This window comes from Coturnix japonica, chromosome 1 (assembly GCF_054131305.1).
Source record: "Coturnix japonica strain WE chromosome 1, WE-NBRP24, whole genome shotgun sequence".
NCBI classification, from domain to species: domain Eukaryota; kingdom Metazoa; phylum Chordata; class Aves; order Galliformes; family Phasianidae; genus Coturnix; species Coturnix japonica.
Window position 1 is genome coordinate 19192657 of NC_140663.1, and position 72089 is coordinate 19264745.

Here is a 72089-nt window from a genome sequence, read left to right on the forward strand (position 1 = left end):
GTGTCAGGAGCAGGATGGCATTTGGGTCCTGAGAGCTTTCTGTGTGACCGCCATGGAAAGGCACTGCTCTTCAGTTAGTGTGGGACAGGATTCACTCCTTTTAGCCACTCAAAGGTCAATTTTTTTCATCCTTCTGGTGTAGGTAGTGTACTGGGGCACCTCCAGACACTCAATGTAGATGATGTTGGATGTTCCTGATCCCAGGCACTTCACCCTCTGTTGAAGGCAAAGTCAGTCCAGCGAGTGCCTTGATGCAATGCTTCCCTTCTGCCACTTGGGTGGGTTCTTGTTTGTCCAGTCCAGAAAGCCAACCAAATTCTGGGCTACATCAAAAGTGGCCAGCAGACTGAGGGAGGTGATCCTGCCCTCGGCTCTGTGCTGGGGAGACCTCACCTGGAACACTACCCTACCAGGACAAGCTGAGAGAGCTGGGGCTGTTCAGCCTAGAGAAGAGAAGGCTCTGGGAGATTGAAAACAGCCTTTCAGTACCTAAAGGGGGGCTCTTAGAAAGTAGAAGACAGACTTTAGCAGGGTGTGATATGATGGGACAGGGAGAAACGATCACAAACTAAAAGGGGTAAGATTTAGACTGTATATGAGGAAAGAGATTTTTAATAAGGGTGGTGAGGCTCTGGAACAGGTTGCCCAGTGGCGGTGGATGCCTTGTCCTTGCAGACACTCAAGGTCAGGCTGGAGAGGGCTCTGAGCAAACTGACATAGCTGTAGGTGTCCCTGTTCGTTGCAAGGGAGTTGGACTAGATGATCTTTAAGGTTCCCTTCTAACGCAAATAATTCTGTGAAATAAACTGTAAGAAAACAATCCATACAAAGAATCTTATGGGCATTACATCTTGCCTCTGCCCTGCGGAGACAAAGCAACAGCAGCGTATTCCTGATTGCATCTGGCAGGTTGGCTCTGTGTGTGTGCAGCATGTATTTTCTGTCACTGCAGACTGACATTTTCCTTTGTTGGTCATTAAGACAAAAAGCCTGCAAACACACTCCTTGTGCTCGGGGTCGCAACACTTGTCCACAAGAGGAGCCCACAGCTCTGTTAGACGCACAGCCATGAAGCACAGCTCCAGCTGCTTACCGATCTAACAGAACGGCTTAAGCTCAAGGGTGGGGGGGGGGGGGGGGGGGGCAACAAGAACACTTCTCAATGTGCTTCTTAGAAAGAGTGTAAAACTTTTAAAAGGTGGTGGGGAGGAGCTGCACAGATCTTCTTGTGGATGGAAACAAGAGACAGAGACCTTCAGGCTACTTACAGGGTAGCATATCCAACTTTGTTTAGCTAAAAAAACGCTTGAATTATATAAAAATCAAGGAAGCAAGAAGGAAGAGCTACAAAGTTTATCAGACAGAACAAGAACAACAAACATAAGCGTTAAAAAACGCTCAAAACAGGAAAATAAACTAACAAAACAAACAAACAAAAAAGCAGAGCAGCCTTCGTGGGTCTCAGCACCATCCGGGGATGCCTCCGGCGCAGTCCAGTCGTAAGGGTGGTGCTTTGGGCCACATCTTCCATCACCGACTAAAATCGGACTCGCCGGAGCCGGATCGGTCCCTCCGTGCCGCCGGGCGGCGCTTGCGCACTGCGGGGCAGCCGCGCTGCTCGCCCGTCTCTCCGGCGCGCCCCCAGCCGCCGCTGCGCCGAGCCGGGCTGGGCAGAGCTGGACCGAGCGGCACCGGGCTGACAGCGGCACCGGGCTGAGCCGGGAGCAACCCGCAGAGCAGCACCTCTCAGCTCCCGCACGGAGCTGCGGTCGCCGCCCTCTCGCTGCAGCCGGAGGCGGGAGCATCCTGCAGGGGTCGGTCCCGGGACTGCATCTACCCCGAGCGCGTTGCTTGCCGACGGACGGAGTTTGGCAAAGATCTCAAACACGCTGCGCTCCGCGCGACAACCTGTTCTTTCCGGGAGGAGCCGGTGGCCGCGGTCACCCGGGTATGGGCGGCGTTCCCGGGGGACCTCTCCCAGCCGAGAGCCCCGCTGCCCGCTGTTGGATGTAAATAGGCGGCAGGCGGCGGGGCGGCAGCGCTCCCGCGGAAGGGCGGAGCGCCGGGGGGGGTCCTCCCGGCCCCGCACACGCTACATTAACTCCGCGCGGCGGAGGCGGCGGCACAACTTTCGGGCACTGCCCCGGGAGGCGGCGAGAAGCTCAGCTCCGAGTGCGGGTATGTCCCCCGCCGCCAGCCCCGCCGAGCCGAAGGGCAGCGGCTGAGCCCCGCCGCCTCCCGGCCATGCGGCAGCTCCGCGCTCCCCTCGCCCTGCTTTGCCCGGTGCTGGGCGCCTGGGCCGCCTGCGCCCTGCTCCCCGTCGCCGGCTCTGCTCTGCCGGCGCCCCCGCAGCGCTCCAGCTCAGCGCCGACGCCTCTCGCCCCCCCGGGCCGCCGCGCCGTTGCCGCTGTGCCCCGGCGCGGGGCCGAGGCGGAGCCCGGGCGGCGGCGGGCGCGGAGCAGCGAGAGCGGGGTCGGGGCGGCGGCGGGGAGCGGCCCCCGGTGGCTGCCGCTGAACGGCTCTGCCCGTGGTGAGAGCGCCGCCGGGGGCCGCGGCAATGGTACGGGGCGCCGAGCCCGGCTCCGGAACCCCTTCTACCCGCTGACCGAGGAGTCGTACGGCGCCTACGCCGTTATGTGCCTCTCCGTGGTGATCTTCGGCATCGGCATCATGGGCAACATGGCAGTGATGTGCATCGTCTGCCACAACTACTACATGCGGAGCATCTCCAACTCCCTGCTGGCCAACCTGGCCTTCTGGGACTTCCTCATCGTCTTCTTCTGCCTGCCTCTGGTCATCTTCCAGGAGCTTACCAAGAAGTGGCTCCTAGAGGACTTCTCCTGCAAAATCGTCCCTTACATCGAGGTAACGGCGGGGCGAGCGGATCCCGGGCAGCCCTCGTGTCGTAGCGTGGGGTCCCGTGCTCCGGGGGGCGTCCCGTGGTCAGTCAGGGTGGCAGCGCCGGGATCCCCGTATCTCCGGCTGAGCGCTTCCTCTCGTGCGAGTTCTGCTAAACTTTTATCGCTCCTCGTGGTGCTGAAAAGGCGAGGAGTACTCGCAACGTTTGATTACAAGTTTTAGTCTTTCTTTCTATTTTTTTTTCCCCCCCTTAAAGTGAAATGACTCGGGGATTGAGTTGGGATAGGTTGGAGGAGAGTTGGATTAATGTGCTGGAGATGAGGGGTGAGATGGAGTGGGAGCCCAGTATGCTGTCTCTCTCTGCTCTTCACCCAAATCCTTCTGCTCAGTGTTATTCTCTAAACTGGAAGCTGAGAAGAAACTGTTGATTTGCTTGTAGTACAAATGCGATACTAGAGGTGTGAAAAAGGGAAGAAAAAAATTAACCCTGTTATTAATACATAGAATATCAGTCTCCACTATCAGCTGCCAAACGATACTTTTATGGAGGTCTTAAGATTGAGTATGCAGCCACTACACTGTCATCACTTCTGTTCTGTGTGATGTACTCTGTTACTTGCAGTACTGGACAAAGAGTGGAGCTGTGATGTTCTCAGAGGAACTGAGGCCAGTTAGTATACTGCTGCCGTGATCTGTAAAGCTTAGGGTACACTCCATTGACCTGGGTTTGGGAAGAAGTGAAGGGTGAAATATGTATTTGTTGAGAATGCTAATAGGAGCTTTGGGCAGGAGCTTTTGAGTGCTCTGAATTCACTTCTAGGGATGCTGTGTTATCCAGTAGATGAGTAGTTCCTGCTTTAGTTAAAGTGTAACCACTTTATTTAAAGTAGTGATCTAAGTTTAGTATTTCAGTACTTTCCCCTCCCTTCTCCCCCCCTTCTGAATTACCTGAGCTGAAATGGAGCTGTCAAATGTAGCTGTAATCCTGAAGGCATCAGGCAGCTGCTGACCCCTCCTTTATTCTCTGATGTCACCTTGGTTTTCACTTTAAAGTTCCTCGGATGCCCACAGCTGAACTTTTATTCAAGAACTGTCAGCCATCCACTGATGATGGACCAGCCCAATGGTGCCTGTCTGAGGCTTGGTCATTACTGGGGTCATTCTCCTCTTCCCAGAGGAAATTTAATTAAGTTGTATCTGAGGCATACAACTGAGTAGAGAGAGCCTTGAGGTACCATGTCACTGACAGAACTGTACATATTTTGTTCATTAGACATTAAGTATAATACGCATGTAAAGAATATTCGTCACCCTGGGAACAGTAAGTAGAAGAAAACACTGCTCATTGCAGGGGAGTTGGACTAGATGACCTTTAAAGATCCCTTCCAACTAAAGTATTTCTATGATTCTATGATTTGACCCTGAGGAGACAGAGGTGGGAATTAGAGCCAATGTCTGCCACTTTCTAAGTGCAGTTCTGACCTCATGGGTGTTACCGTCAATGTTGACACCACTAGGAGCACTGCAGACGTGGAGCAGACCTGTCCCCTGGGCAGCCTCGGCTCCATCAGCAGTGCCATCATAACAGCCAAATGTCAGACACTAACTACCCCAGTGTAACATACATGGACACGCTCATCCTGTTCTCAGGCAAATAGAGGGGAATGAATTCTCAGCTTCTCGAGAAAGAAGTTGTAGATGGTTGCGTTCAGGGGAACTTTCCAGACCTTTGTGAAGTACTACTAGCATTGTCCTTGAGATGGACACATTTTGAGCTGTTGTCAGTGTTTTTTCTTGTTAGTTAACCCAATGTTTTGTTCTTTTTAGTGTCTGTTTCAGTGTCTGCACTTCTAGTTTCATATGTCAGCTCTCCTTGTATGCTCACATCTCACGCAGAGCTGTAGATCCAGACACGTCATCTCCCTTTCAAACACCAAGGAGCCTTGTTGAGCCAAACCCTCTTGTACTACCCTGTACTCTAACAACTGCACAGGACTGGGTAGTAGGGGATAGCTGATTGTTTTTTTTAGAGGAAGCAGTGTGGTGATGAATGCATTTTAGCATAACTCAAGCTTGCTTTGCATTATGCTCAAAAGTTTCAATTAAATGAAGAAGTGTTCTTCTTGAGTGCTTAGCCTCCTGTGGCCAATTGTTCCTTTATTTGTGCTGTTCAATGGGTATCGTACAGAATTTCAACAAAACATCTGTTGCCAGTGATAACACATGTGCACAAACTCTGGGGAAAATGTTTTACAATACCTTCAAGTACATATGAATAAATAAATGTTGAGCTTCCAATGGTGGAAATCTTCAAAACATTTAATTTTAAAGGCAGTTTCCCCATGCGTAATAAAGAATTGCTGTGACCAAATACCTTTAAGCCACATGATTTAAGCTGAGAGAGGTTGTGGATGTCCCGTGCCTGGAGGTGTTCAAGGCCAGGTTGGATGGGGCCCTGGGCAGCCTGGTCTAGTACTAGATATGGAGGCTGACATCCCTGCATGCAGCAGAGGGATTGGAGCTTGTGCATCCTTGAGATCCCTTCCACCACAAACCATTCTCTGATATTTTATCGCAGTTTAGTCACCTGTAACTATTCTTTAAAACTGTGTCCTGGATCTAGTTGCATAAGGAATAACGTATACATGACCAAGGAGGAACTTGAATGAGTCAGTTCTTCTGTTCATGGTCTTTAAGTGATGAAGATGTTTGAAGTAGATGAAGTTATCTCCACCAAGAACTTTACTGGGCTTTGGTTGTTGATACTGTTTTGTTAGAGTAAATTTGAAAGCACTGACTGAGAAGAGAGGTGGAACAAATGGGTATCCAGAAAACAGCAAAGCTGGTGAAAGGTCAGGAACACAAGTATTGTGGGCCTGTTTAGTCTGGAGGAGAGGAGACCTAATTGCACTCTACAACTACTTGAAAGGAGTTTGCAGCAAGGTGGGGGTCAGCCTCTTCTCCCAGGTAACTGTAGATAGGATGAGAAGTAACAGCCTCACGTTGCACCAGGGAAGGTTCAGGTTGGATATTAGGAAAAAATTATTCTCTGAAAGAGTGATGAGGTATTGGCAGGTACTGCCCAGGGAGGTGGAGTCACTGTCCCTGGATGTGTTCAAGAAAATACACTGATGGACATGGTTTAGTGAGCACAGTGGTAATGGGTTGATGGTTGGACTAGTTGATCACCAGTTGATCTCACCGATTTATTTTCCAGTTTTAATGATTCTATGATTCTAAATTTTGTCAACTACTCTACTCATAAGGATGTGTAGAGTTGTGCTTTTCCTTTACAGTTTTAGTTCTTTACTCAGTTCTTCATGTTTTCTGACTTCTCTGCTGATATTTTGAAGTCTAGTTTGTGTAGCCATGTCTGAAGTGATTTTCCACACAGTGTTCATTTGTAAGTTGTCTTCCATATACTTTAATCAGTGTTTTTCAGAATCAGGAGGTACAGGGTAAGCAATGATACAAAAGCAATGACTTTGGCTAATTCCCTTCCTAGAAGACCTGCCAGTCTGCAACCCTTTGCTGGTCCTTGTTTAAGCATACCCAGTCATTTCAGCAACTGAAGCAGAAAAAAACAGAAGTATGGAATATAGTTTCTTTTTACCTAATACAGATTAATGCCTTACATTTTTCTCGACTCCGAATTAACTCTGAAGTGTGGATGTGAACAAAATTAATAGTTTTACTATGCTTCTGTACATTTCACATCTATTCAGTGTAACAGTTCTGTAAAGCAGCATTTTTATTTTTTGTTTTAATCCTGGAAGCTGATAGTTAAGAGGTTAAGTAAGTTTCCTAAAGCCCAAAGCAGCTTGCCAAGATGACAAATGGATTGTGTCAACTGGGACTGGGAACTGTCTTTCAGGCTTTAAAAAGAAGCTTTTTCAAATGGTGTGTATTCTGATCTCAGAGGTTCTGTGAGGAACTTGGTGAGTTGGAGGGCAGTAGTTGGAAGCAGACATCACACTCGGTGTTGTCAGACTGAGACAAACTACTTATAGAGGTGTAGTGATTTAGGACAGGGGAAGAATCCAGAATAAGGGTTTGCAGAGGTTATTTTATAACCCTGTGCAGTTCTGGCAATCAATCTGTGGCATCTCTGGTTTCTGGTGGGTAACTTCCATTCCAGAAAAGCTATCACTGTTAGTATTCTGAGTTGGTTGAAAGTCTAAGGATGGATTTGATTTTTATTTTTATTTTTATTTTTTTCCACCCCTTCCCTGGAGCTGACCCTCTGAGGGCAATTTTGAGGTAAGGCTTTTTCCCCTTTCTCTCTTTTATTTGCTAGAGGTGAATGAGCAACGCAGAGGAAGAGGCCATCCTTGCCTGTTCCAAAGCTGTCAGAAGACATCCTTGTTTTAAGTTTCCAATTTGTAATGGGAGTGTTAAAAAGCTATGTATTATCTGTTTGGTCTGAGCCATCTGTTCTGTATCTTTGCCTCTTCTTTGACTTCCTTGGACTCAGTCACTTGATCCTCCAGAAAGTCCTCTAGGTCACAGATGAAGATCCACATAGAAATTTGCAGTATCAAGGCTTCAAACTGAAGGTTTTCCAGAGCAATGGCTGCATGTGTCTCATTCTTAGCAGAATACCTTCAGCACTTATCATGCAATAAATATTTTTTTTAAGAAACAAGTGCTAGTATATCTTTGCCCCTTAAGCATTAGCAGCACTGTGATAGCTGCTGTTCAGTCAATCTTTCTCTCCTCTACAAACCTTGTCCTTAGGGAGTCATAAATTGTCCATAAAATTTTGCTTTTGTCTTAAATTTTGCATGTGGCATTTCAGCATAGAAATGAATTTGTGTCAGACTAGGCTTTAAATTAGGTCAGTAATATTTAAGTTACATATGTGTGGGGAGAAAAAAACAGCGTCTGCCATCCCAGTGCCACTGACTGTAGGATGAGCATAGGGCTGTCATTTCTCCATATGATCAGATTTTTCCTGCAGAGAGGAGGCAGATTTTTAGCAGTAGCTCCATGTTGTTAATATTAGGAGTTAGCACAGATGTCCCTTGTGTAGAGAGATGAGAATGTGATCCTCAGTGGAGAACAGTGCTCTTTTCTTTCTTAAAATAATAATAATAAAAAGTAATTTTAATTTGCTTGTATGGTAGCGGGGTAGATTTCAAATAAGACAATGGACAAAAGCATTGTGTTCTGTGATTTTTCCAGCCCTCTGGATCAGCATATGGCATAGTCTAATAGCTATTTCCAGTGCCCTGACAATCTGGTTGGCTTTTATTTCCAACAGAATTCAAGAACTGCTCACTGAAGTCAATTCTGAATATTACTCTTAGGACATTTAGAAGGGTAGGAAACACACAAAATGTGTGTGCTTTATACCTTCCTCATATGAATGTTAAAAGTACTGGAAACAGCCATATTGTACCCCTTTTTCCATGTGTGTGGAACATCTCCATAATAGCAGTTTCCAGTTTCTTGCTCATGTTGTAACTGTCCAGTCTTAGTATTGGACTCTCTACAAGTGTAGAGTAGCACAAGAAAAATATTGTCAGTGCTAACTTTGTTTATTTATCTTAAGCAAAGCTGGTAACTTTACAATAGTCATCACGATGTACTGCATTAATGTACTCTAAAGCTGTGACATTTGGTTAGGATGTAGAACCAGCCATAATAAGGCTATAGACAGTAATGACTTGGATTAAAAAAAGGAAATAAAAAAATTGTTTATGTGATATAACAGGAATAGGTAGGAAAAGCTTAGGGAGTGTCACTGAGAGCTGAGAAAAAGCTGCGCTCATCATGGTTATCAAACTTTTCTGCAGTTTAGCTTCTGTATTTTTAATGGGGGAATGTTTGGTTACTCATTCTGCCTTGTAGTGAAGAAAATCCAGCTTCAGCTGGTAAAACAGACATTTCTCAGAACTCTGTGGCTATAACTGTGTGGATCCATAAAACTCAGCCTACACTTATTCCACTCAGTTCTCCATCAGAAAGCATGCTCCACATCATCATGCTTTGGTTGATTCATGGTCACTCTCATTTCCTTGAGTTGCTCATAATTAGTTGATTTCCTTTCTGTATATTAATTTGTCCTTCAGCTTAAGCAACTTTTGTATCTCTATGCAGACTTATTAGTAGATAACAGCACTATCACTTCTTGGACTTCGCTTTGCTAGACTGAGTGACTTTTTTTTTCTTTTTTTAATTAACTCACAGAATTGGTTCTTCAACTTTTTCACTCGAGTCTTATAGTCAGGATATTTTCTGATCTTGTTTTTGTTACCTTTATCTTGTCAAACAGGTATTGTTGAGAGAGAATTCAGAGTCTCGTTTGCACTGGTGTTGCTCACCCTACAACACTCTTGCTGTTCCCCTGGGCAGCCAAGGCTCTGCTCCCGGGGCCAAACACTGTGGGACCACAGCCAGGAGAAGAACTGGGACAGGCCAGGGAAGGCCTGGGAACATTTTGGTAATTGTTAAAGCTCACGAAAGAGGAATATTGTAGGGATGGGGAGAACTGATGCAATTATGATGAGCATTTCATGGGTTTACTGTTGCTCTCTGTAGCCTCAGTTCCCCAAATGAGCTTTGACACAGTTGACTAACAGCTGATGAGCTAATGACTGAAGGTTTATGCAGTGTCTCAAAAGAGCACTGCTGTGCCCAGTAACATTCCTGTCAGTACTGTCAAAGGAACCAGAATATTAAGAGACTCTTGTAACAACAGTGCCTTCTTTTGTGTGTGTGCTGTGGCTGGTCCCTTACATAGCTGTCCTCTGCCCATCTCAGTGGAGGTTATTTCCCACCCACCTTCTAAGAGCAGATAGACGGTTAGATATCTGGGGACCTTTTTCATACAATCTATTAAGAGAAGAATGTAAACTGATGTCACCCCAAATGTTGAGAGGCTGAAGAAGAACCTTCATAGGGACTGCATGGAAATAAATTAGACAACTAAGCGGCCATCCAAAGCTGCTGAGCCTTACTCAACCTTGCCTGGCTTCATTTCCTGCCAGGTTGTTGAAATTAAGGCTGCAACTGTGTATCAGACACTCATCTGTTACAACAAGAAGAGCACCATTAAGTGCCATGCAGCTTTATGCTGTTTCGGGATTTGTTAATTCGTCCTTTTAATTTCTCCTCATCACCATTATTCTGCTATTATATCAGGGCAAAGTAACAGATAAAAAAGGGAGACTTCTGTGGCTTTCACATTTTCAGCTTAGACATAATTTCTAGTATGACTGCTATGAAGAAACACCCATAAAGTGAGACTGTATGAACATGCAGAATGTGTGCCCCAGTTCTTGCCCACATAGGAGGAAAGCAGGAGCCATTGATTTTGCTGTCTATTATTCATACACTGCAATACAGAGACAGTATAGGGGGATAAGTAATTAGAGCCCCCTTACATTGCTGCACTACCTTTCAACCAAGTCAGCTGGAGTGAATCCCTGTTCATCTGCTTGGCTTTTTTGTTTGGCTTTTGTGTTTTGGTTTTTTTTGGATTTTTTTGTTTGTTTGTTTGTTTGTTTTTTTTGTAGGCTTTCCCATGTCATCTCTAACTCCATTAATCTACAGAAAACAGGAAAGCATTGCCTATTCCAGGGATGCACTGGCTTTTTTTTTTTAAATCTTGTTTGATCAGTAAATCCATGGGAGAATTTTCAAAGCCGTCTTCCACTGTTCTTAGCTGTTTTCTCTTGCTCTATTTCGCTGTTTTAAGCCTCCAAGTTTCTGGTCAATTAATGTGACAGGAGCCCCGTAGGTTATGTTTGTTCATGGTAGACATGTCTTCTTTCATTAGGCCAGCCTAACAGCTACAGAGTTTAATGTCTTAGCTACTGTATAACTGCCTGTTTGTAATGGATTGCTGAAACAATGAAAGTGTGTGTTCTAGGGAGTGGGGGGAGATGCTCACATTGCTGTATTAAAACAAGAGCAGAGAAGGAAAACATTACTGTACAAAAATGCAGTTTTTCTTCTGTTCTGATGATTTATTTTAATCTCTCTTCATTTCTGAGTCTCAGATATTTCCCTGTCTCCCATAATTGTTGGAAGCTCAGTCCCAGACCCTTCTGTTATTTCAGCAGGACATACTGGCAAAAGGCTTTACTATCACTCTAAGGAAATCGAAGACTTCACACACACACAAATGTTTTTCAAAAAAAGTTGCTATTTTCAGATCTGGAAATGTGGCTCTCAGAAGTGATATGTGGAAATCATCTTTCATTAGCTAGCATTAGCACTGTTTGTAAAGATTTCCCTATGGCTGTGATTTTTCTATAGCTGTTTTTATTTATTTATTTATCTATCTATCTATTTATTTCTTTATTTTGCTGACATTTATCAAGCTTTCTCTGAACACTGTCCAACAGTTTAACTCCCTATATTAATAGATTTGCTCATTAAAAATGTTTACAGTACTGTTTAGTCACTATCAATTATTCCTGATGTTGAAGGTTAGTTAATAAGGTATCATATCTTCATTTCATCTTCTAGAAAGCTGCTTCAAAGAGTTATATAACTAAGACAATGCTTGGCAGTTCAGATCCCAAGTTCCCAATATTTTTCACTGGTGTTGAATTATAGAAATATTACACTTTTAGAAATTAACAGTGCATTCATATAATTGCATGTAATTGTACTGCCTATCTTTGCAAAACTTTTTGCAAGAGGTGCATAAACAAGAATGCAGTGTCAAACAAGACACTGACAGGAAGTCAGTGTACTTTTGAACCCAACATAAAATTTAAATATGTTATTATACATCAAATTTGCGTAAGCAGACTTTATGGTGGACACCTTAATATTACCCCAGATTTGCCAGTTAATTGCACAGACATGTGGCTTACTCATGATAAAAATAAGCATTTTTAAAATTTATTAGGAATATTGTTTTAACAGTCTCTTTTCTTTTGCTTCAACACATTTCCAGCAGAACAGAAGCACACAAACCCAAGAAAATAAATGAATTAGAATGCAACAGAGTGCCTAATCCTTCTCTGATTGAAGTTAATGGGAGTTCTGCTTTGAATTTGAACTGAAGCTGAATTTATTCAAAACAGGATTAGGCCAAAATGTATATAGTCCTCTTGCAAATTTGTTTTCAGGAAATTTAATTATAAACAGGATAGAATGATAGGAAATTGTATTTCATGATAGTTCAAATTTCTATTTATGCATAGAATTATGGTTACTAAAGCTAGAGCATGCTCATTGCTCTCTACTTGCTCCTTATATAATTGAGAAGTCTGTCAAATTCACCTTTTAATAATACACACAATGGAACTTGTGCCATTTCTCCTGGTTTGCAGTATACTGTTGCACAGGACGTCTCCTATGAAATTATGCCTAGTTTTTTTTGAGACATGTTTTCTATATTAAATATTGAATGTAGATTATTAAAGCTTAACTATTATAGTCATTATATATATATATATATATATGTATATTTCCCTCAAAGTCTTTGGAAGTCTGAAGATTTCCATGTAGTCTTTTTGAACTTGCAGCCCAGAATGTCTTTATAAGTCCACATCCCATCGAAATTTCACTTAAAACCCAAGTCCACAACAGCAGTTGTTGAGCTCTTCTCCATTCAGTGGGTGCTTAATCCGCGGTGTTCCTAAATTTTGAAGACTTCTAAGGTTTTGACATTATGATTCCCCACCTGCTCACTGAACATGTTATGGGGTGTAACTGAACTTCTGCTGAAGTAGGACTCTCCCATCTTTCTCTTTTTGACTTCAGTTCCAGTCCTTATGGTGGAAGTGATCTTTCAGAAAACTACTCCTCAGAAAAATGGGGGAAGGAAGGGTTTTTTTGATATTGGTCAGTTCCATGATGTTCATGTCATTCAGAGTTGTATGAGTGCTGGCACGGACCTCCAGGACAGCATAATACGAAGCTGAAATAATTGTCTGTAGACAGCACAACAGAAGGATGTATTCTTTAAAAAGCATGTAGAATGGTAGATCAGCAAATGCTGGAAGCTAAGTTCAAAGGTCTTACCTGTGGTGCCTCTACTGTTTCTTACATCAGTAGCCCAAAACTGGATTTTGCTTTGTTTTTGTCAGTCAAAGATCTAGACTTAGTTGGTGCTTCATGTTGCATATTGAGCTCTCTTTAACTGTGAAAGAGTATACCAGTGTACAATTTTCCCCTCTGCCTGAGCAAATTCAGGACTTCATCTTCCATCTTCAAGAAGACTGACATTGTTAGTGGACCAGGTGGATTTTGAAAGAGACAAAGTTTGCCCTCTCTCTAAGGAATGGTGGACTGTAGCCTTGTAGCTGTCCTTTTTGTTCCCTTTTCAGGCAGCACTTGTTTTAACTGCCTTTGCCTTTTCTCCTTTGCAGGTGGCCTCCCTTGGAGTTACCACATTCACACTTTGTGCCCTCTGCATCGACCGGTTCCGTGCTGCCACCAACGTGCAGATGTACTATGAGATGATTGAGAACTGCACCTCAACGACAGCCAAGCTGGCCGTCATTTGGGTGGGGGCCCTGCTGCTGGCACTGCCAGAGGTAGTGCTGCGCCAGCTGATCAAGGAGGACCCCGAGTACAGTGGCAGCCCCCCCGGGGAGCGCTGCGTGGTGAAGATTTCCACCGCGCTGCCCGACACCATCTATGTGCTGGCTCTTACGTACGATGGGGCAAGGCTCTGGTGGTATTTTGGCTGCTATTTTTGTTTGCCAACTCTTTTCACTATTACTTGCTCCCTGGTAACAGCAAGGAAAATCAGGAGGGCAGAAAAGGCTTGCACAAGAGGGAACAAGCGACAAATTCAGCTTGAAAGTCAGATGAACTGCACAGTGGTGGCTTTGACCATTTTATATGGGTTTTGCATAATTCCTGAAAACATCTGCAACATTGTGACTGCCTACATGGCCACAGGGGTCTCTCGGCAGACAATGGATCTTCTCCATCTTATTAGCCAGTTCCTCTTGTTCTTTAAATCCTGTGTTACACCAGTACTCCTTTTCTGTCTCTGTAAACCTTTTAGCCGGGCCTTTATGGAGTGTTGCTGTTGCTGCTGCGATGAATGCATCCAGAAATCTTCAACAGTGACAAGCGATGACAACGACAATGAGTACACCACAGAGCTGGAGCTCTCCCCTTTCAGCACCATCCGCCGCGAAATGTCTACTTTTGCCTCTGTGGGGACTCACTGTTAATCAACTTTAGGACTTCACTTTTTTTTAATCTTTTTTTTTTTTCTTTTTTTTTTCTTTCTTTCTTCTTTCTTTTCTTCCCTGAAACTTCATATTTTTCTATCTGAAGGGATTATTGAAAACTACTCTGGAAACCAATCTGCATAGTAACAGTCATGCTCTGCAATATAATGCGTCTCGTTATTAAAATGAAAGAAAGGGAGTGAAAGAGAGCTTAGTACTTGGTTTTAAATCACGATATTTTGTATGGTGCTAGGATTTCATTATCTGGGGGGAAGGATCTGTGTCTGTCCACCTTTATTTAATTTCATGATCGTTTTGATAATCACTGTAAAATGATTATATAGACATTGTGGGTTTTGCAGGATGTTTAATGTAAAAGACGTGGTGGAGAGTATTTGAAGGTGGTTTTAATCTAATTACTGTACACTATTGTGAGAGAGCTTGGACTTTGAAAAATTTATAAAGTAGCATAAAAATAAATGAGGTTTTATTCTTTAACTTCCCTGTCAATCTGCATTCAACAAGGATCACTTCTAGTATTAAATTCCTTTAATAAGTACGAAATCTTTACTTTGCATAAAATAATTTAAATGGTCTTATTTAATTTGCTATTCATGTACTTCTGCTTGGAGACTATAATTAGAGTGTTTAAGGAAGATGGTTATAATGGCATTAGATTTACATGAGTGGATTTTTAACACATTATAAAGATCCAATGTGCCTCATTGAAACTTTCCTTCTGGACCTGAGTTATTTTGTTCTTCATAAGAAGAAAAATCTCCTTTCTTGCTAAATTTTTTCTTGTGTGATTTCAAAATCAAATTTCTTTCTGATTTGTTACTGGTTTTACACTGAGGTGATGTTCTCAGTCCCTGTATATATACCTTCTGCTGGTTGCAGTGAGTCCCGCTGAAGAAGGAAGGCATTCTTTTGCCAGAGGTTTGCTGGCAATAAATGTGAGGGACTGAAAAATGTAGAGAGTGGATTTCTTCTTGTAATTAAAAAGAAAAGAAAAAAAGAATAAGAAAGACTGAGAGGGGAAAAAAAGAGATACAAACACACTTGGACATTTGGCGATTGACCCAGAGCCCATTGCAGTCAGTTCAAAGCTTTCCAAACATTTCTGAGGGCTTTGGATCGGAGTGGCATCTCCTATTTTTCTGGGATATGTGGCATGAATTTTAATTGCGGGGGCTGTGTATACAGGTTATAAATCATGTTGCTCTCACAGAGACTGCCATTCACCAGCAGCTCACAGTGCTGAAGCTGTTCTTGAGATCCGCAGAATGTTTTGTGATGGTATCTTGCTGTCCACAGGCTTATTAAAATGGGTATATGTCAACACTGCAAGCAACAGTGTGGTGTAGTAAAATCTGAGGTCATTATGAGCAAGCTGGATTGGAGACAGGAAAGAGCCCATCAATACCAGCATAATTTGTTTACCCCACTTCTTGGCTGAAGTAAGCAGAATGCTCTGGGCGAGCAAGTTGCCTCATATATACCCTGGGCAGTGGGCTGAAGTGTAGGCAGATGCTAAGGAACAGAATTTGTTATAATTATCTATTTTAGTACTAACTAACTAAATAACGCACTTGCAACAGTGCTTGTTGTAGTAAATCTACAGGCACTTGTACTCTGACATTAACAGTAAGAGATGTAGACTTTGTGACACCTGCCTCTGTGTTAAGGAACTTGTAACTTTTGGAAAGGAGTCTATTTTTATTTTCTTTGTAGATTCTGGATTTAATGTGTTCAGTCTTTGTATCTGCTTGGCAAGCAGTATTGCCTCTTTTTCGTCACTGTTTTAACCTATAAAAAATTCACGCAAGAAGCAGGAGCCTCTGAACCTGAATATAAATGCACTTGAGTTTCTCATTTTTGAATTAAGCTCTAGCAGAAGCAGTTTGAGTTGAGCGAGGCCTAAATTGACATATGTGAATCTGTTTAGGACTTGCTATGATATGTAAGTTTTCAAACTTATTTTGTAAGGATGTCAATCACTTTTTAGGACCGGGGAACAGTCCCTTCTTTCTAAACTTCCCATTGACTCACAATGCTGGTTACATTCAATACACTGTGAAATGTATCAAAGAGAAAAGGTAAAAACTGAAATCTCTTCACTGTGGTGCCTGTCTCCTCAGATACATTTTCCCATCTCTGCAATTTGATTTGTACTATTCTTTTTTAGGTGCCAGTATTTGTAAAGAATGGGAATAAAACTCCCTCTTTGTTTCTCTGTCATGTTGCTTGCGCTCAATTGTTTCTTTTCAGTCACAGTATGAACGTTGTGGTTCAAGGATTTCAGAAAAGAAGAGCAAAATATGAAGAAACACTTTTTTTTTTTTCTTTCCTTTCCTCTACAGAAATAGATACAGAAATTTCTTTGGAATATTAAACTGTAATGTTTTGCTTAATGCAAGGCTTCACTGGAGCAGAAGTCCCCAGCAACCTTGGGCATGAGGTGCCTGCCTCCTTCTCTCCAGCCTGCAGTGGATGTGTGTGATATCTACTGGTGTTCTCTCCCAGGTTAGGCACCTGTGTCTCTTTGTGTTGCAGTGCTTCTCCATTTAAACATTTCCTGAATATGTGAGGGGGGAAAAATCAGGAGAAAAAAAAAAAAAAAAAAAAAAAAAAAGGTTTTAAATGTCACCGCAGAACATAGAACTTGGAGATCAGTAACACTGTGGTTGGGAATAAACAATAAACCCTCCTGGTAGTGTAGTGGAGCGTTCTGCAGCCTTATATTCAGTGGGGCTTCTTTGTATCCAGTGTAATCTTGCCTCTTCTGCTGCTGGAAGACCTTTCTGACAGCTATTTGTTTCCTAAATCTGTTAAACTAATCTCACATTAGCAGGTTTGCATTGTTGCAGCCTGAGACAGTGGTTCTGACAGGGGCATGGCTTGTTAATGCATTAAATGTCATGATAAAAGATTGCTTTTGTTAAAGATGGGCCTTTTTCTAAAGATGGAGTACCACACTATTTTTTTTTTTTTTTCCTTCTGGAGACACTGATGTGCTGAACACTTGCATTTCTCTGGTGTTTGCTTTTCCTACCTTTTTAATATTCTTAGGAGCCATTCCTGTCTGTTTCAAATCTAGATCTGTAAAGCATTTGTCTATTAACATGAGGGCATTTGATAGACTGATGAATGAAGGTTTGGGACTGTTTATGGCAACAATTTGATTATTTTACTTTAAAGAGATGGAATTCCACAATGGAATGGAAAATTAGATTGTGAGATTAAAAAAGTCTTATACTTCTCAGATATTGATGGGTTTATACCTATCACCCCAGCCCTGATCACATAAACAAATAAAGAAATGTACTGTCCTATTAAGAGCTCCAGTATCTCCAGTGAAGTTAGTTTTCATGACATGCATCAAAAATGTGATCTGTGTGCAGACCAAAACCATAGAGATCATGTAATATTGAAAAGTATTGCTCAGTTAGAAGAAATCTTGTATTTTACTCCTTCCATGATAAATTGCTGCATCCATCCTGAAATAGCTCCTTCTTCAAAGTGTGACTTTTTCAGCTTCTGTCCTGTCACTGGAGCCCACATATAAGCTTCCACAGTTGCTGTGACAGCAGCTCTGAGAATGGCTCCAAAGGACAGTATGGAAGTTCCAAGGGTGTTGTCCTACAAATCTTCACAAAAAACTTCACAGTGTTAGGATACATGGTACAACTGTCCTACTATTCTTATAGATCTGAGAGGCAAACTAGACTCTGTGATGGAATTGTCCATTTCAGGTACTAGTAGGAGTAATCACCGTGGGTTACCTTAGCAAAAGGAAGTCCAGTAACTTGCCATCTGCATTTCTCTCTTGCCCAGCTCTTTTTGTCCACCTACTGATGTCTAAGGGACCTTTTCTCAGAAAAGAATATTTTGTAGACTGTGTGGTAACATGCTTGAAGGTTAAGTTGGTCAGTGCTGACCAGAAGCCTGCATACACATCTTTGAGGCTCTAGGTTACAATTCTGATTTGGAGAGACTATAGCAAATATAGATGAGTTTGTATTACCTTTATTCTGGAGGATTAAGCTATCAGGCCAGCTGCCTGTAGGAAGCTGGCTCACCTCAGATCATTAAGAACCTAGACCTAACAATCTGCCCAAGTTACAAAAGGAAACTGAGACCTTACAGAAGAACTTCCATGTCATGGAATCATAGAATGGCTTGGGTTGGAAGGCACCTCAGTGATCATCAGGTTCCAACTGCATGCTACAGGCAAGGCTGCCAGCTGCTAAATCAAGTACTAGATCAGGTTTCTTGGGATCCCTTCTAATCTGGCCTTTAACACCTCCAAGAATGGGGGGCATCCACAAGCTCTCTGTGCAGCCTGTTCCAGCACCTCACCACTCTCTCTGTGAAGAACTTCCCCTTAACACCTAATTTAAGTCTTCCCTCCTTTAGATTATAAACATTCCCCCTTGTCCTATCACCCATGTAAAAAGTTGATTTCCCCTATTCTTATGAACTACCTTTAAATAGTATCTTCTTAAGTCTTCACCTTGAGAATATCCTTCTTTTGCAGGCTGGAAACCCAGTAAGTGATCAGTAATGACCATTTTCCTTAATAGCTTTGAAATATGTGATAAGAAAGAAAGTTTTACCAGGCATTTTCTGTGACAGTACCTCTTTTCTTTCATTTTTTCTTTTCTTCTTTCCAACCATTTTCTTTCCCCGTGAAGTTCAGTTCAGCCAAAGTCAATGAGCAGATGATGTGAATTAAAACTGTCTCCTACATGTACTTTATCATGCTTCAGGAGCTTTAGTTTTTCACTACTGTTTTGATGGAGTCATTTAACACCTATGCTTAGCAGGTGCTAAATGTCACACTTTCAAAAGCTCAGTATATTTTGTAGTAAATAAGAAAGGATGAAAAAGGCATGGACTGAGATGCTCCAATATATATATGAAAATACTGACCCATGTAGAGGACTAGAAGTTCACCAACATATGAGGCAGAGAAATACACCCACATCTTATGCTGAACCCCTGCAATCCAGGCAATTTACTTACACCGAATTTTAGTATTATCAGTGTTTGGCTGTCACAAAATGAGATCAAAGGCTCCCTGGCATTTTCAGTGTGGCAGTATCATGATTGTCCATGGCAATACTGAGAGCCAGTGTCATGTCTCCTGCTTGCGATATACTCTCAGCATTGTCTCGTGTAGAATGCCAGTATCCACACACCTTTAGGTTGGAGTTATCCCAGCCTCTTCCAAGGCTGAGGCCAGATTTCTGCATTTATGTACTTTAGCTCCAATTTGGGTTTTTATTGAAAAGTAAAAGGTATTATTACAGATATCCAACCTGTCAGAGTGACAGAGCTCTCAATTAGAGTGTTTAACAAAAGCACTAGTGTAAACTTTATTAATTAAGATAGCCTTATGGAAGGCTTTTATTCTGCTTCTCAACTTTTTATTTTTCATCCTTAATTTTTGGGATTAGAAAAGTAAACTTTGTGTGTGTGTGTGTGTTTGTGTGTGTTTGTGTGTGTGTGTATCTGTGCGTGAAGCAAAATGCAGGAAACCCATGAGAACTTCTATCTAGTTGAAGAAATTCACTCCATGGCTTATGTCAAGCATCTTCCTTTATGTCCCCATTGAACTTAGCTCATTGTCCTCTGAGAGAGGAAATAAAAGCACTTAGATTATAATCATGTTCATGACTAACTTAATCTTGAAACAATTAATATAAATGAACTTCGAAGGCTGGGATGTAAGGCAGGCTTGCCATCCCAATCTTTTTAAAAAGATGCAAGTTTTGCATATATCAACAACAGTTTATGGAAGGATTCCAGAATGTGTATAGCCTGAATAAAATGATCTAATAGCAGCTGGATCTGCGGTAATCCTTACTGAAGACAGTACAACTATTTGTGTGAAGAAAGAAATAGATTTTAGCCAGTTAACTATTACACTAGAGGACTTCATTGTTTCCTGAGATATACATCCAATTTGATTTAATATGCATGTGTGCTCTAGGAAAAATATATTTGGTATTTTAAATGTAGTACAGGGGACATAATAACACAAGAAAGAAGATAGATATCCATCTGTAACTGTAACTGGCTTATACACTCCACATTTTTTCTTCTAAACTCTGTCCTTCCTATTTTGAAACAATTTCTGCTGACTGTTCTTATCTTTCCTCTCAATGTCTTATTCCATTCACTAACTCTCCCTTGAGCAAAGGAAAATCCTCTTTTGTTTTCCTTATGACCAGTTCTTTAAAACTGAGTTTGTAAGTCTCATTCATTTTGCACAACTTAACTTATCCATAGGGAAACTTGAAGGTGAATAGTCCTTCTCCCCGTGGAAACTATTTACAAAAAAGGAAGCTGAATTATTTCCTTCTGTAAGTAAGAGGAACAGAAAGAAATCTCATACATTGTATGAGACCTGTGCAGAATATGAGCAATACAGCATGCATTACTGTCTTAAAGCTTGCTTACTTACCTGTAAATGATGGGTCTCAGCCAAAAATCTAGTTGGAGATGTCCCTGTTCATTGTAGGAGTGTAGAACTAGATGACCTTTAAAAGTCCCTTCCAAACAAATGATTCAGTGTTTCTGACGTAAAATTGCAGTGTCCCTTTAGAAAATACAGGATGTTCCCACATGAGGTAATGCTATCTTTATTTCACATTGTGATTCTTTACCGATTTTCTATTTTAATCTATAAAGCATCCTTCACTTCAGCATAGGAAGTTCCGCACGAATGTGCAGAAGAACTTCTTTATGGTGAGGGTGACGGAGCACTGGAACAGGCTGCCCAGGGAGGTGGTGGAGTCTCCTTCTCTGGAGATATTCAAGACCCGCCTGGACGCCTACCTGTGTGACATAGTGTAGGGAACCTGCTTTGGCAGGGGGGTTGGATTCGATGATCTCTAGAGGTCCCTTCCAACCCCTACAATTCTGTGATTCTGTGATCCTCTTGTAGGCAATTAGATGTCTCGATGACCTCCAAACCATTTCACATTCAGGGCTTTGTTTTGCAGATAGCAGTCATGACCTTAGATTAAGATTTGGATGATTAATCTGAGTGTTGTTGATCTGTGTATGATACAAGCTATACCTACATATGTATGACACTGTTTGAAACTGCATCTCCAAGTATAAAGGACAAGGATCATGATGTCAGTACCACCAAATAATGACACTGGCAGTGCAGCTGCATCCAGCCTCCTGGTACTTGGTGACAATGTGTCTGACTGCCAAATGCCAGGGACAGTTAATAAGAGGCCAGCAACAAACCACTTTTAAAAAGGCTTAAGTGGAACCTTTTCAACCACTAATTCCTCCTTAAAACACTCTTGTTTCATATGGAGCAATTTTTCTGTAAAACATCATTGTTTAATAGGGAGAAAGACTTACCATCAGCTCCTGACAATAGAAAAGGCAGAAAATAATGCAGGAAGTAGAAGAAATGGGCTCAGGTGAGGATTGCCTTGACTTCTGCCTTTTGAGTTGGAATTCTCTGATAGTAACATTTTCTCAGCTTCCTAGGGTTAAAGCAGATTGAACCTTTGACTCAGATATAGACCTGTATATTGCTGCCAAGTAATGGAACCCTGATAACGGATCACCAAAACCCCAGGGAGAGCAGTGTGCATTTTTGCCCAAACACTCAGACCTGTTCAAGTGGCAAATCCACCCTAGTAATGCACAGAGAACACAAAGGTTAGCTTTCTTTTCCTGATGTCTCACTTGGTGATGAAATGGTTAACAATGTTAGCATTCACTCTAACAGAGCTGGGTTTCAGATGAATAGGGGCAGTTTGTGCCTTCTCAGAGCCTGTTTCAGGCTGTCCTCATCCCTGCACAAGGCAGTACTTTATGCTGAGATACTGAAGGTTCCACCGCCTGCAGGGCTGGACTTAATTTTCTTTTCTTTTTCTTTTATTTTCTTTTATTTATTTATTTGTAACTACGGGGGGAAAATTGTCCATAACTCCTTGAGATCTGAGGACTTTTCTTTGGACACTTTCTTCCTCCTGGGGTGCTTTAGCTGCATAAATCAACACTTGCAAATATGTTTATGTTTGCAGGTACACTCAGAAGAAACTTCATAAATTTGGAGACTACAAATTGTATAAGGGAATGCAAAATTTTGGGTTTACATTGAATATGCCAGAATGCGATCAACCAAGAAAAAACACACCCCAGATCTGCCTCATTCTAATTTCAATGCATCACTCCTCATTTGTAAAATAATTACAGTCAAATCATAATATTGTTGCTTAAGATTTCATAAAATTATTTTTCCTCCTTTCTGCTTGTTTTCATTGCCTTTACCTCTTCTTTCATTTTCTTTTTCGTGTCCTTTCTCCTTGTCACCTGCAGAATTTTAATAGTCTGTGCTATCATCTATACACCCCACAATGACTCCGGTTTTTACAGAGTTTGATTTCAGTGAGTAAACAGTGATTTGAAGGAATCAACAAATACTTCCTACTCACTTCAGCTTAGTGTATATGTGGTGTGATTCCTAACTGAAAATAACTTGAGGCAAAAGACAGAAAAAAACAGAGCAACCTGCCGTTTGACCAAAAGCTATCAGAAACCAGAAACTGGTAAAAGGAGCTCTACTGGGGAATTCTCTGCTCCCTTCCAGCATCCAGTGTCAAAAATCTGCTTTGCGATGGAGCTGTCAAAAGCACAGATGGGAATCCATTGGAACTAATCTTGAACACAGTAAAAATCAAACTCTAATGTATTTTAAATGGAATATTCTGTGTTCAGCAAAATAGCATTTGGAACGGCAAGGTCTGATTCATGAGAATGCAAGTGACCTGCTTTACCCCCATGCTCATGGCAGCCTGTCAAGCTTTGGGTCCCACTGGAGGAGAAAAACTATTCTGTTGATTCTGGCAACTAAGACAAATATTAGTGTCAACGTCTAAGTATTAAAAGGTGAGATTCTTTATGGGTAAAATTCCACCTTGAAGCATTCCCAACAGTCACTAGCTCAGGAAGGATATTATGAGGTACAGTTTATTTCCTTCCAAAGAAAGCTTCTTTATTTAAATTAAGAAGAAAGATGAATTCAAGGCAAGGATTGAATTCTTTATATGTGTTGCAATATATATGTTAACAAATTTTACATATATTGTATAGGAAACAGTAATGTCTCTTTATTTATATTAAAGCCAAACATTCAGAGGCATGAAGGTGTAGGGAAGAGCAACAAAGTAAGGTAATGTACAAAATGAGCCCAAATAACTTCCCCCAATTACTCCAGTGCAGAAGGCTCAATTCACTTTTGGATACCAGGTCTAAAACAGGTCTAATAACATATTTGGAATGGAGACTCCTCCACTTCCATTTACTGCTAGGGCTAATTACTATCATTAGGAAAATGGCAGCCCCAACAAACTTTGCATAAATTTTGATAGCACTTGTCGGAATAGATCAAGTTATTTGAATTGAATGGTTTTATGTTGCTCTGGAATGACTGAACACAAAATTCTCCTTCACAGCCAATTTCTGAAGATGAACCATTTTTCAACCCAAAGATCCATAAACTCATTACTGGATATTTGCACAGCAGTTTTGATGACAGTGTAAGATAAATACCAGTGGTTTCTTCCTCAGCTGAAACTCTTCTTGTTTCTTCTCCTCCTCACACATAGCAATCTTCTTATAAAGGCACTTTAGAAAGTCTTGTACATGTTTAGCGCATGCCTCTTAAATGATCTCAGGACAGCACGTCTTTGTCATTGAGCCAAAATATTCCTTCTAAGTACAAAGCTAACAGCTAAAGAAATCCCTGATTGTTTATACCTATTTTTTCTATGCAGAATAGTTTTACATTTCCAAAGCTATTTTCTTCATCACAGAATTCCACAGTAACTTTTCAGTCTGCTATTGGAGATGGTTTGCTGAAAGGCAAAATCTGGTAAGTAGCAAGAAACCTCTTGCTGACAATAAACAAGGTAATGTAAATTCATCAGAGACATTTACTCTTTTTAGAACATGACATAACTTACAGTTTGTTAAAGGTTTCTCTTCAAGGCAAAGCTGACTAGGTTTCAGCTGTCATTTACACTGATAATGTGTTTTGTTACAAGGGGCAGGTATCAGCTGCATGGGTATATGCTGTAAGGAAATTATTGTGATGTCACCTTCAGGTTCTGTAGGATCAGCACCTGAACCCCGTTGCAGGGTGTCTGCAAGGATGCAGCCACACTCCTACCTCAAACCCCTCTCTCCAGGCAGTGTGAGACAGAGCTGCATTGAGCCAGCCCTGCTGCAGCCCCTGGCACTGCTGGGCACTGTGTGCACAGCTGCAGCATGGCCATGTGGCTCACACTGAGGGCAACGCTGTGGGCAGATGCACGGCAGCACTTCTGGCAAGAACACCACTATTGTGCTACTGTGGAGTAAATGTGCTAAACCATAGCAAAGGAAAAAAATATATTATGCCATCCAGTCTGCATCACTGCTTAGGACCATCTCCAACTCACCAGTCTGTGGACATTTATTCTGGGGGAGGGAAAAACACTTCTGACTGAGCAAGATTATCAGTTCTGCATTTTAGGTGTGTTAGGGCCTTGGTGGAAATAGCTGCTGTCTTCTTGTGGTTGACATCTCCTCGTTCCATTCAGCTCTGCACAGAGGGTTTCTGCAGGGCAGCAGGCACTGTTTCACCAACCCTGAGAGCAGCCACAGTAAAAATGAATAAATTTTCCATCAAGGATATCCAGGTCTCAGAGGAAGAAAAACTGGTGCAGGTGGTCTGGGAAGGAGACGATCAGCACAGTGGTTTTCAGTCGGTCTTCATTTACATCACAAAACCATCATCTTCCTGAGCAGGATAGAGCAGCAGGGCCCGCAGCCTGCTCAGCCGCAGTAATGGGCACAGGGCAGGCTGGGAACTGGGAGCACTGGCCATGCTGTGAGTGGTGTTTCACACATTACCTCCATCTCTGAAAGGCTTGGCACTGGACGATGCTGTTCATCTCTCACTTTTATGAGTGCTAAAAGGTTTTCTCTCCTCTCCGTGGGGGGTGACCAAATGCAATTTAAGTAAGTGTTTCTGCTGAAACATCGATATTTCTTGGATGGCATTTGTTGTTCTCATTGTTACTAAGAACATTCTTTCTGTTAACCTAATCTAAATGATCACTTTGAGGCTGCAAAGCTATATGTCATTTTTAAGCTACTGTATCATGATGGCCTTAGGGAAATTTTACAGATGCCTTGCCACAATCTATTTCTTCCCCATGACGAAGTACCAGGCTGCTTGCTTGGATTCATTTGCCACAGCTGTTTGCTTCTTTGACCTCAAAACTGCGGAAAGTATGGTGCCAGTTGAACACAAAGGAGAGTGCCTCTTAAATTAATGATTAGAAGAATTATTTTCTGGAGTAAAAAGAATAATAATAATAAAAAAGAAAGAAAAAAGGACAGAAGATTATATTCTCCTAGCTGAATGAATGGAACTGCTTAAGTGAGTAGTTTGGCTTCACCTTTTGATGATTTTCTTCATTCTTTACTTTTTTCCTCTTAACCTGTAGACATAGACAAATGAACAACACAATATTAATGTGCTTATTAGTCTGGAATAATTTAAGACAGACTAATATCTCCCAGACAGAGAATTGTCAGATCAGGTCTGTCACGGCATCAATCATGGAAAGCTATTAAATTTCTTCAGAGGAGCTCCTGGGTAGACACCTTGTTTTATTTATTTCCACGGCTCAGTCACACCCATTTCTGTTTTGACCATGGTTGTTCCATTCTGATCGTTCTTATTTATTTGAAGTTATTTATAGGTGATAGTGTTCCCTGCTAGCAACTCAGATTACAAGAGCTGATGAATATTAAACTATAATTTGTCTAAAAACCAAAGGCAACAAATCTAGGTTAAAGATATTGCTGCAGGCAAAGTCCACACAGGTTCTTCTGCATCACTGAGCGTTAGAAAACCTGTCTTTCTGTTTAAAAATGATTATACTCGAGCAGGCCAAACCTAGTTCATGAAAGAAACACATCACTTACTAAGCATCTCACAATTTAAGCGTGCAAGGACTGGATTGTGAAAAAAAAAGAAATGTACTGGGTAGAAGAGCTGCAGCAGGAGAGGCTGTTCACTGCCTGCCCTCCTACTCCTTTCCTTCACAAAAAGCATTCAGTATTTATGGTTTTGACATTCATTTAAATGAAAAAGAAACCTGAATGAATGCAGTGGTTTCACACCTACTGTGAGGGTAGCTGAGTCCTATCACAGATTGTCCAGTGGTGCAAGGCAACCACACCACTAGAGGTGGTGTGAGAGATGGTCAGACCAAATGGCCCTCAGGGCCTCTGCTGGCCTTAGCCATCCTGCAATTGTGTAATTCTCTAGAGAGGTGATGTTTGCTGCATGCGGGTGGGTATGCTGAAGAATTAATCCTATGATAAGGAATCCTTTCTTTTCCTTTACATCCTCTGAATGTATAGGAATATTTCCACACCCTTGTGGGTTACGGTTTTGAAACTTTTCTTGTTTGCGTGCCTTCAGTAGTAATTCACAAGATAATTCATTCCTTATTTTGAATAGATAGAACAGGAAAAAGATCATAAAAGCACAGTACAGCATGTTTTACCATAGTAGTGATGTTTTTATGGTACAAAGCATTACCACAGTATTGAATTATTCTCTATTTGCTGAAAGGTGAGGAGAGACTATCATTTTCTCATGCTTGAATTATGTGTTGCTGCCTTGTGAAATATGCAGTAGTAATGTTATGCTGGCCACTACTGTGACATCGTTTTGGCAATGGAAATGAAAGGATTGCAGCTTTTACAAATATTAATAAGCATTTTTAAGTGTTACTTTCAGCAGGAATCTCTCATACAAGGTATTATGTTTGTCATGGGATAACATATATTCCCATCTTTTTCATTCACTGAAATCTTTGATTACCAGTGGCTGCAAATCAAGCATTTATAAATATACAAATTTACAATAATTGTCCATAAGAATGCAATATATTTGTATTTATTGACTATAAATACATCATAGAAGTATTATGCATGTACTACAGAAGTGGCCCAAACAAATGCAATCTCCAGCTCTGCATTCAGTTTCTTCTGCTTCACTTTCCATACAAGAGTTCCAGTTCTATGCAGAATCAGTCACCAATATTTACCTTACCAGTTCCTCCTATTGGATTACAAAGGAGCAGGCTGCCACTTAAAAATGTCAAATAGATCACAGTTGACAGAACTTGAAGGATAGTTCCATACTCATTAATGATGTTCTGGATTACAACAGAGTTGTAGGAAGTGGTATGTAAGCAATGCTGTGTGTTTTCACAAATCTGTTTGGTTTCATTTGATCAGTATTTGGACATCCTCATGTCTATTTCAGAAGACTATGGGTAGTCTGAAGGCTGTTGATAATTTATAGCTACTTCATGAGTATCTCATGAAATGCACTCTGTACTCTTAAAAAACATAGTGAAACTACGGCAGGAAATAAGAATTCATCTATCTGTTTCACACAGCTTTCAACATTAGTCTTCTAATTAATTAATTAATTAATTAATTAATTTGTTCTTATTAGTACCTGCAAGTCTTGAAGCTTTCATGCATGAACACAAATTTAATCATAGTGTAAGTCCTTAAATTTAGCACCAAGCTAGGGTGTATCAGTTCCACAAATTGTAATACATTTAGGTATTATATCTCAGCACAGATATAGAAGATTGTTTCACCACCTGATCTTCAAATTGCCAGACATACATATTGCTTATATACAGTTAGGTTAGAGATAGATATAGAGAAATATGATTAAGAATTATGTTTGAAGAGGGTCATGTGAACTTGAATCTAATAAACCTCAACTATTTTGTGGTACAGACAAGGTGGAGAGGTGAAGTTAAGAAGACGAGTGAAATATCCAGCTGATCTGGCTACTCAGTCCTTGTGTCTAAGTAGGATTCCTGTGGCTTGCCCATACAGCCCCTGAAGAGCCATAGAAATGAAGTGAAGATGCAGTAGATTAGGAATTCTCCAAATATATGACCTATGTGGCCTAATGCATTAATCAAAGATATAATGCTGGTAATAACTAGCACTCAGGGGACTACATCTGTGAAAATAACAAGTTAGTTCAGTAATGGTTGGTGCCATAGAAAAACACCTGGTATATTGTTTAAAGTAGTGACAAATGTGTAAGATAGTCGAGACTAGTACTCATTGGACTTGGGCTACTGAGTGGCATCATCCCATTGTTATAGTGCACTGAATTGCTATCTTGCTACTTGACCCCTTCTTTCAGTAAGGATACCCAAGATGATCTGCATGACTGCAGCTGTGGGAATCCTTGAATGGTGGGGAGGAAGATTCCATAACCCTGATCTATGGGTAAAGCTGCTTCAGCAAAGATGCTGGAGTGCCAGTAGGGATAACTGGGAGAAGCAGACCAATGCAGAGGTAAAAAGAAACCAACAGGAGAGACCTGGTTGACCACAAGCTTCAGCTGCAGCTTCTCTTATGAACAGAACACTGACTAAATCAGATAATTTGTACGGGTTCTCAAATAGCAGGTTAACTCATGCTACAGACCCTTCAACAGCCACACTTAATGGGATTCTCTCCATTTACAACCTACCTTTGTGGTTTTGTTGTTCTATGAAATTTGATTGAAATTATCAAATGGATTAAATTCTGGAATAATGGCTGTTGGGAGGAGTGGGCAGATGCAATGTTCAAGTACAGTCACATAAGATTCACTGTTTTCAGGATTTATGTGTAAAAATTTATTTAAGAAAAAATAAACAGATCTTTCCTTGAAATCTGTTTTCTCCCTGCACAACTCTTCTGTGAATGACTTCTTTTAAAGGGTCACTCTTAATGCCTGCCACAGAAATTGCTAGGGTCACCAAAGGTTTTTCAAGCCACAGACAGTGTGAATACTTTGTTTTTTATTAGCTAAATACACTGTGTACTCACTACAGTGTTTCTAAAATATGACTCCAGATTTTCTATGGAATCTATTAAACTTGTCAAGATGATTTCATAATTTTCCAGTCTCTCTAACTAGATATAATAAAGAGAAAAAAATACATATGAAAACTGTATTTAGTAGAGAAAGCCCTTGGCTGACCCTTCAGATGTAATACATCTTCTTGATTCCTTCAAAAAGTTTGATCTATGTACTCATATTCTTTCTATGTATTAAGGTTTTGGCACTAAAGGACACAGAGTGGAAATTATTTATTTTATTTCATAAAAAGGTGGTTTTTTTGTTCTTTTACTGAATATAACAAAAGAAGCTATTGCGATTCAGTTCCTGTTACTGAAATAAAGAACTGAAGCAAACTATTTAAATGTGTGTCTACATATTTCTTGATTGTGCTCCAATGATTTAGTGTATTTACATTCTTTGTTGATGAAATGTCATCTGCGCTCATCTGCCTTGTAAGATCTATACTTAACATAAGATCTATACTTACAAGGTAGATGAGTGCAGATGACATTTCATCAACAAATACGCTGACCTATCACATGAAATGGACATAAATATGGATCAAATATATCTCAAATATGTGTCTAGCTGTAGAAGCAGATAAAAAAATGGGACTTTTGATTCTGTCATGTTCAATTGCTGCTTTTATTTTCAGGATCAAAAATATTAGCCCATTCAGCCCTACAAGCCTAAGTGATAACAGCTTCCTGTCCTGTGCAGCACTGCCTGACAAAATCCCTTACTATTTACAACCTGTCTCCAACATGGCAGGGCTTGCACATTCAGTTCACATCTTACCTGTGCTCTTGAAATGTGATCACATAGGTATCTTCTATAGTTCCTGTGCCATGCAGCATAAGAACTGGAATATCCTGTGCCTCAGATGTACTCTTTGTCCTACTTTATCCTGTGTTATAGAGGAAAAATTACATGTGACATTGCAAACAAGAACTGCTCTTGCTAGTCTTTCATTAGTGTTCAACCAGCTACTGTGCTACAAAGAATCTTCTACTTTTAAAGAATGTTTTTAATAAATATTGAGAGTGCCATAAAAATAAGAAAGAAATTATGCCAATGTTATTCTTAATGGGCTAAGACAGTTGCAATGAATGTTTAAAGATATCTGAATACTACTTAAGAATGTGTTTAACCTGAGTATAAATTCTCTAATTTTCTTATTTTTGTTATTCCAGGTTCGAGCTGAAAATAAAGTTGCATCTGTTTCCCTATAAGCCTATTTATTAATACACCTGTCAGCCTTCTTTCTTCTCACGTATTATTATGTTTATTTCCTCATTAAAACTGAAATAAACAGAAATAATTATGCTGATATACTCATTGTTAATAGATTAAAAGCTGTTATCTCGGACAGTAAATATGATTTTGAAGCACATGTACACTTTCAGAACTGTAAACATCCTTCTTCATATATCCCTACTATTTACTAAAGAAGACATTAAATTCAACACCCTAAAAGACTGATATTTTAATAGATGGAGAATGACATAATGCAACAGAATAACAGGTTGTTTTCTTGAATTAGACCTTTTCTGCAGAGGAAAAATAATCAGCATCTAAATATATCAGATGCTAATCCAACCATGCAAAAGATCTTTATCTGGTGAAAAGTATTCCTTATATTTCTTGTCTCAGCAAAGTTAATTTTGACTTTTTTATGAGTTAGAAAACAAACTGCACTCAGATAAACCATGTATTGATAATGCTGGGAAGACATAGATGTGGATCAGAAAGTCATTCACAAGTACCTTACACAGGGAGAACAATTTATTCATTTTACTTGTTCAACTCATGTTTGCATTTATAATTCCAATTGCAGACTATCATTTCCAAACTGGTTAAGCACATGATTGAATCCCATTTACAGTCTTGGGGCCCAAATGCATCCTTGGTTAAACACTTAATCATTTTTCTTAAGTAGAACCAGCCAGAAAATGCACCACTGATAGAAAGTCAAAACATTGAAATCTCAGTGGCACAAATGTTTTTTCCTCTTCTGATTGTTGATTGCCTGAAACTGTTCCTCACAAAATCAACAGCAGAACTGCCACTCACTTTAATGAAGCAAGATCAATGCCACAGTTTTTACCAGGATGAGCACATCCCCTGTGAGTCAACCTGCATTTCCCCTGTGTATGAAAACGTAGCAGTTTAAATGATTAAATACATTGATATTTAGCACTTGTTATGTCAAGAATGAAAATGCTTGTAGAAGATTTATTCTGCTCTGAAAGGTTTGCCAGAAATTTGTGCTCTCTGCAGGGCCCATTTATTTTTTAGAGCAAAGCTGCATACTGCAAGACCTGAAAACAGCCAGCCCAGGCTAAGTCACAAAGGATAGCAATCCATTGTAGCACAAATGGTTGCACATGAAGTTATTTTACATACCTGATATATACATTTGCAAACAAATACATATCAGCCTGCATATTTTTGAAGTAATTATTTTCTTAAAAAATAAAGTTTGGACTACAAATCAATGTAATTTCTGTGAGAAAACCATTGAATGGGGATATGATCAAAACCGTACAATTTCCTTGTGGGCTATTTCTTCACAAATGTAACGAATTTTACACATCGACTGCAAACATAACCTTGAAGAACAGATTTTTCTTTAAAGTACTGTAACTGAAAAACAATCTTTTATTAAAAAATAAGTCCTATCATTGATCACTCAGACTCATGACTTTCCTAAACTTTGCTGTTACATCTGCTTATTTTCTGCTATAATGGGCCATACATCAAGTTACTTTAATTCAAGCTTTGTGCACTCAAAATTGCATCTCTCAGAAAGTGGGTAGAAACTTGTCAGCATTCAGAATCTTGTGACCCTGAATTACTACTCAGAGGATGAAAATCTGACACATGAAGAATTTTCTTACTGATGACAATCTGACTGTTGTTTCATGCTCGGAGCACATTATTAACATTAATGCAACTATAAATATTAATTTTGTTCACATTCTTACTAATTAATTTTGCCACTTATGTTATAATGATACTTTATAATATCATATGGTAAATATGTAGTAATACAATAAGACAACAGCAATAGTAATAATGACTAATGATAAATGACAAATAGTGTTCTTGCGATACCCAAAAACTCCTCTAGTAATAGGAATCTCATCAGGTTATACAAGCACTTTGCATCTCTAGGTAGTTTGGTTTTCCTGAGAAATAGAATTAAACCTGAGCACCACAGAAGAACAGGATCTCAGAGGCTTCCTTCCTTGTTCAGCCTTTGCTGATATTTTGATGCAGTCTCACTCTACCAGGCCTTGCTGAACAGTTCTGATTGCTTTCTTAGCATCTCTCACTACCAAAGATAACTGCAAGCAATTACATTACATTGGTTTTGCCTTAGGAATGAATACAAAAACCTTTAATGAGAATTATAGGGATTTTTAAAAAGCCTCTGAACTCTGCCATGTCTGCAGGCAGCTGAGATACAAAAAGCTCACAGCCATCCTAATTGGAATACTAGAAATATTTAAAGTGAGTACAGCTCTTGGGTGTCTCCTGCCTCAAAGTGCATACCTTTGAAAACCTTAGCAAATTGTTTAAGGGTTTAATAATTTAAATACTATCATCTTTTTTTATTTTATTTTATTTTTCTCTTTATATCCCGTGTGTAGAAACCTCGGATACAAAAAATCAGTAATAAAGTGCTGATGGCATTATAGACACATGGGTCTACTTGACCTTAAACTTTGCTACTTAACATTTCTTGAGGGAACATTTCTTGTGTGAGGTAGATTGCTTTTCCCCCATATAGCTTGATTAAAATGGCTGACTGAGGAGAGGCACGGAGGAGGCCAGGCTACCTGGTTTAGCTCATTATCTGCTTTCTGCTTCAACCTAGTCAGAGCTTGACTTAAAAAGAATTGATTTTATGGTCAGCTCTCATGGGAACACTGAAAATAAGCAATATGTGCACGTCAATAGGTGGTGGATGTCCAGCTCCAAGAGAGCTGTGCTTCAGAGAGGAAAAATAACCTCAGATGTGCGCTTCATTACTGGGGCTCTGTGGTGTTCTGTTGACCGACAGAGGACCTTCAGGAGAAAAATGTAGAGGCCAAATGATCTCATTTCCCTAGTAAATCAGAATGCTAGAGAGTCTCCAGCCGCAACTGCACGTCTCAACAGTCACATAATTTGGGGAAAGCTTGTCCTGGGTTTAAAAGAGTTGGGACTACTGGATTTCTTAGCTCACAGCACTGATGGGAATCACAGGCGCTCTCATTTGTATGTCAGCCTGGAGATCTGCCTTTAGCTCAGACAAACCACGAGGATTTCTAAATTAATTCTTTCTTAACCTCTCAGCACATTTTGGTTGTGGGAAAGAAAACGTGATCTGAAAAGAAAACGTGATCTGAATCTATGCCTCTATCAGCAGATAAAGGGTAGCCATTAGGTATGGCTTAAAACTATGGACTCAAATCAAAGTAAGCATTTTCATTCCTGTGGGAGTAATACATGCCTTCTCCAGGAGCACTCTGGGCACCAGCACCTTTAGATCTGCTCTGCAACATGTTCAGAGCAATCCTGATCGCAGTTATCTCCAAAGCTCCACCCCAGCATGACTGAAGAATATTGCTCACTGATGATTCCCAGATGTGTTGCATGTATTTCTGCTTTGAAAATTAACATAGTTAATAGTATGATTGCAGGCTGTTCCACGACATTGGACTTCATTGCTGAGGAGTCTTCTCAGATATGTTTATTCCATTCATATTGTGTTGAAAGTGACATGATAGTCAAGTTGGCCAGGAGGCAGGCATATCGTTAGAAGTTTGGAAGGATCTGAAGCTCTTAGTCATTGACACACAGGCAGCTTCATGGCTGCAGATCATGATGTACAATAACATGCAGCAGATTAAGGAAAACTCTCCAGTCTTATAAGTTTTTAAGAAGTGCACAGAATGCTAATAAATATCTGTTGGATTCCATTTTTCTTATGACTCATTCAATTTTTCGTGTAGAAAGCAATGTCTGGCAGCCTGAGTTGGTATTATGGGATGTAATTTTATTTTTTCCCCCAAAATAATTGTGATGTATCCAAAGGAAAGATCATTATATAGTGCAAGAGAGTTGTTCTGGTTGTGGTAGCAACAAGAGAGGCTGCATTTCATAAAATGGGGAAGAATTAGAGTGTTTTTACCACTGAGAATGTTAATGTCTCTCAGACTTGCTGTACGTAATGATTAAGAATATTTCTCAAAACTCCGATATGGCTGGGTGTTCTTCCACACCAAAACAGTCAGGATATTTCAGACAAGAGGCAATTTCACAATATTTGGTTATTCTAAAATTCAGTTGAGTTCATTCTAGCAGTTTTTTCAGACAGCCTGTAAAGGCTTAAAATCATTATCACTAGAGATCTTCACCATAGCTTGCTTACACAGAACATCTGTCTTGCAGTGACTGAGGTGTGACGGAAGCTGTCTTGGGGAAATCACTAGGCAGATTAAGATGCAAAGTCTCTTTCAGACCTTTTTTTTCCTAAGCTTCAATGACTATAATGTACCTGGGTAAGAATTTGACAAGCATGGTTGAAGTATGAAGAGGAACTCCCTTCTGCATTCCATCCAGAATCCAGCTAAAGTCTAATGGATTTGTATATATAGCATAACAACATATAAAAAGCAGATCATTTTTAGAATGTTGTTGTCCCACGATATCAGCAAACTCAGGCAGATTTGGAAGATAAGTACATCCACTTCCCCAGTTCCCTCCAGTTTCTTAATAAAGAGCTTGCACATAGAAATAAGACAATCAAATATCTTTGAATGTTATATATAAAACAGCTATTCACAATCATTAAAAAACAAACACAAAACTAAGTAGTTAACCTGCACACTGTACTCTTATTTATTTTATAAATGGACATATCTTGCCTTACATTACCCTTTCCTTGAAAATAACTTTCAATACTACTTACCTGAAAAATTCAGATTGAGTGCTCAGCACCTACCTTACACAGCACTTGGAAATGAAAACATCTTCAACCGGCATTGTCAGCAAAATGTTACGGGAGATTGATTGCACTGAGGTTTGCAGCAAGAGACTATAACACTAAGGAGATACAAAAGTTTCTGAACACAACTGTGGACTCTCCTTGTTGTGAAAGTTACAGTCACTTTTGGCAAAGCTTTGCACTTCAGAGTAGACTTTAAATCTTTAAAAACCAAATAAACAGATGACAAAGTCAACAGACACATTATGATTAAATCATTTGAAAGGATGAGTATGTTTGTGTCTTCTTATCAGTCTGTATGTGCAAATATTCCATATTAATTACAAGCATTACAATTCCGGAAAGTGATTAAAAATATCTGAGAATAAACAAAGTAAACAAAATAAATAAATAAATAAATCTGTGAGTTTCATTTTGTGTGAGACAGCAGTATCAGTAATAAATTTTGTCCTTGCAGGAAGTAAATTGCATTTAGAGGAGATTAGGACTTCTAAAATAATGTTCACTCACTGTATTACATTAAGGAAAAATAAAACAATGGAAATTTTGATTCAGTAAAACTAGAAGGACAAAGCAATCATGCTGAGCTCAGCATTTCCAGTGTGTTCATGAAAGTCTATAGAAAGACACCCTGAAAATCTGCCTCCTAGAAAGACATATGTTAATGAAAAATTTCAGAAAATCAGTTATGTAAAACTTATGGCCTCTGACTGACTTCTGAGCCATGTGCATATGGTCCTTGCCGCTCTTCATATCTACCGTAATGAGACACCTGTCCTGCTGCAGAATCAAAAACATGCCACTCATGAGATGAAAGGCACTGACATGGTATCTACTTGCTTTGCTGACTTAAGTTTATTTTAAAATATTAATAAGCCAACTTTGTGTTACCAGACTGCCTGCCAGATCAAGTATTATCTGTCTTCATCTCTCTAACTCTATACCAGATCAGGTTTTTCCTTTTCTGTTTCAGTTGGTGTAAAATCAGCATGAAATAACAGAACAAGCATGAGTCCTATGCTGAGAAGACCTTTCTTGATGCACAGTCCAGGTCAAACCTTAATTGCTATGTGAGGTAGAGCCAGTTCCTACACATGTCCAACCATGGCTTCACAAATGATGTCTAGAAGTCTCCATGATGTACAGCCACTAGTTCTGAAGCCAGAAAGTCCCTGAAGAGCATCTGGAAATAAACTTTTATTCCCATGGTCCGACCCATATGCAGTACCATGTTTGCTTTAGTTTGGAGACCCCCTGGGTCATAACACATCAGACAGTTCAGCGATTCAAATCTGAGTTTAGCTTCGCATGAGCCAGTTCAGATACCAACAGCAGAATAGCCAAATTTCTGCCCACTATTTGTCCCAGGCCTCTAATGCAGCCCTTTCCAGACTCGAACTCTACTACCATTTGTCTCTTAATGAGCTCGTGTAAGGAGAGCATAGCATGCCTACATCGATGTCATGCCTACGTGGATTTCCCCCTGGATTTCAGAGAAGTCATGCATTACAGAGATGTAGGACTCACTAACGTGAGCATAAGCAAAAGAAGGTGAAAGCTCCAGATGACCATAAATTCATATTGCATCAGGGTAGAATCTATCAGATGTAACGCGTTTTGGGAAATCTGTGAATGTTGACTGGCTGAGAATACACTATCAGCATTAAGCAAATAATGACAGTGTTGCTATGGGCTTCATTGAGAGCAGGCCTTTGTTTAATGTGTTAAGACATAATCTAAGTAATTTTCTTTTTTCCATCTTCCATCTGGTATAACATATTATCATAATAAAGGGAGCTGGAAACAGCAGGACCTGATTAAGTGTCAAAAAGCTTTCAGAAACTCAGAGAATTGAGAGTTTTAATGTTACTTCCTTGATTTCCAAAGAAGGCAGTAGTCAAAAGGCAAATGAAAAATGGGCAAGATATGCATAGATTAAAAAACGACAATCAACAGAGTGAGATCCTTTAATTCCTTCTGTAAGCAATATGGGGCTGGAAAGTATTGATATACTCCACTTGGAACTGTTGGGTCTTTGTCCTATATGCTCAAAGGGGTTACCTTTCTACCTCCTGTTTATTTCATCGTGCATTAAACTGAGTACAAGAGTTCAGGCCTTCACAAATTTATGTCCCTGTGCAACAACAAGAAAAATAATATTTTGCACTTTTACTTCAATCAAAAACTAATTAAAAAAAAAAGATTCTTAATACAACATTTGAGTGAGTTACTTTATGATTTGATCTCCATTTTGCTTTTGAAAAAGAAACAGAGATATTAAGCAATGGTGAGCTGCTTAAAATGGGGTTCATTTCACCATTGCCTCTCTTAAGGAATACTAACATGTCTTATCAGCAGCATTGGAAAGGTAAATTAATTAATATTTGCAAAGAACTTTATAATCTTGGGCTGAAAGGTGCTAGATAAATGTAAAGAATTACACAGTAAATTATGCATAAGTATTGTGAATGCTGCTTTTTCAGATGTATCTGCTACAAAGATCACTCTGTAGTTCAGACATCTAAAACACGGATGATGCAAGACTTTTAAGAATTGATTAGTATACCTTTGGGGATATAAGAATGGCAGTCTACTGCAGTGCAGGAGACAACAGCTCCTATGTCATAAGGAAAATAACATTTCAATACCGTAAGAAGTTCCTTGAGCCTTTGAAGTTGAATCTCAGTTCAAAGTAAGTCAGTATTGTTTATTTTTCCTATCCCTTTGAAAATGGTTTCATGTCAATAAGTGTGGTTTTTGTTGTTGTTGTTGTGGTGTATTTTATTTTATTTCATTTTTTAAGTGAAAACAACCTAGATGGATCAGTTACAAATCAGAGGAAAGCTTTTTCTTCTTAATTGCTATCAGCCATGGTTCAGGCTGATACTCCCAGCTCTCTTGCAAACTGCTCAGGAAGCTTCTTAGGCAGCGATCCACAGCTGCACTACTTTATACCCAGGGCTGAACATGGAAAATTAGGTATTCCATTCTCCAAAAGCCTGGAGAAACAAGACTGCTAATGAGATAAAAATGACAAGGGAAACAGCAAAATGTGCATCTGGGCAATTAATAATGAAGAGTGGTCGAAAAGCCTCAGGTAAAAAGAACAGATTTGAGTACAGGTCTACGTAATGACTAAACTGTTTCCAGGGAAGCACTAATACATCAGTAACTACTAGATCAGACAGACCAGGTAAGCTGGCCAGGCCCACAGCTTCAGTGGCTCTGAAGGCATTGACTGGTCCCTAAATGGGATAAGTTGCTCCTGATAATGGATTTTCATGCCAAGGTAGGAAAGAAGGAACTGCAAGACTACTAATTGTTATTAAAAAATAAAACAAAACAAAAAAACACCTAAGGAACCCCACACATGCACACACAAGTACATGCACATGCAAACACATGCACACACAAAGGTAAAAACCTGACACAAAACAAGAGCAAGAGAGATTTCCAAGTTTTTTTATCTGTAGTAGTGAATGGGTAAAAACATCCAGGTGGTCTCTGAAATATATACTTCTTAATTAAATATTTGGATAACATCTGGTAAAATAAATCATAAAGCAGCTGCCACTAAACCCAGCAAAATTTAATTTCCCCCAATTTAAAAGACTCCACCAGTAAATCTGTCCAGTTCCCTTGACAACATCAGCATCTTCTCCACCGGCCATATACTTCTCTCATCTCCCCAATTAACAGTTTGGCCCTTGGCTGTCATCTCCTGCCAGCAGAGTAGCACAGATTTGGTGTCTTTAGCATAGTTACAATGGATGTATTCAATCTAATAACAAAGGGTGACCTACTAGGCAAGTAGCAGAATATTTGTACATGTGGAGGATTGGGTTGGTCTGAGCTGCTGCTAAAGCCTAGATTTGTGCGGGAAAATGAAATACTTAAAACTGAATATTATTTCGTGAAAGAAAAACAAAGGACAGAAAATCAAAGCTAAAGAGAAAGAGACTGCAGTGCCAGGTTAAGACAAAAGCTTTGCAGTGAAACAAATGTCAGGTAGGACAAGAGGAAACAGCAGAATTAAAACTACAGAAACCATTAAAATGAAAAATTCTAGAAAAGAGTAGAAAGGACTACTGGATTTTTATTTTTTTTTTAAATTATTTTTTTATGTTCACTTAATGATGTGTCACTGAAAGGTTTCAAGAAGGGTAGGTGTCTTTTTTCCTTCAGAATCAAAGAGTCTGAAAAATGTGACCTTGCCTGTGAGACCGCAGCATCTCTTTGGCTTACATGAAAAAGATCACTGAGCTGAAAGTGCATTTCTAGTTATGCCCTGCTGTGCCCAATAACTTTCTACCAGCCTTCTCTCAGTATTGACAGTGTGTAACTACCCTTCAAATTTCTCATCTTCTACCTGTGGTGAGGTAACTTCTTCAGAGCATTTGAAAGCTAGGCCAGAAAATGAGAAGCAGGCTGAGTCAGTCTTTCATCCAAACCTTGTGTCATCACCCAGGCAGAGGTGACTTCTGACTAGAGAATGAATCTCATTTGAACATGACAACATTTCCAACTCAGGAAACTCAAATTAGTGTCCTAATAAGAAATTAGGTGCTCTTCTTGTTGTTCTTGTATGTTTGTTTGTTTGTTTTGCCAAGCAATGAGAAAGTAGTAAAGAGTTATATCTCAAACAATCTCAACAATGGTGTTTATCTTGTGAATGAATGCTGTCCGCTTGTTTGAGTCATAATTACATTTCCTTAATCAATCAAAATAGTTAACTCTGTTTTCAATGTGAGTGTTTTAAAAGTAAGAAGAAAAAAAAAAAAAGCTATCTTGCTTTGTCATGACAAAAAAGAATATGGCTCTGGGCTTAAATAGGTACATCACGTCAATGATCTGCATAATGAGGGCGACCAGAAGGAATTTAAAAGCAGAAAAAAATGGCTATGCATGAAGTTATTTTGAATGTCCTATGAAAGCAACCAGAACAGAAAAAATGTATCACTCACTGATTTAAACTTTTGGATTGAATATGACTGTGTTAGACTAGGTCACAAATTAGGCACTGCTATTTCACACAGAAATTGTGTCACATAAAAATGAAAGTGGACAGAAAAAAATGGTGATAATTGTTAAGGTATTTTAGTATAATATTGTCTTAACTTTTTGGAAAATCATTCATAGGAAAACTTACCTGTATCAGTGAACTTGCTAAGAAGCTCAGCGGATACAGAGCAAGCTACATTTCAGTCATAGCAGATACTTCATTATCCTTAACCTGCAATTTGTTGCTGGAGGTGCATGTGAGAACTGGAAAACTGCATTCTCCTTGACACTAAGTTACACAGAATTTTAAATTTGATTTTTTCATGCAATACCAAGTGCCTTTGTGTGTTTGTAGGGTACTAGGCCACTGTTTATTTTGACAGATGCTAACAAAACCCAGGCAAACTAAATGTTCCCTAAGATGTCCAAGAAACTTTGAGTGACCAGCACAGAAGAATACAAAGAGGAGATAACAAGCTGTGAAAATAATTTCTAGAGGTTTGGGAAGGACCAAAACCAATGAGAATATAGCAACAATCACCTTAAATATCTTAATTGTCAGACTTTAAAAGGTGCTGCAGGTATGTAGTGCTGAATAAAGATTTAATTTAAAATACTTTGTCCAACAAAGTTCTCACTGACTTAACAGCTTTGTTAAAACAGTACATTTTTCAATAACTGAAGTGGAGAACATATGAGAAAAGACAATCCAAACAGTTTGTGCTAGCACACTAACTGTTATAGTGGGATATTCACATCTATCTTACAGTTTTATCTATAAAGAATTACTGACAATTCATCAAGAAGAGTCTGAATTGAGTAACTTATGTCTGTTATCCATTGGAAACGGAATATGGTTCAGTAACCTATGTTCAGCCCTAGAAAGGTCTATCAGACACACAATCCTCACACAATTTCTAAAAATTCAGAGTAAAAAAAATATATTTTTTATTGTTCTTTGACTGTTGATCAGTGCCAGGCCTTTGTTATTTAATCATCTGAAACTCATATATATTCACAAAATGACGTTTAAAGATGCCATAATGAGCACTACAGAATATCCTTAAAATACGAAAGCAGATAAATATATCCTTCAGATATACCACCAGTAATGTGAACACAGCCCTAAAGCAGAGGTGTTAAATAGCCTGCTCAACTGAACAGATTTTCAGCCCACTTGAATACCGCCCTCCAGCTCTTACCTGATTTTAAATTATTGAAGTCATTAACATATAATCATTTAGTTGTACCACACTGTGTTTCCCTGTAACTGAAGAACAAGAGAGCTACTCTGCGACAAGAAATTATTAGGATGTTATTTCACTGATCAATTAGTAACATCTGGCTGGTTTGAATCAGACTGAATCCAGGCAAATATTAGTGATTAAAGGTAAGATTCACAGCACTAACTAAAATGCAGGTAATAAATACTTAACCATAAGGGCCTCTACTAATTAATCTTTGTGTGTGTATGCCAAACCTCACCAGGTTCCCTTTCTTCACTTTTAATATCTGTCGAGCAGGTTTACCTTCAGCGCCATTATGAAGGGCACTGAACACTGCCATTATGACACTGGCCATACTGGTGTTTTGTTGGAGACTTTAACTTCGTCTTCTGGGGGTAGAAAAAGCTACATTTTATATTTGGGAGTGTTTTAAATGCAAAGACATTTTTATTGCCAGTGAGAACAAGAAACCAATTATTTTCCACACATGCAGTTTTATCAATCAGTGGCAACTGGTGGTGAGAATTTTAGTAAGAATGAGGAGACACTCATGCTTGAGGTGATTACTTTGAACATTTTTTCTTACTTTAGCACTTGGAGTAGCAGACATGCTATTTTGTAGTGTGAGATACAAAATTATCTACAACTTGCAAGAACTTTGAGAAGAATGTCAATATTCCTAATCACTTCTGACTCAGACATGCATAGTTATTGGCAATCATAATTTCTATCTTCAACCTCTTAGTTCAATTAAAACTTTCATAAAATGTTAGAATGTATTGCATGGAAAATAATTTATGAGGGACAGTCCTATTGATTTCAAACATTCAGTACTCTCCTATACAGTTTGATTTTGATCTAAAATAAGCACTTAGTGAATGACAGATAGATGATAGATAGATAGATAGATAGATAGATAGATAGATAGATAGATAGATAGATAGATGATAGATAGATTTATTTATTTATTTATTTGTTTATTTTCAAAAGCTGCACTGATTTTGAATAGGATTTCAATAGGATTTCAGAAGAATCACTGGAAATAGAGGATTAGATTGTGTCAAAGTTATTAGCAAAGAATACAAAGGGCTTAATGTTCCTACGTAATATTCCCAACTATGATACACAGAACTGTATGTCATATCATATAGCATTTTAACCATAAAGCCAAACTCTACTGGGAAATCTTTGTTTTGACTTTGCTAGGGTCAGCATAGGTATATGTCAAGGTACAATTTGTACTGCAGTATTTACATCTGAATTTTCTCCTGCATTTAATATAATTAGGTTTAGTATTGCAGTATTTCTATATCAGCAAAATGTCACTGAGAACTAGATCCTCCTGCCCTTTTGTACAGGGAAAAATACTGATGCATTGATACTTTTTCAATTTAAGACACAATTAACTACAATTGAAAATATCAAGGCTTGATATGAGCCTTGAAACCATGTACTGGTGATTCTTTATAGGCTAGGAATGAAATTCATAACCTTCAATAAACTTCCTTCGTAAAGACCTTTCTGTACGTCATTATTGTGAGGTATTATTCCTGAGATATATAAAGTCAGTTATTTAATACACATTGCAACTGTAACACTGGCATCTGAAATTCAGTTTCCTAAACAGCAGAAAACCAGCAATGTCTGAACTAAATTTAATGTTTCCTTCTTTTTTTCATTCTTCTACATCTTTTATTTCCAGAGTACTTTTAAAAAATGTTGACTTCTTTCAGCTCCCTTTTACTGCTTAATATGAATTTTACAGCAATGTTTAAAATTAACGATGATTCAAAAACACAAATACATCTTCAGAGATGCATTTTAATAAAGGCAAAATGAAATAATCTTATAAGATAATGCATGTGCCATGCAGCATATTGTCTAAGCATCTGCTGGTTCCATGACTAAAGTAATGTACTTCCTGAAATTCCTGGGGTAATAGTTCTGAAATATAAAATGTGATTCAGGAGTTAAGATGACTTCTATAAGATGACTTCCTCTCCTCTCCTCTCCTCTCCTCTCCTCTCCTCTCCTCTCCTCTCCTCTCCTCTCCTCTCCTCTCCTCTCCTCTCCTCTCCTCTCCTCTCCTCTCCTCTCCTCTCCTCTCCTCTCCTCTCCTCTCCTCTCCTCTCCTCTCCTCTCCTCTCCTCTCCTCTCCTCTCCTCTCCTCTCCTCTCCTCTCCTCTCCTCTCCTCTCCTCTCCTCTCCTCTCCTCTCCTCTCCTCTCCTTTCCTCTCCTCTCCTCTCCTCTCTTCTCTTTCCTTCTCCTTGTCTTGTCTTCCCTCTCCCCTCTCACCTCTCTTCTTTCCTCTACTTTTTAATATTTGAATCTCTTGAGAATTCAGTAAGGCAAAAGTAATAACAGAAAGGATGCCCTTTTTTTAGTTTGAGAAATATTTCATTAAATAACTTTCTCTTTGAGCAGTGGGAAAACACATTACTGCAGAGAACAAGAAACTGAATGTGGACTAAGGGTACAGTAGGAGTAATAATATAGATACTAGTACAGCTGGAATATTCCAATAAATTAATTCAAGATTTGTCATTAAAAGGCAGCTATTAGAAGTCTTCCATGAATGGGAGAATGCCACAGGCTACTCCCTGATGTGAAGCTAACACACAATGGCTAAGGAAATACAAAAGTCTTACATATTTATAATGCACAGAGGAATTAGGTAGAAATCTTATAATATACGCATGCACCATTGTAAAAAATAAAACTTTTAAGATATTGAACAAGTTACAATAATAACTTGAGTGTAGGTAGCTGTAAACCAGTTCTGAATCCAATGTGTAGCAAACTTTTACTGATGCTTTAGAGGGTGCTGTATAATATACATCATTTCTACATGCAAATCTTGAAATTGAAATGGATCTAGATTATTTTGGAAGTTAGGATTATAGCATGCAACGGCCTTTTAAGTTGGAGCAGAAGTCTGAAGTCCATAAGGTGATTCACAGAATCATAGAATGGCTTGAATTGGAAAGGATCTCAAGAAACTTCTAGCTCCAAACTTCCTGCCATGAGCAGGGTGGCCACTCAGTAGATCAGTTTGATTCAATAAGGACAAACAACTTTGTATGTAGGAGAGTACTCAAGATCAAGAAAACAAATTAGAATCACTGAGGAGCCTGTTAAGTTTGAATTAGATACAAATTATCCATAATTAATTTTATGGCTTCTTTCTAAGTTATCAATCATATAGAAATAAAATAAAAAAGGGTAATTCTTTTGTTAGGTTGGATCAATAAGGCAGTCTGGATACTAAATCCTGTACAGTAGTGCTTCTCTACTTGTACTTGAAATAATACCTACATTGTGGGATGATGCTTAATTTAAAAATAATAGAAATCTGCAGAAAATCAAAAAAAGAAAGCAATAAGTTCTCACACTATTTAAAAATGTCATCCATGGGGTTGGAAAAAATCATTGAAAGAATATGAATACACTACAACTTAACGTGAAAAAAAAAAAAAAAAAAAAAAAAAAAAGAAGAAGAAGAAGAAAAAAGAAAAAAGAAATCCACAATAGTAGTGGTACAGTTTACAAGGAGGAAGACTTATGTCACAAGTCATTATTATTTATCAGAAAAGTATATGAGCTCTTGCATGGGAGAATATGATTGATAGGCAGTGTTTAATAATTATTTCTGGCAGAAGAATCAACTGCAAGGAAACAGACTGAAGTAAACTCGTTTGAAATAATCACAGCTAGATTCAGAGATGTGTAGGAATATTTGCATCAGTTCTACCATGACTCAGGAAGATGACCTACTACAGATGACTCACTTGAAGTGTTTTCCAAATTGTGTAATTCACAAAAATTCATTCCAGAGCATTGCTTAAGTTGTTCAGTGTTGGAACTAAATAACATTTAGATACGTTACTTTAAAATATCACAAAATTCAATATCCTTAAAGACCAAGCCAATATACATAAAGTATTTAATAAGGAAACGGTAACAGTAAAAATTCATGGTTTTCTATTCCACTCTCTAATAACCAGATTTTCCCTTCTAATGTAACGTGACATCTGTTCCTAATTCTAAAACAGAACAGACTATTGTGGAATCATAGCAGATGTACCATTCTGGTTCAGATTATATCTAACATGATTTATTAAATTTGTAGAGTGGCATCTGTGACACTATTAACTAAGAAATAGTAGAAATTAGAAACAAAAGAGTTGCACCCAAATGAGTCTGATCTTAGCACAAATAGAATAACCTAATTAGGGACTGGAAAGGGATGAAAGTAGAAGGCATTTAGAAAGTTAATAGCAAATCAAGGTGTAGGACAAATTTCTTAAATATTGATCTATTATTTTATTCTTAAGACTGTACAAAATGCAAAATGTGTTTGGTGCTTTCCCACCAAAAGAGGAATCACACAGAACTGACAGGGTCCCATGAGTTTGAGACTACTTATAGATAGTTGTTGTCTCTTTCTACTCATTAGGCAACAATTTTAGAGAGTATAGCAATAAAATAGTATGGATAGTATTAGTATGAGAATAAATCTTAAGCTCTTAATGTGGAAATCAGACATAACTTTACTGTCTTTATCCAGAACATAGGTGGTCCAACTCTGTTTTAACAGTCATTGAAGCGTCAAAACTCCAGTTTTGAGTTTGAATGTTTATAGAAGGTCTGCTTCTGGACATACACAGAATTTTTGCAGAACTGAATAGCTCTACAACTGTTTTATACTCAACTAAGAGCAACCTTATATTTATTTGTGTCACCAGCCAAAGCTATTCTCAGGACCTGGCTCTTTTCAAAATAGACATGTTTTGTCTCTTCTTCAAGACATTACTGGAAGAGTATCTATTCTACAGTATTAAAATGTTCGGCTTTATTAAAAACAGAGAATCATAACTCTGAGTATTAATTATGTTTCACCTAGAGGACTTTTATATGCATCAGACTACAGTAGAAAGCCTTTTTCTACATACCATGTTAAGGCTGAAAAAGAAATCAAGAGGGAAGGCATCTGTCATGAAACCAGACAGAAAGAACTGGTGCTAAGGAGCATGATTTAGTATGCAGATATCTGAAGCATTCATCTAAGAGGGGGGAAATATATTTTTGCTGCTTTCTGGAATCCATCACATTACTGAGTGAAATTTTTTTGGAAGAAAACATAAATAACTATTAGAAGAAAGGTGAGAATTCTTCTCCATCATGTCAGTGATTTAATATCCTGTGGAGTTTATCCACTTATCAGCTCTTTTTCTAGGATATACTGAAACTTTCCAGCTATGGAGCCAGAGCTCAGCAAGTCAATTGTTAGGACAGTCTTATAAACCTGCATTATAAATACGCAATCAGTGGTGCTTGCATTTGTCCTGATTGTCAATCTTCTGACACGCTCCGTGTATCTCAGGATTGTACATTAAACGGTTTTCGCTGTATTCTCTTGAATACCATAAAATGGTATTCTCTTCTATCTGGATGTGGGTGTTTCTGGAGTAAATTCACCAAGAAACTGGGAAAGTCTCAAATCAGAAAAATGTAGTTTTTCACCAAAGGATAGTTTGAGTTCTTTGTTTTACTGGTAGCTACTCTGACTTTCACTAAAGTAGCACAGAATCATAGAATACCCCAAGTTGGAAAGGATCCATAAGAATAATTGAGTCCATCTCTTAGTGCTACACAGGACCACCCAACAAATAAGAATCTCAGAATCAACTCAGCCATCAATATCCTCCATATTTAACTTGAAATATAGTCTGAATTTTCCTATGTGAATGTGCCTAAAAAGAGAAGAGCCTGAATCTACTGAGGAAATAGTTAGATGATTCCAGTAGGTTATACAGTACAATACTAGTATGAGAGAAAAAGCCAGGCCCTGTGAGCATATGCCTTGTTCTAAGAAGCATTTTGTCTTTAAGCATTCACAAACTTCCCAGAAATGCTGTATCATTACAAAAAGAAATCTGCTGCTATAAAAAAACTTATTCTGAGTTTTATCATGCATTACTTCTCCCCATATGCTAAGCTAGAAAAAAGTGCAGAATGATTAGCATATAGTAAGTTGCATAAAAGAATTTACTACTAAGCCCTTCTTTGATTTCCTTGAAAATATTTGCATTTTTTAAACTATTTCCTGAAGCAAAATGAGTCCCACTCAAAAATTCAACATTAAAAACAAAGTAGTTACCCTTACTATGTATGATTTGCAAAGCATGGTATTGATTCTTTAAAACCCACAGCCAGCAGAATCAATAATTTACCTCTGAAAAGGAAACATAATTAAGCAAACAAATCAGAATATTCAGCCACTGCTGTGCTACCATTTCAACCTACTTTGCAAAGATTGTCTGTCTCTTGGGGTTAGTTGTGCATTAAAAATCTTAAAAATTTCTCCTTCAAAAATAAAGAAAAAAGTAAGATAATCTGTTAAAATTTTCTAGTGTACTAATACATCAAGTATTTTCATTGGACTTTTTAAAAGAAAAAAAAAAAAAACATGTAAAATTTTCCATCACTTCTTTATGACAAGCTGAAATGAAAATTTTATTTTTTTTAATGGGGAAAAACACACACACACACACAAAAAAAAAAACAAAAAAAACACCTTTTTGTTTCATATTTCTTTGAAGAATACATGGAGGAAGGAAATCAAATGAAATTAAATCTTCCATATAAGGTAATAGAAGATATTTTCTGATTAATTCAATTTTGACAGAACATTTTCCAATCATCTCTATTTATGTGGAAGATTAGCTCACTTCATTGCTTTTGTTTTGTGCAATCCTCCATGGAAATCCAACCAGAGACATGGAGAGGTAATGTTATTGGGATCAGTAAGTAGCTGCCAAGGTGATTTTCTCACTTATTAAAGCAAAATGTAACCTATAATTGGCACTCCATTTTCTGCATGAGGGCTATACAGATGTGTCACAGAATACTGAAGGTTCTTGTAAAGAAAATGTTTAAGCCACTTTAAGTATATCCTTAAAATGAAAGTTTTCTGGTAGCTTGGATATTCAATCAAAGCTAATTTTCTTTAAGTCCCATGCTTAAGGTGTTCTCATACTTTTTTTTCACCTTTCAAATTTTCTACCCAAAGCATTTTATCAGAAAAATATGAGCATAATGTTTAAGCAGCAGTTCCTGAATACACAAGTATATAAATATATTTTGAATATTTGAATTCACGAACACTATGGATACACATACCTCAGTTTATGATCCCTTAGTACTACAACGCACAATAGGTACAAGCCCTCTTTCCCTCTGTCACTGTCAAACTGACTGCAGCTATATCAGTCTCTTCAGCAATCTCCAAACATTTGTTTGATATTTTGAATTATTGAAATAAAGTATGTTGTTACCTGTTTGATAATATTCTCTGAATTCCATTTTTCTACACAAGGTTGGAGAAAGCTAAAAAATTTGGAGTGATGCAGGACTGCATTCAGGCCACTAATACACTGAGCACAAAACTAAGACGAAAGACAACTGACTCTCTTCTTTAACTGATCTTGACATTTATAGCCCACGTTGTGGAAATAATTTAATATTCCGGGTTAGCAGATTAAAGCTTTTTCGTGATTATGTATTGGTCATATTGCCTATTCTTTCTAGTTTACATAGCTTACATCAAACATCCTTCGCTTGCAGGCAAGTGAGAAGTCACATTCTCCTACATCCCATTAGAAATCTATAAACAATTTGCTGGAAGAGACTTCTTCAACATCTATTTACAAATATACTGCCAATGGTAGTGCTGGGACCATGCATTTCAAATGAACGTACAATAATATTTCCTGTAGAGAGGAATTATGGAAGAACCACATTGATTCTGTGATTCTATAACTTGTAAAGTACATATATATATGAGGAAAGACACAGGAAGGCTACAGTGCTGAATTACAGGGTTTAAGCGGGAAAACCAACAATATACAGATCAACTGTATTTTCTTTTTAATGAGATAAAGTGACTTTTCCTCATCTTTAGATCTCAAAAAATTAAGTATCTACATCAAAGCTATGCTTTCTGGGCAGCTATTAAACATATAAGTAAACCAGGGCAGGAAAGCACTTCTGGTCAACTGACCTATTTTAGATACTTCACCACTACACACCATCACCCTTAGAAGGAATTTGGAGTTGCAGAATTACATTTAAATTTACCTTACTTACATTTACCTGCTTCTAATAGCTACATTTGTCTTTGGAAACATGCCTTGGCCAGGGTTGATGGAATTGCAGCAGCCCATAGTCCACTACCACAAGTGTTAAAAATACATTCCTCTAGGCACACCTCATAGCCTATAGCACACCATAGACTGCCACCTGACTACAAATGGGGTTCAAAAAATAGATTTTGTCACCAATACATTCACTCATTTTTCACTGTGCACAGGAATAATTCCTTTTCTCTTTTACCACAACAGCTTACATTTCAATCACAGGTTCCAGGACAAACTGTTGAGGCATCTATACAAAAGAGAAGCAATTTTGAAGATAATCTTCCTATCTGCAGTATCTATCTGCTAAGTAGACTGCAATGCTGGTTTGAAGCTGACCCAGTTGGAAAGTACCAAGGAGAAAAATGGAGATAAATCAAGGACTTCAGATCACACAGAAAAACAATTTTCTTTCCCATGTGGAGAGAGATTTGAAGCAGCTGTGGAGGCTGCTGTGGAAGCACTGAGAAGAGGAGGTGGCCGTGGAGACCTGAACAGAAGCACTCCTGATATTCTGCCTGAAAACACACCATTTCTACCTGCCACATAGGTGGACAAAATTTATAGTTGACAGATTACAGGCTGATTACAAACCATTTATAAATGCAGATGTCTGATCTGGAGTGCTCCCCTGACTGTCCAGCTTTATATAGTTCAGTTCATTGGTAATATTGAATATTTTTCATTCTTTTTTCTTTTCTTCATATATCATAAACAGATCTTGGAATGTATTTACTTTGCTCCTTGATCTCACCAGAAAAGATCAGAAGGTTATCAAGATTTATGTATGTGATTTGAGTCACTTTGGGACATCCATTTTTGGCTTAACTCCTGTAAAAATCTAAGGGAATTAGACAGTTTCATCCTTAGACTTGTTACATCTTGCTTTTAACACTTAGGCTAACTTAGAAAAACACTGGGATCCAGGAGCATGTGCAAAGAAGGGTAATGAAGCTGCAGACTAAGTGGTGGTTTCTCCTCAGACTAAGTGGTGAGGTATTGGAAGAGGCTTCTCAGGGAGGTGGTAGAGTCACTGTCACTGAAGGTTTTCAAGAAAAGGGTAGATGTGGCACTGATGGACATGGTTTATTGAGCATGGTGGTGATGAGTTGACAGTTGGACTAGATGATCTCAGAGGTCTTTTCCAACATCAGTGATTCTGTGATTCTGAAAGTGAGGGGAATATCAAAAGTATATGCTAGGATATGGTTCTGAATCCAGAGTTAGAAGTTCTTAAATCCAAGGAGCAGCTGTGTTTTGGACTGTGATCTGAGTCTCAGTTAACATTGCAGAACTGTAGGTATAGTGGAGATAAAAAGCTGGTGTTTTGTTTTGTTTTGGTATAAACTCCTTTGCAGTAGGTGAGAAAATAGAGCTGACCTCTGTAAGTTTATCTCTTAATAATACAAGTGCACCTGTTTTCGATGAGGTGGCATCCTGATATAGCTAGTACTACCGAGAAGCCCTCAGATAGAAATCCACAACTCTTTTAACAATGAAGATGAACTTGTAATCTAGTATACTAGTATGTTATCCAATCAGGACTTCAAGAGGAATTCACAACACATTTTGTGACTAATGCAGTGTCGGAAGAGCCTTCTGACTGTCATTTTGAATCAGTGCGGGTGGCTGCAGACAACTGACATGTGCCTTTTGTATACTGCATCAGCCTGTTGATCAACAGCATTCCCAGCAAAACTCTTCAGGGAGAAGCTTTAATTGGTACTGTCACAAAATGTGTATTGCTGCCTTTCCCTTTCAATAAAGGTGTAAAAAGCACTAAAGGCTTCAGAAAGCCTCATCATCACAAACTTGATATTGTAAGAAGCTGTAAATGCAAAACCAATCAAACATGTTCAGTGCAAAACAGTGTAGTGTTTTAAACTATTGTTTTGGGGACATTAAAAAGACCTGTCTACATCTGATATTGCAGAGGAGAAAACCTTGTATCATTCCCCAGCTTGTGAAATTCCTCTCCTATTCTTTAGTGTCTCTATAGGCCAGATGGCTATTTGCTTTCTTGGAGTCTGTTAAGAAGAATGAGAAAAAGACTCATTTTATTTGAAAATAATAGTGTGCGCTGAAATGTCAAAAATAATTTATGTTTAATGATCTGCCATCTGAATTCAGTTCTTTGTAGATGAAGTGACAGAGGAACTTGGTGTAAGTTATCTTACTGGTGCTTCTGTACTATATTCTGCAAATTCTGGCACCTTCAGCTCTTTTTTTTTTTTTTTTTTTTTTCCTCCCATTTTCTGAGGTTATCTAGCACACAGCCAAGCTCAGAAGTGAGGAAAGACATCCATTTGATCACCATCTACGTTAACTTATGTTTCTTGAGATCCGTGGTAGCTTTATTCAGAAATTTTCTGTTTCAGTATTTTTTCAAGTGATTTTGCTTTCCTTTTATTTGTTTTGTGGGAAGTGTCTGCTTAATAAGAATTTGAGGATTTTTTATTTGTTTTATCTTTCCATGCCAAAATAAATAAACAAACAAATATAGACACTAAATTTTTATTATTATTGTAAATAATAACAAAATAAAAATAAGGATATTTCAATTTGGGGCAGCTGTAACAGTAAAAAAAGAATATTATTTTATAAGTAAAAACAACTGACTGGTCATGGTATTGACTCCTATTCCAGAAATATGCTTGAGAATGTATCTCAATGAGAACATCCTATTATACAGACAGTGCTGTCTGTCAACAGGGGAAAGTGTAATTTGGACTATTCTCAATTTAGTTCACAGTTTCATATACCTTTTAGCACTCTAGATATATATGTGGTGGCTTGGGGCTCCAAAAGTGATCCTGCCTATGTATTTTTCTGTGTTGCTCATTTAAATCCAGACAACAACCTGGAGCACGCTCATCTTCATGGTGTTTGTGGTAACAACCAATGTCATTTGTGGGGTGGGAGCACTCCAAGATTGCAAAGGGGATTACACATTTGACTTCAGTTGGTGTGCATAGAATGAATCAGTCACTTTTAGAAAGGCTGTAGGTAAATCATAATACATTCGGGATTCAGCCAAGTATAGCCAAGCCTACACTGATTTGTTACAGAGTAGTGAACTAGTTTTTAACAAAGAACTTTCTCTAACTTGATACCTTATAGTATAGATAGTTTAATATTAGTATAGGTACATGACAGTGAGTCAAATGTTGATTATTTCTTGTTTCTAGAAAAATGTAAAATCTTTCTTTCTGCATATATGACATTACAGTGGCCTACCTATCATCTTACTTTCTCATAGTCTTGTAGCAAAAGGAGCTGGATGAATGAAAGTGACAAAGACTGCCTTTGAAATAATTTATTTGTACTTGGAGAATGCAATTAATAAAAAATGAAAAGACTGAATTCAGTGACTTTGGTAACAAAAGTGGAATTGTATCTTTTGTTATAAGTATGATGATTAATACAACAAAGAATAAATGTTTACCGGTGATATTTGATACTCATACATGGATTTACAATCTTATATCTGCATGGGTAGTTAAACACCCCTCACTGAACACTGTGGAAATGGACTGGACATTAGTTTAATATAAATAGGGCCAAAATTATTTTCATTGACAATAGCAGTCTTCTAAATTCTGTTTCTAGTTCTCATAGAATGCAAAACTCGCCTAGAATGTTTAGTTTATTCTTGAGTTTCCTGATCTAACCTAATGTTTTGAAGTTAGAAATTTCCCTAGTGTCAGTCAAAGAAAATAGATCTCAGCAGTACACGAAATATCTTTTACCCTACTCCAATTTCAGTGAGCAATGTGCTGAAAATAGTACACACATGGCTTTTGGAGAAAGGTAATTTCAATGCTATCATTTCTGAATTGGGAAACCACCCAAGGAGTGCACATCTGTATCTAAATCTGCAATGTGATATGGGATGTCTTTCTTAGTCAATTTAAATAGGGCTGAATTGCAATAGGTGAAAATTACCCTGGGGTAATATCTTTGCAAGCAAGGGCAATGAATATGGCCATCAGTTCCTGGCAGTGGGAAATGTGGCTAGCAATTTATATGCTAGCCACATTTATATTTCATAATAATTACAGGCATATAAAGTAAACAATTGCTTTGACCTAAATGACTAACAGAAGCATAATACACTTAAAAGGATGACTTGATCTGTCTCGACTAGGCAGAAAGGGAAAATAATTCTGAGCATTCATAATCCTTTTGCTTTGTGATTCCACTAGGGAATTAATCTATTAGCTAAATAATTAAATGCATTGTGTGCCAAATCCTGCATAACTCATGACAGCAAATAGACCAGTAAGTCATTTATGCTCTCCATTACACTCATATAATTGTAGTAATAGATGGGTATCTTGGGTTTGCACAGTTGCATGTGTGAGATAGTCTGTGCTTTCATAGGCTGTACAGTGGTAATACTACTCATTGAGAATGATTTCTATCACTGTAAGCAAGGAAGGAAATAAATCATTAAATAAGTATTTTGCCATTAATGCTTGTGAACACCACAAAGTTAGAAAAGCATAAGGGAAGATCTGATCTAGATTAGATGCAGGAGTAGGCAAAGTAAGCTCCTGCCTTGGACAGCAAAGTGTAGCAGAATGATTGTATCCCACATTGCTTGTGCTGCGGGGGTTCTGCTGCTGATGGTGGTGGTGAAGGGAATATGGATGGAGGGCATTGCTCCACTCCTTACATACAGGTTATTTCCCTTGTGATAAGTATTGCAGCAGATTGAACTTTCCATACCAGCTATCCAAGGCTGATCCCTGATCTCTCTGATCTAGTTCTAGTCTACAGCTCTACAGCACCTCTTCCCTAGGCAGAAGTGACCTACTGACCTGACCTCTCAACCTAGGGTAGAAATTTCAATTCTGAAACAGTTCTGAGAATGACTGAATCTTCTCTGGGGAGTTCCCAGCTACAGCATCATTACTGGAGTTATATTCAGTCACAGGATGCCCTAATCTCCTGAAAGTAGTAAATGCAGAATAGCCAAATGATTTTTAAATGGCAACAAAAACCTTTCAAACACCTCAGCCAATCTGTCTAATTTTAAACTATATACTGAATCACTTATTAAATTCTATATATAATGCAAAAATTACCTTGAAACATATCTAAGAAATATAATGGGTACTAAGGACTTTGATATTCATCCAAATTATGTTAGAATAACTAAAATAGTTTAGAAATATTTTAGAATTTCTATTTAGCACTTTGTTGATGAAGCAAGATACTGTGAGACCTGAAAAGAAATAGAATTAATCCAGACTGCTCTACATTCCTTTTCATCATCTTTTGTAAAGAATGCAAGAAAATACAGTGCAGTAATTCTAGACACCAATAAAATAATGCTTCATTGTTCTTCATGGAAATTAGTGATGCATAATAATGCATGTCATTATGGCTAGTGAAAGCCATAGGAGAAATCATTATTGAATTTTAATGAATGATTTAAATGCTTGGGATTGTCGGAGACATAATTATTGGAGAAAAATTAATTCTGGCATTCTGTAATTACTACTTCAAATATTGTAAGTTTTCACTGAAAGGACAAATTGAAATAATTCCTTTAAAAAAGGCAAAGGACAAACACTTTGTACAATGGGCTTTTGATTTTCCTGGTCTGGATGTGATGAAAAGAGTACACAAACATGCTCTAAAAAGAAATGTTCGTCTTACATCTGCATCTCTTCTAATGTAATAAAAGCAAACTGATGAATTCTGCATGGGGATGTCTTACTGCCACTTCTTAATGGTCTGAATCTGCTGTTATCAATATGGGACCAATTTTCTTCTTTGTACAATTCTTTGCAGGCTAAATTCTGCCTCAGATAGATTTTATCACCTATGAACTTCCATTAATTCAAAGCTATATGAAGAGTTTGCCCGATAATACAGGAATACGTGTGTTTAGAGTACGCTCCGATTTGCAGTGAATTCAAGAGGAGAAACGGAAGCAGGCTGAGGGCCAGACCTGGGAAGAACAGGCAGTAGCGTGGGGCGGAGAAGTGGCCCACAGCCCAGCTGCCTCCTCCGCCTGTGTCAGAGTCACACAGCGCAGCACTGAAACCAAGCAGAAAGGTTTTGCTCAGACGTTTTGCACTGACTCATGTCATGCCATTGGTTTAGAAACAATTGTCTCACTAAAATGCAGCTTGAACTTCAAAGTCTACTAATTTCTGATAATGTTCTGTTCAAAGAGCTGTGAACACCGCTGATAAGAAAATAAGCTTGGAAGGTGCTATTTCTCCATAGGCACAGGAGGAGAAAATCTGAATGACACAGTATGAGCCAAAGATACATACCTGAAAAATACACTTCCTCCCACAGCACAGCTGACTACAGTGGTGCTGTGGGTCTCTCAGAAGCACTACATGAAGCTCTGTACAAAACTCCCCACTCTGAATAGCTGAGAGCACTGACAGTCTCCAGAGGTTCATGTTCTCATCTTTCAGAAGATAAATAAACTTAAAAAAAATATATGGTATACATATATATATATATATATATTTAATTAGATGCATCATCTATTATCTGAAAGGGAAAACTTTCATCCTTTCACATTTTCCTTCTCGCATGCCACAATAATTCTGTTTGTGGTCTTCTTAGCCCAGAGTTCTTCAAGGTGATGTTGTGACCATTGGCTTTTAGTGCACTATGACCTCCAGTTGTGAACAACACAGCATAGCTGATGGTCTGGCATTTCATTAAGTACAAGATATAAATCTGTAACAGAAGACAGTCCTTTCTTTACTGTCACTCTGGCCAGTTGTGTACCTAATGGTGTGCTGGAGTACAGTGCTTAGGATGCTGTCATACAGCAGACAAAAAGGATCTGATTGATGAAGAAAGGTATCACTCTGTGGCCCTCTGGATTTGAAATTCTGACCATTAATGGGCAGCTACCAATTTCATTACAATTTTTCTTCTGGAAAAAGATAATTAAATTAATTAATTAAATATATGTATATATGTATATATACATATGTCGTTCATTTGAATCACTTATGTCACTCTACTCTAGAATGTTTCACTGATTCCTATTTTAGTATAGGAATTGAAAATTAAGAAAGTTCCTAGGAAAATCCATGACAAATAGGTGATGAGATTAGGAGAAATTAGGTTGTTAAGCAGCAAAAAGTGAAAAACCTCTCTTTCAGTCTAAACTTTTTGGTTAGTATATGGCCTCAGATCAGAATATGTTCAGTACCTCCTCCAAAGCAATATAGATTTTTTGTGGAGGCAGTATCAGCATGCAAAGTATGTACATAATGTAAATGGAATTTAGTGCTTATCAATTTTATTGAACCTGTACTCTGTTTTTTAAGCTGGAGATCTGTGTGACTATAAAGAGTTAACAGGAAAATGCAGACTTATACATAGTATGAAACTGGTGATACAGATATAAAAAGACAAAGTTACCCTTTGTTACAGAAACTGCCATCTCATTACTTTATTCCCACATATTTCTGGTGACATACCAGTAATTGGATGCATAAGCTGTCAGATACCAGTGTTCCCAAGTTCCTTTTCAACACAGTGTTTCACAGAATGTCAAGTGTTTTTCTCCATTTTAATAAATAATGGTGTTTTATACAACATCATTTCACTGCATTTGGCGTCATGCTAATAATAGCAAATCTGTGCTGAAAGTGAGTAAATCTACCCTCTTATTTTGAAGGAATAATGAGCTGAATTTATATACCTCTTAGTGACAAATAACAGTATACAGACATCCATAATTTTGGAAATGTTACAAAAATAGTTTTAGAAATAATAAAATTTCAGACCACTTCTGAAAACATGAAACTCCCATAGCCTATGACTATTAAATAAGATAACTGATTGAAGAAAATATATGGTTAAAAATCCGTGTTCTTATACAATATCACTTTGTATGAGAAAAAAAAAGAACAAAACAGTTTTCTTTATAAATTTAATAAGGATTAATTCCTTCAGAAACAAAAGCTGATATGTTTTCAAAACATGAAGCTCCTGTATTGCTCTCAGGAGACAGGTATTCACATCTGATATAAACTGATCTCCACTTTTTGCTTATTTGTTTATCCTGAAGTTTGTTTTGCAGAATATTTAAATGTAAAAAGTGTGGTCTCAGGAGGAAATTACAGTGTAGTGCATTATTAGTGTTTTTTTTTTTCATCACTTCAGAATTAGTTTGATAGATACTGGGACAATGCTTGATTTGGAGCACTATCCACAAGCTCTGATTTAGCAGTGTATCCAAAAATTCCTTGAAGAAGTCTTGTCCCATGCTGTATAAGAGTAAGGAATGAAAGCTCTAATTCACCACAGGCCACACAATGTCTCTCAATTATTCTTGTGTTCATACCAGTGCATAGGCCTACCAAACTCATAATCACAAATTAGGTATATTCTATATCATTGTTTAAAATTTATTTGGAAATTTATTATACTTATCCTCATCCATGATGAATAAAAACAGACTGGTGCATCTTTGGAAACCCTGGAGAAGTTTGAGAATAAAAAGCAACACTTCTTTTTCTCTTGCTCTCAATTAAACCCTTCATTTCAGCTTTAAATAAGCTTCTTTTCTCCTCACTGAAATCATATAAATGACATAGAATATTTTTCCTGCTGTGAGACATCAGGGACAGATATTTTTACCCCTTATTGTGGTTTGTAGTTTAGGAATACATGGGATGGAAAGAAAACGAAGGGCAAGAGAAGTTTGCAGGCCCCTCAGAAGTGCTTAAACCCATAAGTGAGTGAGTTGGGACTCAGCCTGAAGACACTTCAGAACACCTTAGTTATGCAAGTAGCAAGTATTTTCAGCTTTCTCAGTCCTCACCTACAGGGAGCACCTTCAGAGTAAGAAATACCAGAGTCCCTGTAGATGCATATGTAAGAGGCCTTGTCTTCCTCAGCTAGCAGCCTGCTCGGTGCCTGTAGCATGTCAATTTCACTAGCCACTATTGTGATAAAATAGTTATTTGTTTATTGCTGAGACACTGGCTACAACTCAGCAAATTGTCTACAGAAACGTAATTTAGGGGCCAATAATTCATTCCAGCACACAGCTTAGTCTGTAAGAAAATATTGAGGTCTTAGCTGTATCATTATCTTCATCTGTCACAGATGAAAGTAATGACTATATGAGTGCTTGTTACTGTGGTGAATCTAACCAATTAATTTCACAGCCATCATTGTTCTTTTGCAGAGTGGTTTATACCTTCTTGTCACTGATCATCTTTCAGCTGTTCAACAAGCACCTACTTTTCCTCTGCTAGCGCCCTTCCCATGCCAGACTCAGCAATGCAATTTAATAGCTCTATTTTTATAACAGGGTGTAATTTTAAACATACCCCTGGTTCATCTTTATGTGTTATTTACAAACTGCACATCACACACAGAGAAAAAGGAAGGGATTCTGTTTTGTGCTAGAAAATTTGACTTTCAGTGCTGATTCAGCAGATTTCCTCCCACCATTTCACATGTAAGCAGATTACTCAATGATTTGTTCTTTATTAAATCTCAAGATAAGACTGTTCTTTAAATTGTGCATAAAACTTCCATTTAGACACTGAAATGCTGGTATTGTTGAATGAAGCCTGTGGGTTTGGCCAGCACTCCTCCTGTGGGTTTGTTTAACACTAATCATTGAAGTCACGTGCAAAACCACGTAAGTATCTTGTATAAGAAGCTGCCCTAGTTTTTCTGAACACAGTCACTCTAAGAAAAATACAGCATACGTAACAGAGTACAAAGACATTTTGGCTTCTCTTCTTGTCAAATAAATCATCTCTGGAGGCAGAAAGCAAGATGTTCTGCATTGTTACAGAGTATGTGTCAGGGGAGGCAGTGGTAAAGAATGTTTTCCCTAATCCTTTCCCTGTTCTAAGCTTCCATCCCCAGGCACAGAGATATCTCTAAGAAGAACTGTTAGTCTTCTGTATTGCTTCTGGTAGGTAAAGCAAATATGGAGAGTGCATCTTGTAACTATTTTTTATCACCTAAAAAACACACAGACAAAGCCAAGAGAGATAGTTTCCTTCTCTCCTACCTCAGCATATCCTATCACATCCAGGACCTGCCTTCTACTCCCTCTTTAGTTAGTCCTTGGCACAAGATATGCAGAAGGGAGATATGGAGTACCACTTGTCCTCTTTCCTGTCAGGCAAACTTGTTAGGGAGAAGTTGTGCAATGCAGAGTAGCAGAAAACAACATTGCACAGAAGTGACCTGGAATGCCAGTTTGATAGCTGTGATACATTTAGTGTGAATGCCCATAGAAAATTACTCAGTGACCTGCTGGAAAGTATTGTAAGGGATACTGTCAGAATTCTAACCACCTGAATCACTCTGACTGACTGAAAGCCAGGAAGGAGAAGAAAACTAATTGAAGTGCTAGGCTATAAAAATCTGTATAGCACTCTACCATGTAGCACTCTACCAATGATTATCTGCTTATCATTAACAGTTGCCAGATATCATAGTATCATAGTCTCGTGCGGGTTGGAAGGGACCTTAGAGATCATCAAGTCCAACCCCCTGGGATTTGAGCCTTCTGTGTAGCAGAGCGGCACTTCTACCACTTGCACCACAGGGGGGATTTGAACCCAGGCCTCCGGTGCTGCAACATGGCATTCCTACCACTTGCGCCACCGGGGCACACTTCTGGTGCATCCCAACCATCCCAGCATAGCCATAGATCAGCATTAGATCTCCTTCAAGGCACTCTCTCTGCTTCCCTTTCTGTCCAAGAGTAGCCTAACCCCATGGGACTCTGATCACCTCTAAAAGAAAGAGGAAAAATAAACCAAAGGATCTGAAATGAGTGTGACTGTGTTGCAATCGCTCTGGTTTTCCATGTTGTTGAAGAAGAAAAGTTTCCTGCTCACTGGGTTTTCTTGAGGCAGAAAAGATTAAAAATTAATATATTGTGTAACATCAAATTCTGGGGAAATAACATCTTTTTAAAAGTTATCTCTTGTTAAATGCATGGGCACTTTGAAAGGAACCAAATTCAGTCTTGTAGCACGTATTGTATAATTTCCATGGGCAGCTTTTGAAAAGAAAAGCACATTCTTAGTCTCACTGGAAAAGAAATAAGAAAATATGTATCATTCTGATGCTTTTTGTTGCAGTGCAAGCTGAATGGAAAAGATATTTAGGCAGGTAGCTGATGACAGAACATGCCCTGCTAAGTTTTAATGTTTGGAGGCTAACTTAGATCTATTGAACTTGTGTTTTCCAGTGCAAAGAAAATGTGGTTTTGCATCAGCAGTTATGACCGTTAAATATGCATTCAAGCCAGGAAACTTAACAGTTGTTTGTTCATTGATCATTTAATTTATTTCTCAGGAATCACTTAAAATAAAATTAAATTGTTTGCTACAAGGCTTATGGTTCTGATTATTCCGAACTATGCTAGTTTTCTTCTCTTCACTCCTTTCATGATCTCCAGTGGTTTTCTCTTTCTTTTGGCATTTTATTTTAACAGCGTTTTTTTTCCTGAAATAAACATCTCAAGTCTTCCACTTCATCACTTTCAATTATACTGAAGAATTACAAGGCTAGCTTGCTCACCTAAGGCATTATGAATTATTTGGGAATACCATAACATTTTTATTATAGGCAGAAAACAAGTACAGTGCCAGATAATTAGGAATTTAACATAGGTTCTTTTGTTAGTATTTAATGCTCCTGTGCTCCTACTCTAATTTCTCTAGGCTGATAGTTGCTAAAGACAGATGATATGTCTTACTGTATCTGAAATAGAGAAATATAAGACAATGTGCTAAAAAGTAATGCACCAGAACTTAAGCATACGGCACTTCATAGTGATTCAATAATGTGATTCAGAAAGAAGAGGTTATGTGACAGAAAATCTCACTCAAGGCAATATTATATGTTCATTAAGGTTGTTTAATACACTGGTGATGGCATCATCCTAAACATTCCAAGATTTCTCCTGGTGGTGTGTGGAAACAGATCTACTTCCTTTCTCAGATTTGTCTGCACCCTCATTTTATTCCAAAGATATTTAAGCTCTAGAGAGGGAGCCTTGCAAATGTTACTGGATTTTTGGATCCACATTTTGTTTTTAACTTTCACACCATTTGATGACAAAGGCTTTTTCTGAGTAGCGTTCTGATCCCTACACAGCTAAATACTGTGTTTCAGCATGGATTGACAATGCACACTCTTCTTTGCAATCACCTGTAAGGTCACCTACTGGACACAAATTCATTCATCCCACCTAACTTCAGTCTCATAAGTGAGGCACTAAAATGAGCAACCGTGGATTCCAGTCTTCTGCAATATCAAATGTGAACAAATCAAGAGTGCAGCATAGCTTGCCTGGCTCCTGATTAATTTCTATTTATGATAGGGGCAGTTCAGGACCACATGGTTTCTAGCTTTATTACCTTTGCTGAGTGACCAAGAGAAGTAAGATAAGTCCAAGCTTTCTAACTGCACAAACCATGTTTGAAAATATGCCCGCATGAGAAGACATGAAGCCAACTAACAGCATTTCAAATTCTAACTGCTCACTAGTAGCTTTTAACCACTCTACTGCAATATCGCTCTCTGGCTTGTTCACCATTTGCATGAGTAATCATGCTCATGGACAAAAACACATACTCATATGATGCAGGAGCAAATGTAAAATTATGTCCCAGTCACTGTCAGGAATTCTCAAAATAGCTGAGAATAATCTGAGGATATCATCTGGTCTTCATCTTTCTACCTAACTACTTCCATTAATGCCCTCTTCCTTCCTCTTTGAAGTAAAATCTTCTCATCTTCTTTCCATCCAGAACATCCTCCCTTCTCTCATTCACCTTCATACCCTTTAAACCTGTCCTCCATTCATCCCATTAGATTCTTCTTACATTCCCAATCTGCCACATATCCTCTGATGCTTTGTTGTGCAACTTTTGTGCCATGCTTCTCAGGACAAATAAGCTCTTTTCCCCAGTATCACAATGTTATGCATTTCCATTTTGGTGCACTTCCACCAGTGTTCACTCTTTCTTTGTATCCATTCATTCCTGATCCTCATTTTCAAGACTCAGATCCAGTCTGACCAGCTCTCAAGCACAGGCTTGCCTTCCTTACAGTTCTTCACTGCATTTCAGAATCTTGCACGAAGTTTAATTTCTTAATCATACATCAATTAGATCTTCCCACAACTCCAAGAAACATGGTGCTTCTCTTTCAAGTCTGCTTGCTTTGGTGTCTTTCACTGAACATATTTATCTTCTGTCCTCTTTCTTTCTCCCTCAGCTTTCCCCCTAACAGGTAAAGCATCCTTTAAAGTTAGAAAACTCATCAAATGTGAAATGACAACAATACAGTGTTTTAATTTTACCTACTTAAAATGTCTGGGACAAGAACCTTTCACCTCTGTATTTCAGTGAAGCCCTATGGACACTCGGGATGTACAATATTTATATTCATTAAACAATGAGTGACAAATTTCTTACAATGTTATGTTCAGATTTGGTCTGCATTCTCCCAGGGCATTTTACAAAAGGAATTGTATCATTTTTCACATAGAACATTCATTTTTAGAGGAATTTTTTCTTGAAGGATAGCTATTCATGACTATACAATACAGAGTACAACCAGGAGGTTTTAAGGCAGCTGGCAGATTTCTAAATAAGCTTTTCTTCTACTGATATAAGAACAAGAAACTTGCCTCCCTAACCTGCAGTTAGCTTTTGTTAAATCCTCCACCCACATAAGTGTCTGAAAGAACATTTTCAAAGGTCAGTGCTGTAAATGGGCTGTGCTAAATGAATCCATTCTTGCTGATAGTAACCTCAAGTACTTTGGATGTAACATCAGAATGAATTTATCTCCTCATTTTGAAGCATTTCCTAATGAAGGGGGCAAAATGATCTTGTAACAGTAGTCAAGAACAAAGCAGTTCACTTCATCCTTCTCTCAGTCTGTTTGACTGGTAGTTCAGAACTGTATTGACAAGAGATGATGTGAAGAGAGTACCTCACCAGGCAGTCCCACTCTTCGTTGAGAGCCATCCTTGAGCTCTAATCCTGGGCTTAATCTGAGCTGCATCACTAGCCACCCTGCAGCCTTGTCATCCTGTGAGTTCTGTGTCACACAACTGTAGCCTCTTAAAAAAGTTCAGAGTTAGTCTAAAATTGCTCTCTTCCCAATCAGTGGGCACTTGTGAAAGTAAGTAGAATTTGTAGGATAGCACAAGTTGCCCTTAGGAAGGGCCAATCTTTTCATACTGTCTATGGAAGGATCCCAGCTCAACAAGTACACACTGAAAATGGAGTTGAGATTCTTCCAACCTACAGTGATGCTTTGGGATTCTCTAGTTTCTTCTCTGTGTTTATTCACCCCGTACTTAATCTTTCGGCACAATTTAAAGGCAGGTAGTTGTTTTTCTGCACTCACAGCGATATTTTTTTAATAATTACAAACAAAATATTTTTCATATGCAGGGAGCTTATATGTGTTTTTGCAGCAAAAGCCATGAACATCTGACTTGAGACTCACGTATTTTGTTGTAGCATCTGACTTTAGATTCATACATATGATTGTATCATTTTACCTGTGATACTTCACTTTGGCTAAATGTACTAGTGAATTGTCAGTGAGTCTCTGTCTACAGCTGTGAATTTCAAGCTAAGCATTTAATGAAGCTATGCTAATATTTGTTCATCTGGTGTTCTCATTTAGTTTGAGTTGTCATTTCTTTTAAGTGATCTCTCCTTGTGGGGCACTTTTCATCCATTCATTCCTTCATTCATTCACTATATCCATTATACACAGCAAGCTAGCAGTTTAAACCTAAGTAGGCAAGCAGTTTATAGTCCTTAAGAAGATATAAGCATTAGCACATTGTATTGTGGAGTACTTATTTCCTCTTGGAAAACAAGCCATCAGGGAGACAACCAGTACACTCACAGATAAATGGTGCAAACCATGCTCAGACTGTACAAGTACAAAGAATAGCTTTGCTATTAGATTTCATCATTTTATTTTTTTCTTGGAAAATATGGTCATACCTTTAGGGAATTTGTAGTTATGATGTGTGTACTTTTTACACTGATCGGTGTCTTTTTAAGGTACTTAGAACTTTAAAACTTATAATTCACAGAAAGAAATACGTGGAGCTCTACCTAAAGTTTCAGCACAATAAAGTGGCTGTTGCTACTACAATGGTGCCATTACTTTCTGATGGGAATAACTTAATAGGAGGTCACCAACATTTCACCTTTTTAAGATTTATTCTTGAAAGGCAAATGTAGGGAGATAATGGAGAATATTTTATGATTTACTGCAATGGCATCATCCAGAACTACATCACAAAATGTTAGGAAGTTCAACAAAGCAGCAAAACTTAGACAAGTGTGGCATTTCTGCCCATGTAGTCATGACTAAAGGCTCTTTTGGAAACTCAGAGCATTCCCTAAACAAATGGATGATAACACAGAAAACAAGGCCCCAAAGTATATTAAAAGCAGATGAAGGCTGGCAAATTTTGCCAATCTGTTTCTCCTCTCCTCACAGCTATTCTTCAAAGAGAAATAGCTTAGCAGAGAAAAGGATTTGTACCTTTGTGATAAAGAAAGCAGTGAAAGAAACTAGAAGCCCAGTGCTATGAAAAAAGAAAAACTAAATTTATCTAAATGCTTATTTGAATATAAATCTCTTCAAAGAATTATGAGTGGGGAAGATTCTGAGCCTCTGTTAGCAAGGGTAATTCTCTTGAAACCTATGATAATTTAAGTTAGCTGTACCACTGTCCTTAGAATTTTGTTTTCCTTTTCCTATTACCAGAGTAGATATTGCACCTGAAGTATATTGTCTATTCTCCACCTCCCCCAAACACATACTCTGCTTTATTTTTTATTTATAATAGTGAAAACTTTAAGAAAGAAAATAGTTCCTTAATTTTTCTCTTTGAATTCTCTTTAGTTTCCCTTCTATAGAGAAAGAGCTTTAATGTCTTTTTCTCCTGCTTCTTCAGAAGATAACTCGGAGACTTATTCTGGAAAACCTCTGAATAGTGACAGGAGATGGTGATGATTTTGTAGTCATAGTGATTGATATGCACGGGCTGAGGTGCCTGAAGGTGCTTAATTCATTTCAAGGTAAGGCTCTATGCTTGTTTGTCTTCTTTACCATTTTCTGTTTTCCCCAGAGAGTGTTTTTTTCTCTTCTTTAAACCACATAATGAAAGTATCTGCAACTGAATAATATTTCTGTGGACATCATGGCATCCAGCCTGTAATTTAATACTTAAGTTTTTTCATCCCCTACTTGAAAGAAAATGCAACCAAAGGAAGACAATTTTTTATTCTTTTCCTCCTTGCTTTCTCTGCTTTATACACATATCCACAGAGAGAGAGAGAAGAGCATTTATATTTTTCCCTCCTGTACATACGTGCACTGAGGACTTTTTATTTTCAGTTTCCAACTCCAAGGATAGACTTCTTATAGGCTACCCAGTATTATGTCAGATACAAGGAATGCTGAACAGAACTGAACTTTCAGCTCTCTCACGAATTACACCCCTGTAATGAGATGGAGCTGATAATTTTTTTAAAGACTTTGGCCCTTAAAAAGAGATATCAATTTTATTCTCTCCTCATCATCAGAAGGTGATATCAGTTTTTATAGTAGTAATCAATTTTCATGTAAATGTTCATGCTCACACTCTTGTCCATCATTGGTCAGAACTCTTTTAAAAAAATGCAGAAGTATGGAAAAGGGAGGAGACAGTCAGTAGATGAAATGTGGAGCTAACCAAAAAAGTAGACTGAAGTGACAACAAATACCCTGCTTTGTTGGTTCTATTCTCCTTTGTTCACCACTTTCATGTTCCTCTACTTTGACCCTCTCCTTTTCTTGTGTTTTCTGGTGCTCAGAGCCTCAGTTTCAATGGGTACTGGTAAAAGTCACAACCTCACCTTATTTACATACAGGTTATAGCAGCGTTCACCTATTAAGTAGGTTAGGACCACCTCAAAGTGGGATGAGCAAAGAAGTCAGTTTTTCTGAACACTTACATTTTTCTAATCTTTTGAACATTATTTTTAATATGTGTAATGTGAGATACTTTAGGTCAACCATAAGAAATGCTAAAAAGAGGACCTGAAATTCTCCGTTTTGTACTGAGTCAGAGCTGTAAGTTCTTATTACCTCTTCAACTGGTACAAGGGTGATTCATCTGTACAACCTGAGTTAAATGGAGATAAGGCTCCAAGAAGCTCTACTTTCTCAAACTGGGGATTGATCATTGCAGTAATAGTAACCTAGCAGTAACCCAGGCAACCTGAGAACATTAGTAGCCCAATAACTGGTAATTTTAGGCAGTACTGGCCTTTCCAGAACCCCAGAGGAGTTAATCAGTACTTTAATGAATAAAAAGTTATCCCAAATACTAAATATAAGTTTGTTGGAAGTAGGATTTAGGGCTTTTCTGCCAGGAGATCAATCTGCAGTGAGTGCAGGAATATATAGTGTTCTGGCTGTACCACACTAACATGCCCTGTAAACCCTCTCACTGAGCAGTGAGATCAGTGTCCAGATCACCTCTGCCCAGCACAGGGTGACCAATAGCGGCCTCCATGTGAAGGGCCTCCAGCATCAACAAAAATGATGGATCACCACAAGGTGGACCGGGAATAACTTCCAAATAGGAAATAATGATATAATACAAAAGCAAAATTGCTACTAATAATTTATAAATAAGTATAATTAACTGATCTACAGTCTACTTAACCTAGATCCATTGCTTCTTTTGTCTTCTTTCCCTGCATTTTGCTAAAAAGTTTTCATGTGACTCATTAGGAAGTTTGTCGAGCATATTTGATCTCGTGAATTTCTTACGCAAATGAAAATAATAAAATGATGAAAATCTTTCTTACATGAATTTTGCTTTCCCCTCTACTCTGCAAAACATACCCGAAGGCTTCAATTATTTAAGTTATGCTGAGTCAGTTAAAGCTTTCCTCAACTTCATAAAATGTTTTCTGGTTGTTATAGTTGCTTGTCCTAAGCAATGTTTACTGTATAGAATTTTTCGTACTGTATCCTACTAAATATTTATGTCTTTCAATGTTCCAGCATATTTAAAAATACAAGGGAAAATTATCCCTCAAAATCAGGAAAGCTCTCTTTTTCTGTGCAGATTTATTTATTTATTTATCAGTTACTGTGCTCTTACGCTTCAGACAAGGGAAAACAAGGCTGATGTGGGTAAACTGATGATGTCAATTGAATATTAATTGGTTACTGAAGCATAACTCTTTAACTGCCTCATGGAGACCATATAAATGGAATTGGTCATAAACTCCTATGGAGGGTTTGGTATCTGTTTCCTTTCTTATGGTATTTTTTTTCTGTCATTACTGTCTCTTTCCATTGTCACTGTCACAATGGGCAAAGTAACTCATTGGAGCTGAGTAGAAGATTTATACTTAGTAAGCAGTAACCAATATTTAGGCTTTCTTCATAGCAATTATTGTGTATGTGGGTTTTGGTTGGTGCTTTCCAATTGCCTTGCTAATGAGTCACTGACCAAGCTGTGCAGATCACAAATGAAGGCTAACCCTAAGCAGCTGCACTTCCAGCTCCTCATGCTGCCTTAGGTCACTGTTTTGTTTGTTGTCAGTCATTCAGAGCTCCTTTTCCAAGATTTCTGTTTCTGACTGTGCACTGCAGGCATTTTTAATCACTCTTAGTGCCTGGGAGTATAAAGCACTCCTAAATCAGATTTTCTTGAAATTGTCACTCGCACTAGCAATGTTTTCTCACCTTGCTTCCTTCTACATGCTCTTTCACAGAACTGGAAATGCTCAAAAAAAGAACTATGTGTACAGGTAGCTCTGTCCTCTTTCTTCGTGATAACATCATCAATGCACAGTGGGTAGAGGCAACAAAGGATCTACATCCCTAAGTTATTTATTAGTTGTGGGACAGGATTCAGAAGTAAGCTTGAGGAGATGTAGGGAAAAAAATGTTAGGTCTTTGTACCTGGATTCCTGGTTCTGTCCAGGACCTACGTACACAAACCAGCACTGTAAGTAATCATGCTTTATTTTGGAAACCATATATCATTATTTTCTTCTGATTTCTTTTTATGAAAAAGCTAAGAAAAAAGCACCATTTAATGGAGGTGGTATGTCAGCTTTTCATGGCATACTGTCTGACTAGAGAGTATTTCCAATAGAAACCCATTCTTTAGATATCTCTTCATATTGAAGACCTGTGGTATATAACTACTAAATAATTTTTCATAGTGTCATTCTCCAGTTTAATTCAGTTTGTCAACAATTTTGTATAGGCAGATAGATATATTTAGAAGTGCACAAAATTTTAATATTACATTTATAATCTCAAGAAAATGATTATCTATATATCATTTTATTTTCTTTTCTCATTTTTCTTCAAAGTAGTAGTATTCTACAGCTTTGTCTATTTGACTTTCTGTGTTTCTTGTATTTTTGAGGAGGAAGGAAGGGGATCAAGCCCACAGGCTAATGAAAACTCATTCAACAGAATGTTATTGGTTAGCTTCAAATTACACGAACTTGTTATCCAGGGTGTAAAAGTAAATGGGGGTGTCCTCTTAGAATTTTAATTTTAGAATCATTGAATCATAGAATTGTTTGGGTTGGAAGGGACCTTTAAGATCACCTAATTCCAACCCTCTGCTATAGGCAACGACACCTCCCTTTGGACCAGGCTGCTCAAAGGCCCATTCAGCCTGACCTTGATTTCTTCCAGGGAATGGGCATCCTCAACCTCACTGGGCAACCTGTTCAGTGTCTCACCACCCTCACAGTAAAGAGTTTCTTCCTGATATCTGCATATTCGTTCCAATTCGTGAAGCTTCTGAAAATTCTAGAGAATGTAGGAAACCCAAGTTTATTACTTACCATGCTAGCTATTATGCATCAGAATGAAGGGGTTATAAGGATTTGTGTTTCTTCAACAGTAATCACATACTATTGTAAAGATGGAAACAATTGACAGAATCATTAAGCTGTAACCAGCGATTGTTGTAAGAGGGGATCAATTAGATTCAGCATCACATCACCTAATAGTAATTAAACTCTGCTCTAGCATATTAATATGTATCTATCTTACATGATGCTGAACTCAATTTGCTTTTTATTTGCCTTATAAAAACACTCTAGGAAAATGCATCCAAATCTAGATTTAATAACACTGTTGAAAATAATAAAAAATCACATCCCTATGAATGTTTGTAATGTGTTTGCTTTTGCTTTGGCCTCATTAATTGAAGGTGATACTGGCCAAAGCCTTTTCTGTCTTTAGAAATTTGAAAATACCCCATTTTCCCAATTATCAAATGGCTGTCATCTCTGCTGTATATTTTAAATTCATTCATTCAATCACCTTGTCTTAATTTGATGCTTATAATCTCAGTACTTCCTTTGCAAATAAGCTCTGCTGAAGTGACAGATGTCAAGCAATACTCATGGAAATCAGTGGAGGCAATGTCATCAGGGACTCAGTTGCTCAACCACAGACCCTAATGCAAGGTGAGATGATGTAGTGTGCCCAGCAAGGCCCTCAGCCACTGCCCCAGGAGGGCAGGAGTCCCATGGGTTCATTGTTCTACTGTCATCCCCATGATTTCTCCCAATATATACCCTTGGGCACCAAGACTGACAGTAGCTGTCTGTCTTTGACTGCTGACTTCACCCTCTTTAATCTATAAAAGGTCTTGGGAGGGGAAGAATTTAAATATCATTTGTTCTGTGTGTATGTGGCTTCTGTGCACCCTGTTGGATCATTGCAGAATTTAATAAAGTGTACACATTTGTGCAATGCAACTGAATTTTGTTCACTGCATTAAAATCGGTGTACACTGTAAATCCCCAGAATCACATTGGCACAGCTTGCAAGGCTTTACATCTCATAGAATTACTTCAGATCTTTGTCAAGGCTTCTGACTCAGAAAACATTGTATACATTTCAAATGAAATAATGCATTGTGTTTCTGGGGTTTTTGTACCTAGATCACTTGTTTGTGATCACAACTTCAGAAGCCAGGAGTCTTGACAAGTCTTTGAAAGTTTTCTGAAACAGGCAATCCTATGTCTTGGGCAGAGAATACTGCATCATTCAGTCACTTTTACTGTTATCTTCTTCTTAATGTCCTTTTAATTCAAGATGCTCTCTGGTGTCCAGTTTTGTGTTTCAAAAGAGGACCAGAAAGGCTGATGATGCAACCAGTCCTATAGATGCCAATGTTCTTGGCAGAGTCTAGTCAAGTTTCTGCTGCAGGTAGGAGTAAGTGGGACAGCTCTCAAAATAGCTCCAGATGCAGACAGGAGAAATTGAGGTACCTTCCAAGGTGAAAAGCAGAGGTGACACAGTTGCATTCACAGCTCTAAACTTCAGCAGGAAAGGTAGATAATGTTCCCTCAGAGACTGTCTGTGGAGACATTCAGGAAAGTTCAGAAAGATTAAGTGGAGCTATAAAGGTAAATCTTGTAAGTAGAATACAGAAATTAAGGGAAGGATATTTTTTTTGAACTGAAAGAGCACACAGAAAGACAGGAGACTTGATTTCTACTTCTGTCTCTGTCAGTGACTTTCTCTATGATCACCATGGTCAGCTGTTGCCATTGTCCTCCGAGAAAAAATGTAGTAAAGTTATTTGGCTGCCCTGAAAACAATTTAAAATCCATCTAATATTATTATTGAAGTGTATTAGACTGTTTTATGGGTGTTGTTATTCAGAAATGACTGTGCTTTGGAACCTTCATGAGACATTCCTGTCTTGTACAGTGCAGAAAGGACAGAGAACTAAAGGCCACCTTATTGGGAAGTCAGTGTTTACTTCATTCTCTAGGTTTCTTTAGTGGACAGTGGAGACTTCACCGGTTCTCTTCATTTTATCTGAAAGTAGATGCCCTAAAAACATCACATAACTCACATCCTAAAACTACTCTCTACTTTCCATTGACTATAAAGAGCATCTGGAGTGATCAACTTATAACTCACATCTGACATTCAATGAAATAAATACTATATTTTAAGTTAACTTTCCTGCGTATCTCAATGTGCTGACAATTCCCATAGCATGGTGAGATAATGCATTTTTTTCTGGAAAGTCAGGAATAATTTTGTTGCATTCCTTTTTAACTCCTCCAATAATGCTAGAAAATGAGTAGTTGTTCTTAACTATTTGAAAGTTGAGCATTTTGCCTTTTGAAACTTGCTAAATTATGTCATTATTCATTCTCCCCTCTGGCCTCATTCAAATTTATCAGTTTTCCCACTGTGATAGATTTCTACATGTTTCATTTATCCTTAAAACCAAGTAAAAGCAGATTACTTAGACATCAGATGTAACTGGAATAAACAGCAGGAAAAAAAATAAAGTATATTTTTCACTTTTTTTCCATTAGTTCAGTTGAACACCATGTAAAATAAATCAATAAAATGTACTTAATATTGTACCCAAGCTGCATCTAGAAGTCCCAAAGTATTTATAATTGGAATGCATATCACTATATAGTTCCCAGTGATTGTGAAGAGGTAACCATCAGGTTATTGGTGCTGGAGAGAGAAAATGCACTTTCCCACAGCAAATCATGGACATGCCAGTTATCTTATTCTTTGTAGTCTTTTTTCCTTTTTCTTTCATAATATTTTCCTGGGGGTTGCTAGCGATGCTTTGGGCT

At 38.4% G+C, this 72089-nt stretch overlaps 1 protein-coding gene across 1 annotated transcript; it reads left to right on the top strand.

Annotated features, from left to right (window-relative positions):
• The first annotated feature begins 2087 nt into the window (after positions 1-2087).
• On the top strand, positions 2088-16253 carry GPR37 (G protein-coupled receptor 37). The gene is made up of 2 exons (XM_015853213.3): positions 2088-2865; positions 13194-16253. The coding sequence occupies exons 1-2, from the start codon at positions 2245-2247 to the stop codon at positions 14010-14012; spliced, it is 1440 nt and encodes a 479-aa protein (XP_015708699.2). The 5' UTR covers positions 2088-2244; the 3' UTR covers positions 14013-16253.
• The last annotated feature ends 55836 nt before the right edge of the window (positions 16254-72089 follow it).

Coding starts and splice junctions, on each gene's coding strand:
- GPR37 (XM_015853213.3), top strand. CDS start 2,245: ATGCGGCAGCTCCGCGCTCCCCTCGCCCTGCTTTGCCCGGTGCTGGGC. Junction 2,866..13,193: donor AAATCGTCCCTTACATCGAG/GTAACGGCGGGG, acceptor TCTCCTTTGCAG/GTGGCCTCCCTTGGAGTTAC.